Genomic DNA, 71534 nt, shown 5'->3' on the forward strand with positions numbered 1-71534 from the left:
TGATTGAAGGTCCGAAGCGCCTGACCTTGGCTTTGGGTGTTAGAACTCGAGGCGGGGAAGGGATTCGATTGAGCACCGGGGGGGGGGGGGAAGTAACAGCCTGGTCCCTTTATAAAGAGGGTGAATATCAAGCGTCCTCCTCGTGGCCGTTTGGGACTTGCCTAAGATCTAGGAGTCCTAGGCACGGTTGGGTTACCCACGTCCGTATTGATGAGAATCCCGTAATAAGGGGAACACGATCTCTGCTTTGACAAGACGTGTCAAGAAACCGCCTCGCGTTATGTGCGGGGCTGGTTAAAGAAAAACGGTTCAAATAATTACCGGGCCGTGGCGTGATGTCATGCTGCCAAAACATGTCAGCAGATTAGATTTGTGGAAATATTATTCTCTCTATGGTGGTATTGTTGGGGAACGTAGTAATTTCAAAAAATTTCCTACGCACACGCAAGATCATGGTGATGCATAGCAACGAGAGGGGAGAGTGTGATCTACGTACCCTTGTAGACCGACAGCGGAAGCATTAGCACAACGCGGTTGATGTAGTCGTACGTCTTCACGGCCCGACCGATCAAGCACCGAAACTACGGCACCTCCGAGTTTTAGCACACATTCAGCTCGATGACGATCCCCGGACTCTGATCCAGCAAAGTGTTGGGGAAGAGTTCCGTCAGCACGACGGCGTGGTGACGATCTTGATGTACTACCGTCGCAGGGCTTCGCCTAAGCACCGCTACAATATTAGCGAGGATTATGGTGGAAGGGGGCACCGCACACGGCTAAGAATATGATCACGTGGATCAACTTGTGTGTCTAGGGGTGCTCCCTGCCCCTGTATATAAAGGAGCAAGGGGAGGAGGCCGGCCGGCCCTATAGGCGCGCCAAGGAGGAGTCCTCCTCCTAGTAGGAGTAGGACTCCTACTAGGAGGGGGAAGGAAGTGGGGAAGGAGAAGGAAAGGGGGGCGCCGCCCCCCCCCCCCTCTCCTAGTCCAATTCGGACCAGGGGGGAGGAGGCGCGCGGCCCACCTTTGGCTTCCCCTCTCTTTCTCCACTAAGGCCCATATGGCCCATTACTTCTCCCGGGGTGGTTCCGGTAACCCTCCGGCTCTCCGGTTTTCTCCGAAATCACCCGGAACACTTCCGGTGTCCGAATATAGCCGTCCAATATATCAATCTTTATGTCTCGACCATTTTGAGACTCCTCGTCATGTCCGTGATCACATCCGGGACTCCGAACTAACTTCGGTACATCAAAACTCATAAACTCATAATATAACTGTCATCGAAACCTTAAGCGTGCGGACCCTGCGGGTTCGAGAACAATGTATACATGACCGAGACACGTCTCCGGTCAATAACCAATAGCGGAACCTGGATGCTCATATTGGCTCCTACATATTCTACGAAGATCTTTATCGGTCAGACCGCATAACAACATACGTTGTTCCCTTTGTCATCGGTATGTTACTTGCCCGAGATTCGATCGTCGGTATCTCAATACCTAGTTCAATCTCGTTACCGGCAAGTCTCTTTACTCGTTTCGTAATACATCATCTTGCAACTAACTCATTAGTTGTAATGCTTGCAAGGCTTATGTGATGTGCATTACCGAGAGGGCCCAGAGATACCTCTCCGACAATCGGAGTGACAAATCCTAATCTCGAAATACGCCAACCCAACATTCACCTTTGGAGACACCTGTAGAGCTCCTTTATAATCACCCAGTTACGTTGTGACGTTTGGTAGCACACAAAGTGTTCCTCGGTAAACGGGAGTTGCATAATCTCATAGTCATAGGAACATGTATAAGTCATGAAGAAAGCAATAGCAACATACTAAACGATCGGGTGCTAAGCTAATGGAATGGGTCATGTCAATCACATCATTCTCCTAATGATGTGATCCCATTAATCAAATGACAACACATGTCTATGGTTAGGAAACATAACCATCTTTGATTAACGAGCTAGTCAAGTAGAGGCATACTAGTGACGTTTGGTTTGTCTATGTATTCACACAAATATTATGTTTCCGGATAATACAATTCTAGCATGAATAATAAACATTTATCATGATATAAGGAAATAAAATAATAACATTATTATTGCCTCTAGGGCATATTTCCTTCAGTCTCCCACTTGCACTAGAGTCAATAATCTAGATTACACAGTAATGATTCTAACACCCATGGAGCTTTGGTGCTGATCATGTTTTGCTCGTGGAAGAGGCTTAGTCAACGGGTCTGCAACATTCAGATCCGTATGTATCTTGAAAATCTCTATGTCTCCCACCTGGACTAGATCCCGGATGGAATTGAAGCGTCTCTTGATGTGCTTGGTTCTCTTGTGAAATCTGGATTCCTTTGCCAAGGCAATTGCACCAGTATTGTCACAAAAGATTTTCATTGGACCCGATGCACTAGGTATGACACCTAGATCGGATATGAACTCCTTCATCCAGACTCCTTCGTTTGCTGCTTCCGAAGCAGCTATGTACTCCGCTTCACATGTAGATCCCGCCACAACGCTTTGTTTAGAACTGCACCAACTGACAGCTCCACCGTTTAATGTAAACACGTATCCGGTTTGCGATTTAGAATCGTCCGGATCAGTGTCAAAGCTTGCATCAACGTAACCATTTACGATGAGCTCTTTGTCACCTCCATATATGAGAAACATATCCTTAGTCCTTTTCAGGTATTTCAGGATGTTCTTGACCGCTGTCCAGTGATCCACTCCTGGATTACTTTGGTACCTCCCTGCTAGACTTATAGCAAGACACACATCAGGTCTGGTACACAGCATTGCATACATGATAGAGCCTATGGCTGAAGCATAGGGAACATCTTTCATTTTCTCTCTATCTTCTGCATTGGTCGGACTTTGAGTCTTACTCAATTTCACACCTTGTAACACAGGCAAGAATCCTTTCTTTGCTTGATCCATTTTGAACTTTTTCAAAACTTTGTCAAGGTATGTGCTTTGTGAAAGTCCAATTAAGCGTCTCGATCTGTCTCTATAGATCTTGATGCCCAATATGTGGGCAGCTTCACCGAGGTCTTTCATCGAAAAACTTTTATTCAAGTATCCTTTTATGCTATCCAGAAATTCTATATCATTTCCAATTAGTAATATGTCATCTACATATAATATCAGAAATGCTACAGAGCTCCCACTCACTTTCTTGTAAATACAGGCTTCTCCAAAAGTCTGTATAAAACCAAATGCTTTGATCACACTATCAAAGCGTTTATTCCAACTCCGAGAGGCTTGCACCAGTCCATAAATGGATCGCTGGAGCTTGCACACTTTTTTAGCTCCCTTTGGATCGACAAAACCTTCCGGTTGCATCATATACAACTCTTCTTGCAGAAATCCATTTAGAAATGCAGTTTTGACATCCATCTGCCAAATTTCATAATCATAAAATGCGGCAATTGCTAACATGATTCGGACAGACTTAAGCATCGCTACGGGTGAGAAGGTCTCATCGTAGTCAATCCCTTGAACTTGTCGAAAACCTTTTGCGACAAGTCGAGCTTTGTAGACAGTAACATTACCGTCAGCGTCAGTCTTCTTCTTAAAGATCCATTTATTCTCAATTGCTTGCCGATCATTGGGCAAGTCAACCAAAGTCCATACTTTGTTCTCATACATGGATCCCATCTCAGATTTCATGGCTTCAAGCCATTTTGCGGAATCTGGGCTCACCATCGCTTCTCCATAGTTCGTAGGTTCATCATGATCTAGTAGCATGACTTCCAGAACAGGATTACCGTACCACTCTGGTGCGGATCTTACTCTGGTTGATCTACGAGGTTCAGTAGTATCTTGTTCTGAAGCTTCATGATCATCATCATTAGCTTCCTCACTAATTGGTGTAGGTGTCACAGAAACTGGTTTCTGTGATGTACTACTTTCCAATAATGGAGCAGGTACAGTTACCTCATCAAGTTCTACTTTCCTCCCACTCACTTCTTTCGAGAGAAACTCCTTCTCTAGAAAGTTTCTGAATTTAGCAACAAAAGTTTTTCCTTCGGATCTGTGATAGAAGGTGTATCCAATAGTTTCCTTTGGATATCCTATGAAGACACATTTCTCCGATTTGGGTTCGAGCTTATCAGGTTGAACGCTTTTTCACATAAGCATCGCAACCCCAAACTTTCAGAAACGACAACTTTGGTTTCTTGCCAAACCATAGTTCATAAGGCGTCGTCTCAACGGATTTTGATGGTGCCCTATTTAACGTGAATGCGGCCGTCTCTAGAGCATATCCCCAAAACGATAGCGGTAAATTAGTAAGAGACATCATAGATCGCACCATATCTAGTAAAGTACGATTACGACGTTCGGACACACCATTACGCTGTGGTGTTCCGGGTGGCGTGAGTTGCGAAACTATTCCACATTGTTTCAAATGTACACCAAACTCGTAACTCAAATATTCTCCTCCACGATCAGATCGTAGGAATTTTATATTCTTGTTACGATGATTTTCAACTTCACTCTGAAATTCTTTGAACTTTCAAATGTTTCAGACTTATGTTTCATTAAGTAGATATACCCATATCTGCTTAAGTCATCTGTGAAGGTGAGAAAATAACGATATCCGCCACGAGCCTCAACATTCATCGGACCACATACATCTGTATGTATGATTTCCAACAAATCTGTTGCTCTCTCCATAGTACCGGAGAACGGTGTTTTTGTCATCTTACCCATAAGGCACGGTTCGCAAGTACCAAGTGATTCATAATCAAGTGGTTCCAAAAGCCCATCAGTATGGAGTTTCTTCATGCGCTTTACACCGATATGACCCAAACGGCAGTGCCACAAATAAGTTGCACTATCATTATCAACTCTGCATCTTTTGGTTTCAACATTATGAATATGTGTGTCACTACTATCGAGATTTAATAAGAATAGACCACTCTTTAAGGGTGCATGACCATAAAAGATATTACTCATATAAATAGAACAACCATTATTCTCTGATTTAAATGAATAACCGTCTCGCATCAAACAAGATCCAGATATAATGTTCATGCTTAACGCTGGCACCAAATAACAATTATTTAGGTCTAATACTAATCCCGAAGGTAGATGTAGAGGTAGCGTGCCGACCGCGATCACATCGACTTTGGAACCATTTCCCACGCGCATCGTCACCTCGTCCTTAGCCAATCTTCGCTTAATCCGTAGTCCCTGTTTCGAGTTGCAAATATTAGCAACAGAACCAGTATCAAATACCCAGGTGCTACTGCGAGCATTAGTAAGGTACACATCAATAACATGTATATCACATATACCTTTGTTCACCTTGCCATCCTTCTTATCCGCCAAATACTTGGGGCAGTTCCGCTTCCAGTGACCAGTCTGCTTGCAGTAGAAGCACTCAGTTTCAGGCTTAGGTCCAGGTTTGGGTTTCTTCTCTTGAGTAGCAACTTGCTTGCTGTTCTTTTTGAAGTTCCCCTTCTTCTTCCCTTTGCCCTTTTTCTTGAAACTAGTGGTCTTATTGACCATCAACACTTGATGCTCCTTCTTGATTTCTACCTCCGCAGCTTTCAGCATTGCGAAGAGCTCGGGAATAGTCTTATTCATCCCTTGCATATTATAGTTCATCACGAAGCTCTTGTAGCTTGGTGGCAGTGATTGGAGAATTCTGTCAATGACGCAATCATCTGGAAGATTAACTCCCAATTGAATCAAGTGATTATTATACCCAGACATTTTGAGTATATGCTCACTGACAGAACTGTTCTCCTCCATCTTGCAGCTATAGAACTTATTGGAGACTTCATATCTCTCAATCCGGGCATTTGCTTGAAATATTAACTTCAACTCCTGGAACATCTCATATGCTCCATGACGTTCAAAACGTCGTTGAAGTCCCGATTCTAAGCCGTAAAGCATGGCACACTGAACTATCGAGTAGTCATCAGCTTTGCTCTGCCAGACGTTCATAACATCTGGTGTTGCTCCAGCAGCAGGCCTGGCACCCAGCGGTGCTTCCAGGACGTAATTCTTCTGTGCAGCAATGAGGATAATCCTCAAGTTACGGACCCAGTCCGTGTAATTGCTACCATCATCTTTCAACTTTGCTTTCTCAAGGAACGCATTAAAATTCAACGGAACAACAGCACGGGCCATCTATCTACAATCAAACATAACAAGCAAGATACTATCAGGTACTAAGTTCATGATAAATTTAGGTTCAATTAATCATATTACTAAAGAACTCCCACTTAGATAGACATCCCTCTAATCCTCTAAGTGATTACGTGATCCAAATCAACTAAACCATGTCCGATCATCACGTGAGATGGAGTAGTTTCATTGGTGAACATCGCTATGTTGATCATATCTACTATATGATTCACGCTCGACCTTTCGGTCTCTGTGTTCCGAGGCCATATCTGTATATGCTTGGCTCGTCAAGTATAACCTGAGTATTCTGCGTGTGCAACTGTTTTGCACCCGTTGTATTTGAACGTAGAGCCTATCACACCCGATCATCACGTGGTGTCTCAGCACGAAGAACTTTCGCAACGGTGCATACTCAGGGAGAACACTTCTTGATAATTAGTGAGAGATCATCTTAAAATGCTACCGTCAATCAAAGCAAGATAAGATGCATAAAAGATAAACATCACATGCAATCAATATAAGTGATATGATATGGCCATCATCATCTTGTGCTTGTGATCTCCATCTTCGAAGCACCGTCGTGATCACCATCGTCACCGGCGCGACACCTTGATCACCATCGTAGCATCGTTGTCGTCTCGCCAATCTTATGCTTCCACGACTATCGCTACCGCTTAGTGATAAAGTAAAGCATTACAGCGCAATTGCATTGCATACAATAAAGCGACAACCATATGGCTCCTGCCAGTTGCCGATAACTTGGTTACAAAACATGATCATCTCATACAATAAAATTTAGCATCATGTCTTGACCATATCACATCACAACATGCCCTGCAAAAACAAGTTAGACGTCCTCTACTTTGTTGTTGCAAGTTTTACGTGGCTGCTACGGGCTTAAGCAAGAACCAATCTTACCTACGCATCAAAACCACAACGATAGTTTGTCAAGTTGGTGCTGTTTTAACCTTCGCAAGGACCGGGCGTAGCCACACTTGGTTCAACTAAAGTTGGAGAAACTGTCACCCGCTAGCCACCTTTGTGCAAAGCACGTCGGGAGAACCGGTCTCGCGTAAGCGTACGCGTAATGTCGGTCCGGGCCGCTTCGTCCAACAATACCGCCGAACCAAAGTATGACATGCTGGTAAGCAGTATGACTTATATCGCCCACAACTCACTTGTGTTCTACTCGTGCATATAACATCAACACATAAAACCTAGGCTCGGATGCCACTGTTGGGGAACGTAGTAATTTCAAAAAATTCCTACGCACACGCAAGATCATGGTGATGCATAGCAACGAGAGGGGAGAGTGTGATCTACGTACCCTTGTAGACCGATAGCGGAAGCGTTAGCACAACGCGGTTGATGTAGTCGTACGTCTTCACGGCCCGACCGATCAAGCACCGAAACTACGGCACCTCCGAGTTTTAGCACACGTTCAGCTCGATGACGATCCCCGGACTCCGATCCAGCAAAGTGTCGGGGAAGAGTTCCGTCAGCATGACGGCGTGGTGACGATCTTGATGTACTACCGTCGCAGGGCTTCGCCTAAGCACCGCTACAATATTATCGAGGATTATGGTGGAAGGGGGCACCGCACACGGCTAAGAATATGATCACGTGGATCAACTTGTGTGTCTAGGGGTGCCCCTGCCCCTGTATATAAAGGAGCAAGGGGAGGAGACCAGCCGGCCCTATAGGCGCGCCAAGGAGGAGTCCTCCTCCTAGTAGGAGTAGGACTCCTACTAGGAGGGGGAAGGAAGTGGGGAAGGAGAAGGAAAGGGGGGCGCCGCCCCCCCCCTCTCCTAGTCCAATTCGGACCAGGGGGGAGGAGGCGCGCGGCCCACCTTTGGCTGCCCCTCTCTTTCTCCACTAAGGCCCATATGGCCCATTACTTCTCCCGGGGTGGTTCCGGTAACCCTCCGGCTCTCCGGTTTTCTCCGAAATCACCCGGAACACTTCCGGTGTCCGAATATAGCCGTCCAATATATCAATCTTTATGTCTCGACCATTTCGAGACTCCTCGTCATGTCCGTGATCACATCCGGGACTCCGAACTAACTTCGGTACATCAAAACTCATAAACTCATAATATAACTGTCATCGAAACCTTAAGCGTGCGGACCCTACGGGTTCGAGAACAATGTAGACATGACCGAGACACGTCTCCGGTCAATAACCAATAGCGGAACCTGGATGCTCATATTGGCTCCTACATATTCTACGAAGATCTTTATCGGTCAGACCGCATAACAACATACGTTGTTCCCTTTGTCATCGGTATGTTACTTGCCCGAGATTCGATCGTCGGTATCTCAATACCTAGTTCAATCTCGTTACTGGCAAGTCTCTTTACTCGTTTCGTAATACATCATCTTGCAACTAACTCATTAGTTGTAATGCTTGCAAGGCTTATGTGATGTGCATTACCGAGAGGGCCCAGAGATACCTCTCCGACAATCGGAGTGACAAATCCTAATCTCGAAATACGCCAACCCAACATTCACCTTTGGAGACACCTGTAGAGCTCCTTTATAATCACCCAGTTACGTTGTGACGTTTGGTAGCACACAAAGTGTTCCTCCGGTAAACGGGAGTTGCATAATCTCATAGTCATAGGAACATGTATAAGTCATGAAGAAAGCAATAGCAACATACTAAACGATCGGGTGCTAAGCTAATGGAATGGGTCATGTCAATCACATTATTCTCCTAATGATGTGATCCCATTAATCAAATGACAACACATGTCTATGGTTAGGAAACATAACCATCTTCGATTAACGAGCTAGTCAAGTAGAGGCATACTAGTGACGTTTGGTTTGTCTATGTATTCACACAAGTATTATGTTTCCGGATAATATAATTCTAGCATGAATAATAAACATTTATCATGATATAAGGAAATAAAATAATAACATTATTATTGCCTCTAGGGCATATTTCCTTCAGTCTCCCACTTGCACTAGAGTCAATAATCTAGATTACACATTAATGATTCTAACACCCATGGAGCTTTGGTGCTGATCATGTTTTGCTCGTGGAAGAGGCTTAGTCAACGGGTCTGCAACATTCAGATCCGTATGTATCTTGCAAATCTCTATGTCTCCCACCTGGACTAGATCCCGGATGGAATTGAAGCGTCTCTTGATGTGCTTGGTTCTCTTGTGAAATCTGGATTCCTTTGCCAGGGCAATTGCACCAGTATTGTCACAAAAGATTTTCATTGGACCCGATGCACTAGGTATGACACCCCACGCTGGCCAAGTGGTGTTGGGGAGCTTGCTCAGCATGGCGCCACTGCAGTCCGCATGTTGCCTGTCGACCACCTTCGGCTTCACATTGAAAACTTTTAGCCATAGGCCAAAGTGGGGGGGTGCGGAGTAGCGCCTCCCACACGACGATAAACGCCAAGATGTGGAGGAAATAATTTGGGGCTAGATCATGGAAATCTAGCCCGTAGTAGAACATGAGGCCGCGGACAAAGGGGTGGAGTGGAAACCCTAGTCCGCTGAGGAAGTGAGGGATGAACACAACCCTTTCGTCGGGCTCCGGGGCGGGGATAACTTGCTCCTTGGCAGGGAGCCTATGTGCGACGTCCGCAGACAGGTACCCCGCCTCCCAGAGCTCCTTAACATCCTTGTCTGTGACGGAGGAGGCCTCCCACTTGCCCTTGGAGCCAGGTCCAGACATGGCTGGAGAGGTTGGTGGTGGTGGGGAAGATTGAGGCTTGGGCGCTGGAGCTTGAGGATGGGAAAACAGGAGAAGGAAGAAGGCGTGGGGAGAAAAGAGGGATCTTTATCCACTTATATAGGCAATGAATATCAAGCACCCCCCCCCTCAATCCTTAAAACTCGCCTGTTCCCAAGGGGTCGTGCAAATGACACGGTTGGATTACCCAAAACCGTATTGATGAGGATCCCGCGAAAAGGGGACATGGGCAAAACGGTTTGAAATATAAAGAGGCTAGATGTGGCGTTTCGCCGAAAAAGTTGTCCGTTGACAGACATTATTTTGATTAAATATTTTTCCTTCATGGTTGAGGGTTGTGATTGTCATGCAGAGCCGGATACAGTTCTTTTATTCAGAAGATTTCTTTGAAGTACTCAGGAGGAGGAACCCACCTTGCAATGCCGAAGACAATCCGCGTGCCGAACATATCATCATTGAAGATTGGTTCAGAAGCTATTGAGGGAGTCCTGGATTAGGGGGTCCTCGGGTGTCCGGGCTGTGGGATGTGGGCTGGACTAATGGGCCGTGAAGATACAAGGTAGAAGGCCTTCCCTCGTGTCCGGATAGGACTCTCCTATGCGTGGATGGCAAGATTGGCATCCGGATGTATAATTTCCTTCTTCTGCGAACCAACTCTGTACAATCCTAGGCCCCTCTGGTGTCTATATAAACCAGATGGTTTAGTCCGTAGAGGCTATCAGAATTCACATAGGCTAGACATCTAGGGTTTAGCCATTATGATCTTGACGTAGATCGACTCTTGTAACCCCTATACTCATCAAATACAATCAAGCAGGACGTAGGGTTTTACCTCCATTAAGAGGGCCTGAACCAGGGTAAACATCGTGTTCCGTGTATCCCTTGTTACCTTCGATCCTCAGACGCACAGTTCGGGAGCCCCTACCCGAGATCGGCCGGTTTTGACACCGACACTCGCACCAGTCGACGTTGAGGCGGTCAGCAACGCCCGCGGTGTTGAAGAAGTAGAGATTTAGCACTGGCACCATGGAGTTGTTGGTGGAGATCGCCATGAAGACAGGGAGCTTGAGCGCCAGCACCGAGGAGCCGTCGGTAGAGATTGCTATGGAGAGTTGGCGGGATCCAAGATGGTAGTGGGGCCAAGATAGTGGTGGTGAGACCAAGATGGAGTCGAGAAGGGGATAGGAGGCGCGCTGCCATGTGAGTTCTCTCTGTGACGAAGGAGAGATGGGAATGAGGGGGGGAGAAACGTGTAGAGGACAGCTTAGGGAAATAAATAACATTGGGAGGGGGAGTTGGCAGGCCCACTTGGGCATGTGTTGTGCAGGGAAGATGGCGGACACACGTGTTGCGATCCGTCGGTGATATTTTTCGGAAAGGAGGATAACCCCCGGCCTCTACATCAGAACGATGCATGCAGCCATATATTATTAATAGTGCAAAATCCAGCAGTCGAACACCATCGACCCGGAAATAAAGTGGAAAACAAACCCTGAGGCTGTACACCTCGCGACAATAACTCCCCCGGACAGCCACTAACTCCTATTATACAAGACACACTATAAACGAAAAATACACAACTCCTAGGCTACGCCTTCAAGAAGGAATCGCCGCACGTGCGCCAATGATGGCGACTCTACCACAAGGATGAATTCAGGATTCTCATCCCAAAAGCCAAGCTTCAATCCAACCCCACACGACCCCGGAGTCCCCCAACCGTTGATGAAGAGGGCCCGCCGCCCCGATTCTGGGCGCTACAGGGAGCACCCACCGTTGCGCCAGTCGCTGTCATCACCCATACAACGGCAACTGTCGCCGCCATCCCGCATCAAGCGCCATCGACGTCGGAGGAAGCTCTGACCGCCACGCGCGTCCTATGACGAGCCCGGACACTGGACCCCAAGATCCGCTGCCACCGGTGCCGCCACAAGGTCACATCTCCTCGCCCGTCATCCGCAGCGGAGGGGACGCCGCCACCACCATGGCCGGATCCAGGCTAGCCATCGTCGTCGCTACCGCAAAGACCGGATCCGGGCTGGACGCCGCCGCCGCCGCCGCCACCGGCCACGCCCAGCCCCACCTCCGTCCTCAAGCCACGCCCAGCCGATCTCCACGCCACATGCATTAGAACTCCACCTGCGCCCCAAGCACCGCCGCCGGGAGCCGTCATGCCGTCGTGGATCGAGGGAGAGGCCGCCCCCATGGATCCAACGCCCTTGCCGCAAATCCAGGAGAAGGACGAACAACCCTCCGCCCCCGTCGGCCAACGCACGGGCTTAGCCCGGCACCAACCCCAGGCTGCGACGGAGAAGGAGGAGGGAGATCGAGGGGGTCGCTGACCGCTGGGCTATCGCCTCTCGTGTCGTCCGCGGGGGGGGGGGGGGGCGACGGAAGAGGGTCGAGAGGAACCACGAGCTGCAGCTATGCCACTCAAAAAGTTACTCGATTCCTCGGGTGACGCCAAGCATTCCCTTTATATATAGTACTCCCTCTGTAAACAAATACAAGAGCATTTAGAATAATATTTTAATGATCTAAATGCTCTTATATATTTTTTTACAGAGGGAGTACTCCTGATTGTTGTTTGAGCCTTTCACTCCAAGAAATAAAATTCTTATTTGATCCAATCATGGTTGGGATATTAAAACACATATTGTTTAAACGAGTCAACTCACCGGCCGAGGCGAGGCTTAATATAACGAAGATGCTCACCTAACTTGCAATTTGCAAACCACATTTGATGTCTAATCTCTTAATAGTTTATACTGAAAATCAACTTTGGAGATCGAATGAACCTTTCTTCAATGTTTGTAGCTTCCTCCATCCCTTAGTTTAGTACTCCCTCCGTCTCACAATATAAGAACGTTTTTCAAGCTTGAAAAACGTTCTTATATTGTGGGACGGACGGAGTACCTCCTAACAGCAATAGGTCAGTTAATTACTAGTTAATTAGATGATCACATCACATGCATGATGCATGGACGTGTTAAGAATTGATAATTTTTGTGTCATCATCTCACTCAAGTTTTGATCCCTTCTCTTCTCCCTCTCTTCCTCCGGCTCCATGGGAGGAGCACTTCTGCTCTCTCTGCTCTGCTTCGCCTTCCTCAAAGGTACACTGTAGTTAACATTAATCACTCTTTATTTGTGTTCCTGTGCCACTGTTAATAAGTTTGTTAATGCGCTTCTTAATTTTTGTGTTAAATTTCCAGTTACTATTAGTTAAGCTTGTATCTCATCAATGGACACAATATATGGATTTTGTACTTAATGGCCACCAGGAGCAAGCCCTTCGACGTTCACAGTGAAGAACAACTGCGGCTATACGGTGTGGCCGGGCATCCTCTCCAACGCCGGCGTGGCGCCGCCGTCCACCACCGGCTTCGCGCTCTCCCCGGGCGAGTCCCGTGCCGTGACTGTCGACGATGGCTGGTCCGGCCGCATGTGGGGCCGCATGCTCTGCGTGCAAAGCTCCTCCTCTAGCGCCGGCTTCGCCTGCGCCACCGGTGACTGCGGCTCGGGCACAGTCGAGTGCTCCGGCCACGGTGCGGCCCCGCCGGCCACGCTGGCCGAGTTCACGCTCGCTTCCATCGGAGGCGACGACTTCTACGACGTGAGCCTCGTCGACGGCTTCAACGTGCCGGTGCTGGTCGCGCCGGCGAACGGGAGCTGCCCGGCCACGGACTGCCCTGCCGACCTGAACGCGCAGTGCCCGCCGGAGCTGCGCGTCGTCGTGGCCGGTGCGGTGGTGGCGTGCCGGAGCGCGTGCGAGGCGTTCGGGACGGAGGCCTACTGCTGCAGCGGCGAGCACGGGACGCCGGCGACGTGCGCGCCCACGGCCTACTCCCGGCTGTTCAAGGCCGCGTGCCCGCGCGCCTACAGCTACGCCTACGACGACGCGACGTCCACGTTCACGTGCGCAGGCGGCAGTGCCGGCTACGGCGTCGTGTTCTGCCCCGCCGGCGGGTCGAGGTACGCTCGTTGGGTCATTGTCGTTGGACGTGCTCGGCACGTCGTGGCCATTTGGCATTTCGATCGCTTCTTTTTCTTTTGGACGTGTGCATGTGGACAGCGTAGCATGCATCATGCACGGCTTGACACGAATTATATTACTGTTAAATTAACTAGTGCTCTATATTATTATGTGGGCACGAATTATATCTAGATGTACTTTAGCAAAACTGTAGTACTATATTATGTGATGAACCTCTTTTTTAAGATATTATGTGATATTCCCTCAAAAAAAATTATTATGTGATAAACCTACCGATCCCAACTCTCCATAGAAGGCATCTTTATGCTTAAATGAGATGCTAACTTTTTTTTTGCGGAGAAATGAGATGCTAACTGCATGAAAGGAAGTACTCCCTCAGTAAAGAAGTATAAGAGCATCTAGATATACTTTAGTGATTTAAACTATTATATTTCTTTCGGAAGGTAGTAGTAACTAAACTCTCAATGCATGGGTGATTAACTCCCTTTAGCTATACTTCATTTAATTATTTAGCAACTAAACTCTCTCGTGCATAATCATCAGTTTGCATAGTTTCACATGTTTGGGTGATTGGGTCACCAAACTAGTTTCGGGCATGGCAGAGGTCTCAATCTATTCGAGCAGCAAAGTTGAGTTATTGGCAGTTTTCTAAATTTTGGAGGTGGGATAGGGGTACTCTCCTTGAGATGCTCTCTGCTCATGCTCAAATTGGCCGCAATGTGTGCGCGAGTTGTCAGTTTACAAGTAACATGGTAGCGTCAGTAGTTTCCCTTGGGCTTGCAGAAATAGTTCATTTAGCTACAGCAATCTAACAACGATATACACGCATGTACATCATTCATGAGCTAATACTGATACTTTTCTCTTGTCCTGGACCCAGTGGGAACCAGGTGTCGCCACCGACAAGTGCCGCCTACCCACCAATGGTGTTCTCGTCTCAGGGCGCAGATCCGGCGACAATCACCCTCCTTCCTCTCCTCATGGCCATCTTTCAAGTGATGTCGATGCAGTGAACTGGGTGATCCGAAACATTCAGCAAAATTTGCTGGAGGATGGAACCGGGCTCGGTTGGCATTCACCCAAACAAACGGCAGATTCGTCGCGATACCAACCTGCACCGCAAAGAACACTTCAGGTTCCTCCTCGACTTGGCAGTGGCATGGTTTCGGAGTGTGTTCTCTCGGATCCCACCCGAGCAGTATTAGGCCATGTGGCAAATTTTGTTTAGATGCTCTGTATTTTGGAGAGATATTACATTTTTCATATCGAGGTGCGGACCTAGAGAGAGTCTTCTTCTTTCAGGAGCTGGCAAATGTGTACATGAATAGATAGAGTGCAATTAAGTTTGTTCGAGTTTTCACCATTCAGAGTTCTTTCAGTACCTCCAATAATAACCCTCTTAAAGGTTGAAACAAGGCAAAATGAGGAAGAAAAAAAAATAGCAGATGCACTGGAGACACATAAAAGGCAGAACAAGATTTTTTGCTATGATGAACCAGAGATTACTTGTTTTTTATTAAGAGGGGCAAAGCCCTATGGATTCCATTTATAGACACCAAAACAGTCACTACACTCTACAGGGGCATTCTCCCAGCTACACTGAATGCTGCATACTGCAGACTACACAAGATTAATTGACAGCGCGTAGATGCGAAAAGGATTGGTTTACTCACTGTGAAGGGGGGCATCTAAGACGGTGATCACCTTACCAAAGCGCTTCGAGGTTCGCTGTGCCCATTCACAGACCCTTGGTAAAATTCTTTCAAGGCCTATATTCCACTGGTAAGACTTATCACCCCATATTGCTTCTGTGAGCCTTGGTTCGATTGTCAGCTGCTCAAGTACAAAAGCATTTCCCAAGATAGAGCACGCCAGCTCAATCTGAGACTTGTAACACTGAAACCCACCCATGAAGACCGTCTTAAGATGATCATGGCGACACATACAGGGACCTTCCGCCCCCGCCACCTCGGCACTGAAGAAAGCACCGGGACTCAGATAGTGCATCTGCATTGGAAACTTGCAATCATTCGGTCAAACTAATCAAACTACAATTCTTTCTTGAAGGTTCATATATTTAGTCAACAAATGAAATGGTACTCACATGCAAGTGCAACGTCTCCAGTCGGGGTGCAGCGTCCAACCAATGGGCCAGTTGAAGAAGTCCATTATCTTCATTTAATTCTCTACAATAGACGACAATTTGACAAGTCATATGCCTCAGATGCATAAACATGCCCTGTGGTCTTAATGGCAGCTCCAGGGACTGAAACATGACAGGAACAAATAAGATGACACTGACAGTAACACCAAGTTTCAAGAATTATGAGGTAAGCTAAAAGAAAAAAATTAAGATAACCTGTGCATATGTTGATATAATAGCTCGCACAATTAATATCTTCACTGGGGAAATGCTTGTAATTATATTGAATGCATGGGCCAGTGCATAAGGATTAGTGGATCAAACGCAATTGTTGCCTTCTCTAATTTTGAGCAACCATGAAGCACTATAGGGATCAGTCGTCCTTCATACTCAAAATGAGCAAGATCAGCTGCATGAATAACAACCATCTGGACATCCGTTCCAGCAATCAGCAAATTTTGAAGTTTATCGAGTCTGTTTGGTACGATGAAGTCATCCACACCAGAACACCTGATGATCTCTAAGTCCTCAAGTCTTGAACAATTTGCAAGCAAGCCTGGAAAATCTCCAAATATCTGAACAGATTTCAAAACAAGCCTTCTGAGTATTGTAAAGCGGCATATTCCTGAGCTTGGCTTTATAGAAACACTGGCAAGAGACAAGGACTGCACAAGTGAGCTACCTTGAGCATCTAAGGCCTCAAGAGGAAAATGGGGAACTTCTTCAACTGGGTAATCAAATATCTTCAAATCAAAATCTATTGTTTTTGCCTTTGATGAAGCGGCAAACTCAATCCACCTGTCAAGATGTTCAGAGTCCTCGATGAGCAGGCCACACTTGATGCTGAACTTATTGATTCCTACCCCACTATGCTGTTGAATAACTGAATTTACAGTCTCAATGAACTTTGCTCGTGTTATTTTGGTACCACACTGATTAGTGGATTGGTCATTGGTGCCAGTGCCATTAACCTGATCAGCGGAATTGTCATCGGTGTTAGAATCCACATCACCGCGTTCATTGAAACATAGATCGCAGTGGAATCTCCAGAGCATTCTCCAACTTCTTGAAACAATGCTTGTCCTCACGGCCTCTTTCAGTGGCAGCAGTGAGATTATAACCGGCTGAACCTCCTGCGACAAGAGAGGACCTGAATTTTTAGAGGGGTTGCATTTTATCTAAAAGTAACTGGCTGACACAATGAGCTGAAAGTGCATGTATTTTGAAGGAGAAATACGAGCAGATGCAAGCTGCAGTTTTTTTCACTGTAGTTTCACCAATTAAGCAAGATGCCCAATTCAAATCAATGAAGGCCACAGCAGCAAATCCCACAAAACAGCAGTCTTTTTTGTCCCAGAGTTCCAGATCCGTCGCCCGTCTAAGGGGGAAATTGAGGAACTAATAATGGAATGGAAGTTACCGCCGGAAGGTCCTCCATGCGGAAGGACGGCCCGTCGGCGACGCCGTGGTAGTGCTCCGACCTTCTCCTCTTGGCCGCCGCCAGCGCCTCTTCCATGGGCTGCTGCAGGGAAGGAGGGAGGAACCCTAGGTTAACAGAGAAAAGGAGGGCACTCCGCAGATCGATCCATCCATGGAGGAAAACCTAGGTTAACAGAAGGAGGGAGAAGATGATCACCTGTCGATCTAGAGAAGGGGGATGGGGAGGAGGAGCTGCTTCGTCTTCCCCGGCTCCGGCCATCTCTGCTCTGCTCCTCTCCGACCAGAGGAGCTCACTTCACTTCGACTTTTTTTTTACACAAGAGGAATGCAATGGGAAGTGGAGGTGCGGTAACTCTCTCTGTGCCTTCGGTTTAGAGCATCTAGTATGGCATTTGTTGTGGTAGAATAGATTCCGCAAAAATCTTTCATGTTAGATGTAGAGTCCATTTGTGAGTAGTTAAATTTACAACCGGATCCCTAAGAAGTAACACGAAAACCCTGAAAACAAAATGTAAATTACAATTTGATTCATTCCATGGCGCCGGCATCGTCCGCAGGCGTGGCGTGCTCGAGTCAGGCGCAGCGTGCTTTATTAGGACCGCCTTGAAGAGATCATGGAGGCCGAGCAGCGATCCGTCGAGCGGGCCCTTGAAGCATATCGCCTTCGCCTCCATCTCGTACACAGTGTGTAGCGCGGTAGCCGCCGCACCCGGTCGTGGCCGGCAGCTTTGGTGGTGGTGCGGCCAACGAACCCGACTGCCTCGTTCACCCTCGGGACGACCTCGTCTCCCCACGCGCCCCATGTCCTCGATGGCGTCGTCGGTGATGCGCAAAACGATGCTCCCCATCTTGCAGATGCACTCTATTCAATTTACAGGATCTACTAGAGATGCTCTTAGTCGGTTTAGAGCATCTCTACCAGATGCCACTAATTTAACCAACGACAGTCATTCCCACGTGAGGATAATTTATCCTCCGCCTCTTATGCCTAGCCAATATTTACTCCACCACTCGGCGCGGGAGTAAAAAAAATCCACTCTTCTTTCTGCCTCCTCTACCTCTTCCCCTCCCCCATCCCCGCTGTCGGCGGCCCTTCCTCCCGTCGTTCCCCACCGCTCCCCTCCTCCCAATGGCCAGATCCTATGGCCGGCAGTCCCCACTGCTGATCCGCAGCGCGGATCCACGCGCTGCCATGAGAGTCGCAGGGTCCTCAAGCGTCGTCGACGCCGCGAGACTGCAGCCTCATCGGGCCACCGCGCAGGTTTCCTCGAACTCCCTACACTGCGGCAACCGCAGAGGAAGTAGTTGGGAGTCCGATATTGGGGTTAGGGATGTGGGTGGCGGAGATCACGGACCACGACACCCACAAGCGCCATTGGCTTGGATCCTTCCACACGACCGAACTCGCTGCCCTCGAGTACAACCGGTGGCAGGTCCAGGTGCATGACTCCACGGCATGCCTCAACTTCCCTTGGGGAACAGCGCTCGTCGAGCTCGAGTTGTCGCCACTGGGGGTGGTGAGTGCGGCGGTGGCCAGGGAGAACCGAGAGGCAAGGGAAAGCATCGCGTCAGACGGCATTGACGAGGAGTACATGGTAGACCTCTGCCGCCAGTACCCCGAGCTTGTGGAGACGGAATGAAAGATCTTCGCGGAGCGTGTGGTCGACGGGGAGGTCATGATCCTCTCCGGCGATGAGCCGCACGGTGGCGGCGCCGGTGGCAACGACGAGAGGACTTTGACATGGAAGAATGGCGGTGCATCTTCCCCTACTGCGGCAATGACAACACAGGGGCGGAGCCGTCTGGTGAGATGTCGCAGGCAAATTGGCTCGCCCTCTACAAGGGTCATGATGAAGATTAGTTTAGTTTAATTTCATGTTTAATTTTATGTTTAAGTTCATGTTTAGATTTAAAAACTCATGTCCGGTGGGATGTGAAGACAAGGCGGATGATTATGTGTCGAATTTTGGTTGTTTAAATCAAATGTAGGTTGAACTTATGCAAATTTGATTTTTACTCCGTTAAATAGAAGAGTTCGGCTAGGTCCGACCGAAAGTTGGTGGGGTAAAAATTCTCCACCAAGCTTTGATCGTCCGCATCCTCCTCTATTTTATAGGGTATCGGTTAGAGTTAGCCTAAAGGCATCTATAATCGGGCTTTGTAAGAGCATCTAGAATCACACGTAGCGGATTCTTTGATAGGCACAACAGAAGAGGAACATGGTCTTTAAACTACGGCCAAACGACGAAATCGTCTCTGATCATGAAGCAGGAATGGCATCTGTATCTTTTTACCACTTCAGTCACATGCTTGGCACTCCAGCTATACGCAATTCTATAATCAATCTGGACGTCTTGGAGCTGCAGGCCGCGGACCTCAGCGAGCCGGAAGAATCCGATCAAATCACTGACATGATGCAGATCACATACTTCCGGCTGATAAGTGTTGGGTATATTAATTATTAGGAAAGTTATGATAGTGTGATCATGTACTTCTATATATATATGCCACGAGGCTCAAGCAATAAACATTAAATTCATCAACTATTCCACTTATCCTTTCTCTTCCCCTTCTAACATGATATCAATCTAACCGATCCAAACCCTAGCAGCCGCCCGTCACTTTCGCCTCGCGCACCACCCTCGGGATGGTCGGCCTCCATGACCGCCGTCGGGGGCCGCGCCGCCCATACCTAGGGTCCGTCCGCCTGTCGTGTTGATCAGCTGCCCTAAAGAGTCTTTCCCCGAGCCCTTGCTCAGATTTCTCTCTCTCGCCGGTCGTTTTAATTGATGTTTACTTTTTGATTTTTCGATATAAGATCGGTTTACTTCGTCCATCGACGTGCGCCTGCTTCGTCGTCTGCGTTGACTCCTATCAGCAGCTTGGTCGTCCCGAGCACCATGCAGCGCGACAGCAGTATGGCGGCCGAGTGCGTCCTCGTACGTGCTCGGTTCCCAGGCTTTGCTTTGCTCACGTGCATGCACATGTGCAGCTCGCTGTACAAACACATGCTTCCTGGACCGCATGATGCAAGTGGACTTTGACGCCGAAGCAGCACCGATCTACATCACGTGCCGCGCTCTCGTGGGATCCTGTGCATCTTCATCGACGCGCGACCGGTCTGATCAACCGTTGCTTGCGCTTGCGCAGGGATCCAGAGAAGGTCATCGACGAGCACGCACGCCTCTCCATCGATCGAGCATTAGACTGTCGTTGTGTCGTCTTGTCGGACCACAGTACCGTCATCCCATGGTTCTCATTATCGACCTGCATGCTGCCGCTGCATCATTCTTTTGGGCCGTAGTGTCGCGGCCCGCGGTCTATCACTGCTTCGAGTACGTTCGTTTCAGGCCGTCTTCGTGGCTGCAACGACCCTCGCGTTACGGCTGCGTCGCCCCATCGGGCCGTAGCGAGCGTGGCACGCGGTCTCCGCCGTCATCTGAAGCCGTCCCCGCAGTTGCACCGACCCGCGCTCAGCCGCTGCACCGCCCCTTCGGACTGTAGCGCCGCGGTCCGTGGTCCCCGCAACCGCGTCGAGGTCTTCCGTCGTCGCCCCGACCTGCCCGCCGCCGCTGCGTCGCCCCTTCGGGGTATAGCGCCTTGGCCCGCGGTCCACCGCCGTCCCCGCGCGTCGACTTCCCGTGGTATGCGCCGCGCCGCCTCCCTTGACGCGGGAAAACTACCGTCTGCGCCGGTTTTCGTCACAATGTCGGGTTCTTCGCCTACTTCGAGCATCGCCGTCGCGCTCCTAACCTCGCCGCCGCCGCCGCCGTCAGGCCGCCGTCGCTGCTACCCCCGTAGCCGCCGCTGCAGCCCGTCCACCCCCTTCATCTTCGTCCAGCACCAGCCCATTGCCAGCGTCGCCATCATCTACCCCGACCACTTCATCTACTCCGACAACCACGGGCGATATCGGCCCCGCGCCGATTGGCGCCACAACCGCCGTCAAGTCCTCTGCTGGTCTCTCCGACTTCTCCGATATGGCGTACAACTCTTGCATGTCCCAGTCTACGCATGCCCGTTACTGGCAATACCGATGCGTGCCTTCATCCATGATGTGTCCCCGGGCCTGGCAAGCCTGGTGCGGCGCTTCGTCAACTTCATCTTCGTCCGTCTGCGCATGCCTGGTGCTAGCAACACCTGCGTCCCTTCGTCCATGATGTGTCCCCGGGCTTGGCAAACCCGGCGCGACGTGTCATAAACAACATCTTCTTCCCGGTGCACCATTACTTCGACACCACTGCGCCCATGCTAATTCGGCGCCTCCTTGCGCCCGCGGCTCCACGGCGACATCCTCGACACCGGCTCCCCGACTCGACATTGACCACGACGTTCTTCGCACAGCTACCTCGACCACGGCTGCACCACCCTCTGCTCTCGGCTACATCGACAAACGGCATAAAGGGCTACCACCTTGCTTGAGCAACATCGTCGGTTGCCACTCCAGTCACAACTTCCGGATGCGTCGACCGTTACGACTGTGGGGAGGTGTCCGTCGGCTTGCCTTCGGATTCTTCTCCAGTCTTACCGTCTGCGTCACTACCGTTGTGACTGCGGAGAGGTGTCCGTCGGCTTGCTTTCGGATTCTTCTCCAGTCTTACCATCTGCGTCACTACCGTTGTGACTGCGGGGGATGTTGAGTACATTGATTATTAGGAAAGTTAGGATAGCGTAGCATATTATTCTACCCCGCCTTGTACTTCAATATGATCATGTACTCCTATATATATATATATATATATATATATATATATATATATATATATATATATATATATATATATATATATATATATATATATATATATATATATATATATATATATGCCACGAGGCTCAAACAATAAACATTGAATCCATCAACTATTCCACCAATCACCTCTCTCCCTTCTAACAATAAGTCTGATTCACAGTTTTGCCAAAATCTCGGTCAAGGCACTCGCAAACAAGCAGGAACTTTTGGAAAATATGGGTCTTTTGGAATCCGTCTGGGACATGGGTATTAAGCTGGATGTGTCTGATTACCTTTTGCTTAAGCTGGATGTGTCGAAGCCTTCGATTCCGTGGCGTGGCAAATTACTTTTGGAAAACATTGGTCTTTTGGAATCCGTCTGGGACATGGTATTAAGCACAGGATGTCTCTATTTGCAGACGATATGGTCATGTTCATCATACCCAAGCAGATTGAGATCAAGGTGGTCGTGGGAAATCTTCAGCTTTTCGGCAACTGGTCTGGTCTGCATGTTAATTAATCTGGGGAAGAGTACGATCAAGCGGCCTTCCTTGCTGATTTGCGATTTGCCACGCACGCTGGGTTCCTTCCCCTGCTCGTATCTAGATCTAGGATTGGCGCTCGGGCTATGGAACCGGGCATCTCCAACCGTTGGCCCTTCAGGGTGCGTCTAAAAGCGCCGCCTGAGGGTGAGCCGGCGAAAAAAATGGCCTTGGGGCGAGTCGGTCCCCAGGGCCACCCCTAGGCGCGTATTTAAAAAAAAAAGAATCGTTCGGCGAAGTTATGACAAAAACTAGTTAAATTTTGGCCAAACATGATAAATTTCGGTAAAATTCGCGCATTTTCATTACATTAACCTAATTTGAAAAAGAAAAGGGCTGAAGTCATCGCCGTCATCGTCATCGTCGGCCTTCTCCTCCTTGACGCGGGCGCCCCTGCTGGACCCCTGCCCGACGTCACCATGGCGAACTAGCGGCGGCACGTCGTCGTCGTCGTCGCTGTCGCATAAGACGACGACCCCGTCTTCAACGCGGCCGCGTCGGCGCTCCTCGAAGCGGCGCAGGGCGGCGCGCTGGCGTTCCTTCTCCTTCTCCCGGCGCGCCTTCTCCATCGCAATGGAGTCTTGGCGCGCCCATTCTAGGACCGCGTCGTCGTCGTCGAACTCCGCCTCCACCGGCGCCAGCCCCGACTCCGTCTTCACCGGCGCCAGCCCCGGCTCCATCTTCGGCTTGACGAAGCGCGGAGGAGCCGACAAGGAGGGGGCGCGCCGGCCGCCCCCGTTGATGACAATGTCGACGCTGCGAGTGCGCCGACCGATTGGCGTCTCCGCCGCAGGCTCGGCCTTGACGCCGAGAAGCGCCGGAGAACCGGAGGAGTGGGAAGATGAGCGAGAGGAGGAAGACGAGGAGGAGGCGAACCTCCTTGGCGCCCATGCGCGTCGGTGTTGCGACGGGGCGGCCCCCGTCGCAGGATAGGTCAACGGCGGGGTGTTGCCGCCGTCGAGATGCGTCAGCACGCCCTCCAGCGTGCAACCCGGGACGCCTCACCACAGGTGGCGCCCCACGCTGTTCTTCACGCCGCCGACCACCGGCGCGTCGTTGGTGGAGGCCAGGCGCTGCTGCTGGCGGCACTGGAAGTACGCCGCCCAAGCCGTGTGATTGTCGGCGGCGTACTGGGGGAGGGAGCGCTCGTCGTCGGTCAGGGAGGCGCGCACGACCTCGACCTCCTCGGCGAAGTACGTGGGCTTCGCCACGGCGTCGGGTAATGGGGGAACGGGCACTCCCCCGTCGCTGAGCCGCCACCCCGTCGGCCCGGGGCGCATGTCCGGCGGCGCCGGGATGTTCGCCTGGAACAGGAGCCAGGACTCCTGTTCGCGGAGCGAACGCCGGCCGAAGCCGTTCGCCGCCGCCTCGTCTCCGGGGAAGTGCTCTGCCATGGCGACGAGCTCGGCGGTGGTAGAGAGGGAGAAAGAGGGGCTGCCGGTGACGCTCGGGAGAGGAAGACGGAGACGGAGAGAGAGGGACTGGGCGGCGGCGAGGGGCGAGTCTGGTGTGGGCACCGGCGAGAACCGCCGGCTTTTATAGCCGCTCCGCGTCGTGTGTACGCGCGCGAGGGAGGGGAGGTGTCGGCGCGCCGTCCCGAGACGCGCCGCCCGTGAGGAATCAATGGCAAGGCTGACAGGCGGCAGCCTGGCCATTGATTCCCCATGGGAACCGAGGCAGTTGGGGGAAGACGAGCCGTCGTGTCCCTGACGCGGCTGGCCCGCGGCTTTTTTGCGCCAAAACAGTTCGCCCCGGCGCCCCCGGGCGCCCCCCCCCAGCGCGCCGGGTTCGGCCTGGGTCCGCCGGCGCTGTTTTCGGCTCAGGTCGGCAAAAATCGGGCTCCTGGGGGCGCGACTGGGCCGTTTTTTCGGCGCCGGCACGAAAAAAACGCCTGGGGAGACCTCCTGGGGGCGCGGCTGGAGATGCCCTAACGAAGATGGTGGATGATGTTGCAAATCACTTGGCATCCAGGAAAGGTAGACTTGTCTTTGCAAGAGGGCGTGTCGTCATATGGATATAATGAGGGGTTAATTATCCTTTTGTCCTCAGTGGTGTCCATGTGCTCAGTTTTGCCCTCAGATGCGAATTGTGCTCAGTTTTGCCCCTAGTCCGTGTGCACCGACTCGTTACGTGAATTCTGCCGTCTCCGTCAGGTCAACCTTTTGACTCGACCCTTACAGGTGGGACCAGGGGGCAGAGACGGCCAATTGTATTCATACTGTTGCATGCATGGCTTGAGGAACCCAGCAGAGAGCCGCTGAGCAGAGAGTCATTGCGGGTGTGCTATATAAGCGGGCGAAAGAGGCGGTGACCACGGCGACAGAGAGCACGGTGGTGACCACGGCGAGAGAGAGAGAGCACGGTGGTGACCACGGCGAGAGAGAGAGAGAGCACGACGGTGGGAAGCTAGTTGTGGAAGGCGCGGCGGCGTTGAGATCCCCTTTGGCTCCGAGCTCCATGTCTTCCTCAAGCTCCCGCGCCACCTCGCGGATGCAGAGTCGGGCGCATGTGGACATTCCTGTCTTCGTCTGTCCGCGGTGCCGGATGGGCGTTGATCGGAGGGTTTCTCACACACCGAGGAATCAGAATTGTCCGTTCTACGTGTGCAGCGAGAATGAGGTAAGAATCGGGGCAATTGCACCATTTTCGTGATCGGGATCTTTGAGCAATGGGTTGATCTGTTTGGTGTTCATGCAGGTGACATGCTTCTTTCTTTGGGTCGATGCTCTGGCCAAGACACTAATGAATGAACTGCAAGAAGAGCATGAAGAATGGTTGCACATGCTGCCACAAACGGCAGTGGCCGCAACACGAGCTCCGAAAGAAGAGATGGAGGGCAAAGCATGCACTGACAGAGAGCTAGCTGTTGAGCTTAGGATGTTGAAGAAGAAGGTTAGGGAGCTTGAAGATCAATCACAAATACCAATACCCATTTGCAATTACTTTTGGGCATTGGTAGGTATGGTAATCGCACTGGTTGTAATGATGAAAATGTATGAAAATGCATGAATTATGGAGGAATTTGTAAGCTTGAAATTGTATGAAAAATTCACCTAGTTTAAATGTTGGTCAAAGTTGTTTAAATGTTGAAAAAAAAAGAAGTAACCAATATTTAAATATGTTGAAAAAAGGGAGAAGAAATGAGGAATTCAGAAACTTTTGATCAATGAATGCAGCTCTCTACTCTGCCTTTTTATCCAAAATAGGTTCCTCTATGGGCCAAATTCAGAATCTAGAGCCGAGTGCAGGCTAGACTAATGGGCGAACTGCATCCAATTAGGCCCATTTGGGGGTTCTCTTACGTGTTTTCTATTTTTTGTTCTGATTTAATTTAGGCAGTAAATCATAATGCTGAAACTTTTTGTTAAAGCTAATTGAATTATTCCAGAGCCAAACAATTAAGTTGAGAATTTTTTTGTAGTTGTTAAATATTTAATAGCAATTTAATTACTCCAATTCAAATACACCGTGATTTAAATCAAAGACCAAATTGTCATCGAAAATGTGCCTCAGCTCTGGTAGAGGTTTACACCTGGTGCCAAAATAAATGAACATTTTTTAAGGGCATTACATTGAGAAAAAATAATTTGTCTAGAAAAATGAAGGGTGGAAAATGCACAAAAAGTTGGTGCGCCTGGGGACTCAAACCCAGGACCGCGTGGGTTTGTGGCATTTAGGGCTGCGCTGGTAACCGCTACGACAGATGGAAAGACTTTGACATGAGTAGGGAAGGAATGTATACATAGTGAGACAGTGAATGTTTGCACACGCATGAGAGTGGTTTTCCTTTGTTTTGCACTGAAATTTTGGAGGGTTGGAAACGTATGTTTGCATTGCCACATGATTGTGGTTAGAATGGCACTTGGTTTAGGGTTAGAGTGGCACTTAGTTTAGGATTTAAATGGAATAAATTTGCATGTTAGTTCATGACTTGTTATTTTTTTAAATGAAAGAGAGGGCTTCTCACCCCCTCCGATTTTCATTTTTCATTAATGAAAGCCACAAGTTCTCGAACTTCATGACTTGGTTTAGGAAAAAAATGATATGTTTGGGCACGGACATTTTTTAACACACATAATAACTTAGATAAGATGTAACACACCGCCAAATTTGACCAGAGCACGGACACGACATAATAACTTAGATAATAATACCCATAGTTCACGGACACGACACGACACGACACGGCACACATGACATAGAAAAGCAACAAAATAGAAACGATAAAACTAAGAACATGACGAGCTTGACTCCGGCCTTGAACATCTTCATCTTGACCTCCTTCTTCCACCTTGGCCGCGCGCCCCTTCAACACCGTCTTCACTCCTCCTCCTCGTCTTAGGGAAGGGAGTGCATCTGGCCTGGAGTGGGGAAGATGTTCTCGTAGTTGGTGAAGATGTTGTACACTATGAAGAAGATGGCCTCGCAGCCGGACCAAAAGACTTGGCCGAGGAGCTCGCGCGCGTCAAACGGGTTGGTGAAGGTGACCGTGAGCAGTAGGAGGATGCCGCCGCGGTCACGAACCTCGTTGAGGGTGAACATCCTAGGCGAGCCCCGTGGGAGGTGGGCATAGCCGGCTCTGAGGAAGGCGCGGGTGAGTTCGACGGAACCCCTCCACCTAGAAGTCGCCCACACACGGAGCTCTCTCTCCATGAGCACGCCCGGTGGGTAGCGCAGCTCCGGCACGACAAGCGGACGGTTGAAGGTCGGCCCGTTGAACTGCATCTTCACTTGGTCTCGCTTGGAAAGGGCTCGGTCGCTTGGGTGTTTGAAGTTGGAGAGAATGGATCGGATCTGGCTTGTGGGTGGGAGAGGAAGAGAGGCACCCCATTTATAGACCTGTGGGTGGGAGAGGAAGAGAGAACAGATGAGAATGGTGCGTGTGTGAATTCAGACGCGTGTGTGAATCCATTACGTTTTGGGCTCTTAAATTTTTGCACGAAAACGATGCATGAGATGCGTGCGTACATCTGAAGCACTGCATAGAAGGCTGCTGCTTGCATCTAAAATACGAAATAGCTCGCCTAGCTAGCCTAGCTGCCTCGCTAGCTCGGCTCTCCTCGCTCTGAATCAGTACGTGCATGGCCACTGCCTCGCTAGCCTAGCTCGCCTCGCTTGCATGCATGCACGTCCGGCTCGCTCGCGCATGCAAACCACGTGGCCGCCCTTCTCATGCATATAGGCCTGGAAAGGCTGAGACGGCCTATTAACTGCGGTCTCAGTCCCAGACAACGAGACGGCCCAACGGTCCATCCAGCGTGCCCGATATTTCTTTAGAAAAAATAATCTCCCAGCCAATCAGATTGCATCTCGCGGATCGCCCCCCTCCTCCCCGCAGATTCCTTATAGAAGGGTTAGATCGACGGCCCTGGATCGCCGCTAGGGTTAGATGGACGGTCCTTGTTCAGTGCTAGGGTTAGCGGGGTTTGGGAGGGGTTTGGAGCAGTCAAAGATATGTTTGACTAGATTTCAAATGAGCATAATAAATTAAATGAAAACCGTGCGCACATAGTCTTCTTATGTCATATAATAATGTTTTAAGTTGATAAACAAGGTTTACATACATTTAAACGATAAGTTTATGTGTCTTATGTGATATCTCGAGTATCTCGAACTCTCTTGTATGAGGTGAAGAGAAGTGTTTTGGTGAAATAAACATGAAAATTTCAAAAAACTCACCACAACTTCATTTTGGAGTGACTAAGAAGGATCTAGGCTTAGTTTTTTATTTTGATATTTTAGACTTGTTTAAATCTTGGTCAAAGTTAAGTTTGACCAGAATTGAAATGAGCAAAACAAATTCAAAAAAATGAAAAAATGAAAAAAACCCAGCGCACATAGTCTATATATATATATATATATATATATATATATATATATATATATATATATATATATAATATATGTGTAGGAAAGTTATTTGGCTGATTTAGACAAGGTCGAAAAAAAACCTTGCTTACAAATGAGGCTGTTTACCCTACCTTTGGACCCCTCTTTTTAGCACATTTTTCATGAAATTTCAAAAACCTCATCACAGCTTCATTTTGGATTGATTAAGAAGGATCCAGGCTTAGTTTTTCATTTTGATGCTTTAGACTTGTTTAAATCTTAGTCAAAGTTAGGTTTGACCAGATTTCAAATGAGCAAAACAAAATTCAAAAAAAATAAAAAAGGGAAAAACATAGGTCCAACATCCATATAGCATGTCAAATTTGAAGTTCTAACATAGGTCCAACATCATTCAAACATACTTCTAACATAGGTCCAACATCATCCAACAGAAAATACAACATTATTCATAATATTTCATAATTATTCATAAATAGCGTTGGGGCTTCTGTCTGTTCCTTGAGCTTCTTGCCATCACTTTGCTCCTCGTGCACCTTGTGCTCATTGCTTCTTCTCTTCTCCTCTTGGTACCTTGCGCATCTTCTTCAAACCTACCATAGAGTTGTGCAAAACATAAAGGGTAATGAGATCATGTCAAGTGATAAATGTACAGTAGTATTTGACCCTTGCAAGATTTATATACCTAGCAGAACTCACAACAACAGAAGGTTGGTCACCATTTGGAGCCTCACTTGGATCACCATGATCACCATTTGGAGCCTCACTTGTATCACCATTTGGAGCCTCACTTGGATCATCATTTGAAGCCTCACTTGAATCATTATTTGGAGGATATTTTGGATCATCGTCAAAATCATGCGGCTGTTGACCTTCATCATTTGGAACCTCGTCAAAATCCTCATCTGATGCAACCGGGTGTTGACCATCATTTTCATCATCTGTTGAGGCAACCGGCTGCTGACCAACATTTTCATCGAAGCCTTCATCAAAACTCTCTCCGAACGCTGGATCTACTGTGTTATCATAATACTTACCAAAATGACCAGACCCACCACACCTTGTGCACTTACGCTTCCTCGCTCCAAGTCCAGCCCCTTCGCTGCGAGGTCTGATCCGACTCTTCTACTTGCTTCTCTCTTCAGAACTGGAGCGCAAAGCTTGAATCCAGGGTCCACCATGTCCCATTGTTGTTTTCCCTCCATAGCAGGCAAGGCATAAGCATATGTGGCTTTGAACCTTGCAACAGAGTAGTAATCATGCATATACTGCTGTATGTTCCCTGCTGGACCTAGGAGAGAAGTGATGAAAAACAAGGCATGAATGCATGGCAACCCAGTTATTTGCCATTGCCTACAACTGCAAGTTCTAACTTCTAAATCCACAGTATATCTCCATTCCCTCTTCTCTTTATCCAAATATGATATCTCTACTGTGGTACCCGAGCAAAGAGTCATGTTCATTTCCAAGCCTATTGTTTTCTGCTTCAGTTCATTCATCACAGCTGGGATGATAATGTGGCCCATGAATTTTGCCTCGGCTATTCCTGCACGATAATGAAATTTCTGCATGTATTCTACCCTTATCCTGTCAAGCAAATCCACCACATAATGACCCTTTAGTTTCCGGATCGTTGAGTTGAAAGACTCTGCTAGATTATTGTGCACATAGTCAACTTTGATCAGTTCACTGAATTGGCTTCTGTCCCATAACTTGGAGTGGTGTGTTTCCAAGTATTCTTTCACTTTGGGATTCATGTATAACTGTCTCAAGTGGTACTTGTGCTTCTTCACACTGCAAGTCAAAGATGCTGGCCATAAATTGTCGGTATACACCTTTCCTTTGAATTTCTTCATGAAATTTGCAGCAAGGTGACGCATGCATTCCCTATGCTCTACTCCAGGAAACACATTGTCCACGACCACTTCTAAACCTTTACAGGCATGTGTATGAATGACCAACCCATTGGGATGTGCAATAGCCCGTCGCAGATTATGCAAAAACCAAGTCCAACTCTCCTCAGATTCTGTCTCCAGCACACCGTAGGCAACTAGAAATACAAAATTGTGTGCATCAACTACACAAGCTGCTACTAACTGTCCTTTAAACCTCCCTGTGAGAAAAGTGGCATCAATAGCCAAATAAGGCCTGCAGCCTGCCAAAAAACCCCGGCGACAAGCCTCAAAGCAGACAAAAACCCTCCTAAAGCATTCCTTGGTCTTTGTCACTCCCCTGAATGTGTACTCCATGATGTGGTGATCAATATCTACAATACTACCTAGGCTGGTCCTCTCTCCTTTGAATGAATACAACAATTGAAAACTTTTTTGTTAGTTACCATAAATAGAATTCATAGCATGTTGTTTACCATTGAACAACCTCATGTATGGTAAATCTATCTTGAACTTATCTTTAATGTTCTTCTGCAATTCCTTTGGACCCACTTGTTGGTTTTCTTTCACCCACTTCTTTACTTCTTCTGCCACCCATCTTGACTTGGCTCTACTAATTGTATGCTTCCTAAGGGTTGATTCTTGGCATGTGTGCTTAAAAGAGTTCACTTTGACCTGAACATTAGTGCTATTTCGCATTTTAGATGCAAGCAGCCTCCATGGACAACCCTCAGTCGGACAGTGCACTCTGTAACATACTTGATCACTCTTGTCAACTTTGAAAGTACGTTCTACCTTGATGCATTATGTCACAAGTGCATTTCTACACTCAGTCATGGATGCAAAAACGGTACCTTCTTCCATATGAGGGTTCAAATGGTCCCATTCAACAGCTGCAAGGTCTTCGTCCTCACCCACCGCGTCATCGTCCACACGGACTGCATTGTGAGCCTCATCTTGGTTTTCAGCCCGAGGTGCCCGTCGTAAATTCTGAATAACATCAGAATATAGCTTCTCTTCATCAACCCCAGAATTGTAGTCATCAGGCTCCACTTCAAGGGGGACCCTACTGCCGTTGCCCACACTTGTCGAGCCACCACGTCGTCGTGCACCAACAAACTGTTCTGGCTAGAGATGCCATTACGATGACTTGGTTCTCCCCGAGATGTTGCACCCGTCATCCTAGGCTGCTCAAGCACATCAATTTGCAGCCTCACATGAAAATCATCTTTCTCTTTATGCCTAGCAAACGGCCAGCTCCTCATCATTACTAACTGTAACCCATTTATTTTCCCCATCATAGTATTTGTATACCACTTCATCACGCAAACCCCAAGGATATTGGCTACAAATTACCTCCCGAAATTGTCTGAAACTCCAATTACTAGCCATTGGCAACCGATAATCGAAACCTCCTTGGTATTTCTTTTTATCCTTTGCATCGAACATGTACCGATCCCTTCTAATGTGCACCAAGAAAGCAAACCGCAACTCCATCCTAACCGACGAAAAACAGAGACGCAATCAGCATACTAATTGGTCAAACCTACTCGAATCGACTGTTCAAATGCACAACTAAGCTCAATCTAAACAGGAGGCGTGACTTACCCCTCGGGAACCCAGTCGTGGACGCGGCAGATCTCCGGCCCGACGCCTGCCTCGCCAAATACTCCGGGGTCGCCGCTGCTCGCCATTTCGCCCTGGGGTTCTTCCTCCTAGCTCAAACAGCTCCAGCAGCCCCCCACCTTTGAGCGCTCCGGCCGGGCGCACGGAAGGAGGCCGCGCCGCGGGTTGAGCAGGTGGCTGGCACCCCACCCGTTGCGTCGCAGGAAGGTGGCGGGCGTCGCAGGTAGCGGTGGACCGTCGGTGTAGGACGGTAGCGGCGGAGCAGGCCGTGCAGCTGGTGGCGGGGCAGGTGCTGGCCGCGGCGCAGGTGGCGGCGGCGGCGCAGGACGGCCGGCCGGCGGATGGGTAGAGTGGGCGTCGATTTGGCCGGCTAGAATCCTACGAATAATTTGGGGATTTTTTGCAAGGGCCCACATGTCAGCTCCGAACCGACGTCCATGCGGTCCCACGTGTAAGGTCCGGACCCACAACCCCTAACGGCGGCGGACGGAATGGACTCAAATCTGGCCGTTTGGCCTCGTCATAGTAGCTGTGCATGGACTAGGGGCAAAACTGAGCACAATTCGCATCTGAGGGCAAAACTGAGCACATGGACACCACTGAGGGCAAAAGGATAATTAACCCTATAATGAGTGCTTACGGCTACTTCAGTTTATTCTGTTTGTTCTATCCGATCTTAATGAATCAACACGCAAAGCCCTTGCGTATTCCGGAAAAAGAAAAACATGGGTCTCTGCCATATTTTTTGTTTTGTTTTGAGTTGTTGAAGGTGTTGTTGTGTCCGATCAGGGCGAAAATTTTGGGACGGGCATGCTGAAGCCGGGGTGGTAAGGGATGCTATACTTTTTGCAAAAGACTCAGGATTTAACAAGCTGGTCATCTTAGCTTTCTGACTGCCTTTCTTCTGGTTCACAAGCTGAGCTCATCGTTGCTGGACAGAACGTCTATTAGGATTGTGGTACTATAGTTATGGCATCAACTGAACGCTGAAACTTTGATTTTGTTTTCTTTTAATTTTATTATGCATGTAATCAAGTTGCACATCATATTGGCCTTGTGTGCATCAGTAAGGCACCGGAGCTGTTCTATGTCCTCCTCTGTACTGAACAAGCTTTGTTGCATCAACTGTTGATATTATGAAGAAAGGAAAACTCTGTTTAATTCAAACTCTTCAGAATTGGAGTTACCGAGATTCTTTCGATTCTAGCCTCTGCTATAATTCTTTGTGGAACCCCAGTACAAGACCGCGCAAACAAACAACAAATTCATCGTGATGCCGGACCGTTTTACTTCATCTTTCAAGAGCTGGCAAATGTATACCAGCAGAGAGAGTTTGAGCTTTCATCACTCATGTTCTATCAGTACAGATTTTTTTTTTGTGCACAAACATGCTCCTGACTATATGTCCCTATGACATGGTGTTTTTTGTAATAGTACATCTTAGTATATTTTAGAATGTAGGTACATTATTCATTAGATTAAATAACTGGAAGAGTCAATTCGTTTGAAATGAACTTGTAGGCTGTAGCATCAGGGCTCATAACTTCTTTTGGTGAAATGACCTGACTTTATTAGTTAGATAAACAAACTAAACTGGACTGAAGAAATTGAACCATACACGGACAAGAGCGGCCTCTGATATAACCTCAAATTTCTTCAAACATTGGTTGTCACAGACAAAGAAAAGCCCCGGTTTACAGTTAATTTTAGATCGTCTGGTTTGGTTTTGGTGCCTCACCTTGTGAACATGACAGCGTCAGTAGCTTTTCCCTGGCATTTGCCGAAACATTTCGTTCAGCTGCAACAATTTAATACTGAAACAATTTCTCAGGCCGCGTTCTCATCAGGAAGCGCAGATCATCCGACTACAAGGCACACTGTCATCAGCCTCCTCATCTTTCAGGTGTTGTCGACACAATGACCGGATGATTAGCAAAACATGCTGCAGGGCAACCCCAGGATTTCAGTTGGTATTCGCCAAAACAAACCGCAAATTCATCGCAGTGCAGAACCAAACGAGCAGTAAGATGTCGTGCAGCCAAATTTAAGTAGATGTTTTGTATGGCTTGAAGATTTGACAGCTCTTCGTTAGAGCAAAATGTAACGAAGTTTACTCGGGGTACCAGTTAGTACATAGGAATAATCACTCCCTAACATGGTGCAAGACTCCCCAACAGAGAAACATACTAACTCACTCCAGGATCAGGATATAGAGAGGTTAAACAGACATCAGGGGATCACAGAATCTGAGCAACATAGCATCCCACTAATTAAGATCTACTCCTAATAATCTGCAGGCGGCACTCGCTAATGATGGTGCTGAAGAGATCCTGCGTCTTGCCCGGCAAAAGAAGCCTCCATCGCTGCAGGAAAAGCAATACACAAAACAGAGCGTCAGTTGGATGCTTGATAGCCTTGCGTGTAAAAAAATTACTACATCATTTCAGACGTTCCAGAGAGCCCACCAGAGAGCAGTAACCCCAAACCAAATATAACCTATGCTCCCACTCCTCTCATATTAGTTCTCTTGTTTCAGTTTCAGTTTCAGTTGATCAGTTGTTTCAGTTTCCCCGAACAGGGGACATCTATATTAAGTATCTGTTCTCTTGTTTGGATTTCCAAACGAACTTTTAGCATCAGAGTTTGACCAAATATGGGGTTTGGACTCCCATTACAGCGATACATACATTTTGTGTTGTAAGTCTGTTACCAGTGGAGATGCAAGTTTTACTTCTTTCAAGAGTTGGCAAATGTACATGAACATACAGAGATGCAAGTTTTACTTCTTTCAGTAGCTCCAACGATGGCGCACCAGGAGAAACAACCCTCTTAAATACAGGTTGAAACAAGGCATGATGAGAAAGGAAGGAAAAGGAACATGACAATTAACTTTTTTCCCTCTCTAAAAGAGGGGCAGGCACAAAGTCTTGAATAGTAACCAAAACAGTCACTACAGAACATTACATAAATGAAAGAATTCTTCCCAGCTACACTGAAATGCTGCAGACTGCAGATTATTCAATGCTACTTAGTACATAAGATGGGAAAGGGATTGGTTTACTCACTGTGAAGGGGGGCACCTAAGACGTTGATCACCTTACCAAAGCGCTTCGAGGTGAGCTGTGCCCACTCACAGATCCACGGTAAAGTTTCTTCGAGGCCGGTATTCCACGCAGAAAAATCGCCCGACCACCATACTGTGTCTCTGATCCTTGGTTCTATTATCAGCTGCTCAAGAACAGAAGCATTTCCCAAGATATAGCATGCCAGCTCCATCTGAGCCTTGTAACAACGAAACCCGCTCATGAAGACCGTCTTGAGATGATCATGGCGGCGCATATCCGCCACCTCACCGCTGGACCAACCACTGGACATCTTACACATCATCTGCATTGGAAGCTTGCAATCATTGGTCAAACGAATAAAAATACAGTTTTTTTACTTGAAGGTCCATATATTAATCTTTCTAAATAAATAAAATGACACTCACATGCAAGTGCAATGACTCCAGTCTGGGTGCAAGATCCAAGCAATTGGCCAGTTGAAGAACTTCATTATCAGCATTTGGGTCGTTAGAGTTGACAATTAGTTTACAAGTCATATGCCTCAAACGCAAAAACATTCCTTGTTGTCTTGTTGGCAGCTTCTGCAACTGAAACATGATCCGAACAAATAAGATGACGCTGACAGTAACACCAACTTTGAAGAACTATGAGGTGAACAAAAAAAGGAAAGACCAGATAACTTGTGCATATTCTGATATGAAAGATTGCAGATGTAATGTCTTCACTGGCAAAATGCCTGGAACTGCAGTGAATGCATGTGCCAGTGCTTTAGTGCCATTAAACTTCATTGTTGCCTTCTCTAGTTTTGAGCAACCATGAAGCACTATAGGGATCACTCGCCCTATGTACTCAAAATGAGCAAGATCAGTAGCATGAAACTCAACCATCTGGATGTCCATTCCGGCAATCAGCAAATGTTGAAGTTTATCGAGTTTGTGTGGTATGATTAAGTCATCCACACCATTGCAGCACATGATCTCTAAGTCCTCAAGTCTTGAACATTTTGCAAGCAAGCCTGGAAAATCTCCAAATATCTTAACAGAGTCCAAAACAAGCCTTCTGAGTATAGTAAAGCCAGACATTTCTGAGCGTGGCTTTATAGAAACACTGGCTGAGAAATAAGGACTGCACAAATGAGCTACCTTGACCCTCTAAGGCCTCGAGAGGGAAGTGGTGAAATTTTAATGGGAGATAAACTTTCTTGAGATTAAAATCTATTATAGTTGCCATTGATGAAGCGGCAAACTGAATCCACCTGTCAAGATGATCAGCGTACTCTTTGTGCATGCCGCATGTGATGCTGAACTTATTGATTCCTAACCCACTATGCTGCTGAATAACCAAATTTACAGTCTCAATGAACTTCGCTCTTTTTATTTGGGCACTATGCTGATTAGCGGTGTAAAATTTCGAATCATCGGGGCCATGAAAACATAGATCGGAGTGGAATGTCCAGAGCATTCTCCAACTTGTTGAAACCATGCTTGTCCTGACGGCCTCTTTCAGTGGCAGCAGTGAGATTATAACCGGCTGAACCTCCTGCGACACAAGAGGGCCTGAATTATTAGAGGGGCTGCATTTTAACTAAAAGTAACTCGTTGACACAATGAGTTCAAAGTGCATGTATTTTGAAGGAGAAATACGAGCAGATGCAAACTGCAACCTATTGCTGTAGAGGGGTTTAACTGTAACTAATACTAATTGGTACACACAATGAGCTGAAAGTTCAGAGATCTGAACCAGAAATCTGAGCAGATGCAAGGTGCAGTTTCACCAATTAAGCAAGGTACCCTAAACATTGAGGAACTAATAATGGAATGGAATTTACCGCTGGAAGGTCCTCCATGCGGAAGGACGGCCCGTCGGCGACGCCGTGGTGGTTCTCCGACCTGCTCCGCTTGGCCGCCGCCGCCTCTTCCATGGGCTGCTGCAGGCAAGGAGGGAGGAACCCTAGGTTAATAGAGAAAGGGAGGGCACTCCGCAGATCGATCCATCCACCGGGAAAACCTAGGAGACAGGGTTGGGGACCCCTGCTCACCTGTCGATCTGGAGAAGAGGGAGGAGGAGCTGCTTCGTCTTCTCCGGCTCCGGCCATTACTGCTGCTCCTCTCCAACCCGGCGAGCTCAGTTCAATTTGCCGGTTTTGTTTTTCCTTTTTTGAGGAGGAGGTGGACACTCCCACTCCGCGATGCAAATGGAATTAGAGGTGCCACCGTAGTATACCTGGCCTAGACCTGGCCAAACCTCGGGCCGGGCCGGGCCGGCCAAAGCCCGGTGCAAAAAACCCAGGCCCGAGCCTGGCCCGGCCCGGCCGTCGGGCCTATTTTTTGGGCCCGAGCCTGGCCCGAACACGCAAAAGCCCGACGAGCCTCAGGCTGGGCCCCTTCAGAAAAACATAATTTTGACGGGCCTGGGCCCGGCCCGGCCCGACCAACGGGCTGAATATCTAGGCCCGAGCCCGTCCGGGAGCAGCGTCGGGCCGGGCTGCCCATGGCCAGGTCTAACCTGGCCAAACCTAGGGTCGGGCCTAACAAGCCCGAGGCAAAAAGCCTAGGCCCGGGCCCGGCTCGGCCATCGGGCCTGGTTTTTGGGCCGAAGCCTGGCCCGAACGCGTAAAAGCATGCCGGGCCTCGAGCCAGGCCCATTCAGAAAATCGCAAAAATGACGGGCCCGGGCCCTGCCATCGGTCTAAAAAACTAGGCCCGAGCCCGGCCCAGGAGTAACGTCGGGCTGGACCGGGTCGGGATTTTTCGGGCCGGGCTGCCCATGGCTACACCATAGCTACTCAAAGCTGCCAGTTCAGGTTGCTCGCGAGTGACCCGGCTTATAAAATGTTCATTTGAATTCAATTCTGCATCATCAGATTAAAAGCATTTCCATCAAAATTTCAAATTTGTTCATCGAGCTACAAAAACTGCTCATAAATTCGATTAAACTTCATCATTTTCAAAATTTGTTTATTGAATTCAACATTTGTTGATCATTTTTAGAAATGATCTTGAATATAAATTTTGTTCATCAAGGTCAAAAAATGTTCATCCAAATCAAAAATTGTTCGTCAAATACAAAATATTGTCCATCATTATTAAAAATTCTCATATTTTTTCATCAAAATAAAAAATGATCATTAAAAAAAGTGTATTATTTTGAAATAATGAATATTGTTGAATTCAAAACAGTTTTTCAAAATTCATAAATTTTTAAATTTTTTATAATCCTGAATTATTTTTACATAAAATAAAACAAAAACAGAAAAGTAAGAACAAAAGCGAAAACGAAAAAAAACTGAGAGTGTCCCGCCCCGCGCATGGGCCGACCCAACAGGGCGCGGGGGGCTGGAGGGTGCGCGCTTCCGTGGCTGGGGGCGCCCAGGTCGCCAAATACGGCCACCCGACCGGGACGGCCAGCTCAAGGCTAAACGGGCATGTCACGTTACGGCCCACCATCACACGTTTGGTAACTAGGCCGTGTCAGCCTGTTGTAAACGAGTCAGGCCTCGGGACGTTCAGCCCACATGGGCATGTCCTTTGGGCTGTTTTGGGCGCGCGCGCACACACATACTTCCTCCGTCTGGAAATACTTGTCATCAAAATAAATAATAGGGGATGTATCTAGATGTATTTTAGTTCTAGATACATCCCTTTTTGTTCATTTTAATGACAAGTATTTTCGGATGGATGGATATTAGGCAAAACGTCAACGGTTGTAACCGTGCAGGGTCATGCCCGTGACAAGCCGAGCATGCGACTCACAACCAACTTGGTCAACTTTGGTACTACTCCGCAACAACATCGAAATTTTTGGAGAAAAAAAATTGCTCGAGTGCACAACCTGTAAGTGTTGCTTCTAAAATTCTAACAACACCCTTCGATGGGCAGACATGAAACACCCAACCATCGTCATTATTCGTCTTTGTGAAACGTCATCGAAAAATCAATTGATGTTTTCAAATATGAAATAATGAATTCTCTTAGACATACCACAATACAAATCAGAAACCCAAAAGATGACTGTCACTGCATTGATGTGTCTTCATAATTGGATTCATATAGCAAGTTACATGATGACCATTTTTACAAGTTTGACATTGGTTTTATATGCAACCTCGATTGCTGATTAGCTCTACCATCAGAAGCTGGTGGTACCATGGCCGCAACAGATGTGACTATTGCTGCCAGTCTCGTACCTTAAGATTTGCCCTTCTATTTATAGTTTACACCCTTTTGTAATGAAGAAAACTTTACAACATCTCTAACTATAATATTTAACACTTTGTGATATTCATAAATCGCTTCCGTGCTCATATTCGACGAGACTTTGTTGGCATCGGGAACTCCTGTTATTCCTTCAAATTTTACTTTAAATTTCAGAATGAACTAATAAGCTGAATTAAGTTGACGCGGAGCCACATCTCATGTTCCAAATTGACATCCCGAGAAACCCTACCCTCAATCAATTCATTGTTCGACATGTTGGCCACTGTTCATGCCGAATGACCATTGGTTGTGATGTTAAAGAGTTAAAGTAGAGGGCGTGGACTTGTAAAGGGTCATGAGAATGCTTATCACATTACAGATGTGTGTTATTGTTTGATCTCCTGTTGCAACGCACGCTCATATTTGCTAGTAATAATAAAACACATATGACTTTGACTTTAAACATGGCTTGTTGTTGGGAATAGACAAATATAGCTATATCCATATTAAATTCTATCAAGTTTTGATTCTCAATGTAGAGTCAACCAATGCATAAGAGAGTGAGTGAACCATGCATGTAGCGTTAATGTGTTATCTAGCACTTAAGTAGGTCTTCCTTGGTCGATGTGATTTGTAAGATGAACCCAGTAAACCGGAAGTAAGAGAGTATATCTAAAAAAAGTAGTAATATAATATGTCAAAATATTCATCATCAAAATGAAAATACATTTGATGATAAGATAACTACGAAGTAGAAAAGTTCAATATAAATAGATGATACGTAACATTTTACTTCTCTAATGAAAATGGTGGGACAAATAAGAAAAAAGAGGACATGCGGCACACACTCCAGTTCTGTCGCCATCAAGTTAGGCAGCGGATATAGCGACACCGGTGCATGAGGGCAAGAATGAAATAACATGTGATAAGGACCAACCAAGTAGAGGGCCAGATGTGTTCACTTAATCCTCGAGTTCATGGGCAACGTAAATCGTGTGATTATATGTACATTTTTCTTACATAATTTTTTTGTGTGATTATAAAAAACATATATGAATTAGTGAATTTTTTTGAGGAATGATTTAGTGAGAAGAATATATGAAAAAATAAAAAATACTTGTTAATGGGACGCACCCGATGGCCGACCAACTGAGTCCGCTGGAGGCGATGCGCGCAGAACGCAGGGACAAGGCATTCTGAAGCAAATCTGTCCTCTACTGTATCAAACTGGACTTTTGCAACAAAAGTTGCTTTTAGAAAAGTGATCATATATGGAAAACACAAATATTTTTAAAATGTCCATTTTTGAAAAACATGAATAATTCTTAAATTTTGTACATTTCTTGAAAACATGAATGATTATTTAAATTTACAAAATTTTCTTAGAATGCAAACATTATTTCCAATTTTTATTTTTTTTCTAAAACATAAAAAAATCCAATATATGAACATTTTTTGAAAATGCGAACACTTATATAGCGGCGGAGGATATGCGGGAAGGTAACCCTAAAATGCTTCCGAACCCGTAGATATAGCGGCGGATGGGAAGTATGCAGGCCGCTCGTATATTTCTTACGGGCCAGGATGGATATAGTGTTTCTGTTCGGGCCAAAAAAATGGCAGAAGCGCTATATGCGCCAGAATTATGCGGGTCGGCAAGGTTTTGTGATATCTGCTAGAGTTGCTCTTAGTACACCTTCACAATTGTACTAACTGAGCTCTCGGTGTGTCTGATCTTGATGGTGTTGGACGGTGTAGGATACCGTGACCAGGTTAGGACATGCAGTCCTGTGAGTTTTCATGGATTGCCCAGATTACTTCAGAAATAATTATGTTAGACTGGGCCTGATCGTGAATTGGCTAGGGTTTTGTCCATGGTTTGAGGCTGTGGGTTCAATCCAAAAATGAGAAACGGTTTGGATTAGGTTGAGTTGAAAAAACATAACGTTTGGTTTGGTCTGGATTCTAGCTAAATTTTCTTGATTGGCTTGGTTTGAATCCTGACCACCGTCGTAGTTTCCTATGGGCTGGACTAGCTTTGGTCGGACGTGAAACAGTTTTCTGGCTTAGACACAACCCTGCAACGATATAAAACGATGCAAACTTAGCTTAGCACAGGCACCGGAGTAGAAAGTGGCCGACAGATGGTAAACGTGTAGTGGTACAGTACTAGCTAGCGGGTTGTTGGTGGTCGTCCATATCGTGGCCAGCTCCAGCCTAAGCAGCCTTTAATCCGGCCATGTGTTGGTAAACGTGCTCTTGGTGTGAAAATGGGCGTCCTTTCCTCCATCAAAGACGCATGTGACACCCACATCTTTTATAACTTTAGTTGTGCTATATATAATTTGCCACAATTTTCTTTGGGCTTTAACAATTTGCCACCCTTTAGATTGTAATTGATCCATTGCCATCTTTTACATTAAACTTTGCTATTTTGCCCTCTGTCAGGTGGATCCTGCAACAAATGTCCAAGATACCCCTTTCCCTAGATTGACCACGAACTGGGAGGTCTCGATCTCTGGTCGTTCCCCTTCCTCTCGCCCGCAAGAACTCGCGAAGACGACAGCGACGGCGAGTTGCGGTCGGGCTTCTCGACGGCGGCGGCGACTTGCACTTGGTGGTCCTCCACGCCGGTGGCCGGATCCAGCCCAGGAAGGTGTTGCCCTCTCTCTCTCGCCCCCTCCCTCCCGTCCCCTAGGGTTACGCGACTCGGGCCCGGGCTTGGCCGCCGGCCGCCGAGTGCACTGCTCCCGTGGGGGCTGCTTGAGCCGCTGCTTGTGCGCCGCCGCTGCTGCTTGTAAGATCTTGCCCGGCGAGGAGCAGCAAGGGCCGGCGAGGAGCAGCAGGAAGGTGCAGGAGAGAGTGCAGCACGAGTTCATCCCTCCCATGTACTCCCTCCGTTCTGAATTACTTGTCGCAGGTATGGATGTATCTAGATGTATTTTAGTTCTAAATACATCCATTTCTGCGACGAGTAATTTGGAACGGAGGGAGTATTATGTTTGGGTCAAACAATGTACAAGGGCATACTAGTCCTCTATTTTCTTCACTTATATTCTCTATTATTTTCAAAGTTTGTTTTTGTGTTGAAAAGTGGCAAAAGATCAAAGTCCAAACAAAAGAGTGTCATCAGATCAATTACAAACTAAAGGGTGGCAAATTACCAAAGTCCAAAGAAAGTGGTGGCAAATAATCAAATCCCCCCGTCTAATCTTAAGCCGTCTCTCATACTGCTTAGCCTTACTCCAGCCGGCAGACCCAGCGTCTCCAGTCACCACACCGGCCATACTTGACGGCGAACCAGCATCCTGTTACCGAGGAAGACTCTTTCCCTGCTGCCGCTCACCTCCTGTCAGCAAGGAGCGCACGCCGGCGACCACAGTGAAGCGCGGCAGTGCTGAGGGCAGAGCTTCGGAGATACACACCGGGAAACTGGTTAGTTGTTGCTTGGGATTTCTTTTTGGTTTAAAAATCAACGAATTATGGTGCGGATCCTTACAGATCCGTGAATCGGGTATGAACCCAGATCTAGATCGGATTCGAAGCCCATTCCACTGTATCCGGTACTAGCAACGGAGATGATGCATGGCTATGTACTAGAGTAATTGCGAATGTAAATTAAGCATAATCTCTTGTCTTATACGCTGCTAGATTATCTCTTTTTCAGGAAGAAGAGGATCATCGGTGTCTAGGATAAGCCTGGGTGGGAGAAAACAGCAGCTTAAAGTCAGCATGGACTTTAAGCTCTAGTTGCTTGAAGCTATTACAAACAAATTTTCAGAGGATCAGAGAGTTGGCAGCGGCGTGTATGGAGATGTTTATAGGGTATGACTAGTTCTCAAATACCACCGCTGGCTACAAGCGCGGTCGTGTATGCTAACAAGTTACAAGTGATTTTTACAGGCGGTGCTTAATGGGGAAGACATTGCTGTGAAGAAACTCCATTACTTACGAGGATTTGATGATGGGCAATTTCACAGTGAATTCTGTCACCTTATCAAGGTCTCTCACAAAAATGTTGTACGCTTAATTGGCTACTGCCACGAATCTCGGAAGGAATACAGGGATCACAATGGGGAAACTGTTTTTGCCAATAAAATGGAGAGACTTCTCTGCTTTGAATATATACATGGCGGGAGCGTCGATAAACATATTGCAGGTATGTACATACAAAACAAACGATTCAGCAGTTTCATATGTCTAACTGATACGCCCTTTCTTTCCTTCCAATTGCAGATGAATCTTGTGGTCTTGATTGGCCCACATGTTACAAAATCATTAAAGGGACATGTGAGGGCTTAAATCACCTTCACAACTCGTGCAATAAGCCTATTTTCCATCTGGATTTGAAAACTTCTAACATATTGCTGGATAATAGCATGAAGCCAAAAATTTCAGATATTGGTTTATCCAAACTTATTAATACGACAGAAACATGTAAAAAAGAGATATTCAGAGGAACACAGTAAGTCGATTATGTTAGAAGTCCACAATTTATGCTGATATATTGCTTTAATACATTTTTTGAATTACACTAATTGCATCTATTATGCTGATGACATCATGCAGAGGGTACATGCCACCGGAATACGTAGACATGGGCTTAATATCTAAGAAGTTTGACGTGTTCAGTTTGGGTATCATAATTATAAAAATGATGGCTGGAAATATGGGTTACTCTCGTTATTTGAAAATGTCACCCAAAGAGTTCATTGAGCTTGTAAGAAAGAACTCATTATCACCCTAGCATGAACATTTATAGGTCTTTTTCACATTTTATGTGTTCATTTATTTTTGCATGCAGTTTATATGCTATCTTTTTATGGGAGTTTATGTTCTGATTTCACATGTAGGTAAGTGAAAACTGGATGAAGAGGTTGCATGCAATGCCGAGGCACTATTCATCGCACGAAATAGACATCCTAAGAGTGATTACATGTGTTGAGATTGCATTAAGATGTGTGGACAGGGACCGGAATAAAAGACCCTCCATAAAAGATATTGTCCATGAACTGGAAGAACTAGAAGCTGAGATTGACAGAATAATGTTACTACCACCTGATCATAGGCAGACCCTCTTGTTTAACCAAGGCCCTGGCCCGGAGTTTCCAAAAATTAACAGCCTATGTATGGCCTGTAACTTGGCCCAATACAAAATTATCCTGGATTTTAAACTCTGTTTAATTGAAGCTATTACAAACGGTTTTTCAGATGATCAGAAAATTTGGAGTGATGGGTATGGAGATGTTTACTGGGTATGTGTGACTAATTATAATATTTCCTACCTCTAGTTGGCAAATTAATAATACCGCCGTAGGCTACAATCTAGCCCATTGTGCTAATAAGTGGTTTAACAGGCATTGCATAATGGGGAAGAGATTGTTGTGAAGAGGCTTCATTCGTTGCAAGGACTTGATGACAACGGATTTTTGGATGAAATGTATAACCTTACCAAGGTTCATCACAAAATATTGGACGATTAATTGGCTACTGCTACGAACCCTGCCTTCTAAACATTGAGCACAATGAAGAACTTGTTTCATCAAGGACAATTGAGCGAGTTCTCTGCTTTGAATATATGCGGGGGGAAAGCCTTGACAAACATATTGCAGGTAAAATATTATGATCAACAATTGGCTCTGTATGTGCTAGTTCGCATGCCAAAGATAAATGATTCCCAGGCATACGCCACTTATCCTTTTCTTTCCCCTAATTTGCAGATGAACCTTGTGGACTTGATTGGCCCATACTTTACAAAATTATTAAAGGGACTTGTGAGGGCTTAAATCACCTTCTTAGTGCACAGGAAAAACCTATTCTCCATCTAGACTTAACACCTGGTAATATATTTCTGGTTAAGGGCAAGACACCTAAAATTGTAGGTTTTGGTTTGTGGAGACTTATTGACTCAACCAAAATGCATCAAACAAAGATTTTCAAAGTAACACAGTAAGTTGATGGATCATGTTATGAGAAATTTGTTTTTAGAAAACTTTTAAACAAAGTTCTTGTATTGACTAAGCCACTAAGTGTATATATCTGTGATGCTTATGATATCTGCAGCAGGTACATGCCACCGGAATATGTAGACATTGGCTTTATATCAAACAAGTACGACGTGTTCAGTTTGGGCGTTATAATTATAAAAATGATGGCTGGAAATATGGGCTATTCTCGTTGTTTCAAAATGTCTCCCAAAGAGTTCATTGAGCTTGTAAGGAAAAACTCATTATCTACCATGAGCACCACAATTTTTTTGTGCTTATTAGTTTTTAGCGCAGTCCTTTCGCTATCTTCTAGGGGACTTTATGTTCCGATTTCTCATGCAGGTAAGTGAAAGCTGGACTAAAAGGTTGCATGCAAAGCCAGGGTATTCACCATACGAAATAGACATCCTACGACTGAGTACATGTGTTGAGGTTGCGCTAAGATGTCTGGACGCCGACCGAGAAAAAAGGCCCTGTGTAGAAGATATTGTCCATGAACTGGGGGAACTAGAATCTAGGATTAAGACAATAATGTTACTACCTTATGATCATAGGAAGAAGCTCTTGCCTAACCTGGGCCTTGGCCAGTACTCTGCAAAAAGTACCAGGATATATATGTCCCATAAGTTGGCCCATGATGGAGCAGTTGCTGCATATAAATCTGATTGGTCCAGGCTTGATTCTCAGTCAGACCCCACTGGTACTGCTCATGGTCAGTCGAAAGACCTAAGTATCCAGGTATATACATCTATGGAGACCGGTGCAGATTATAATTACTATATATCTTACTTTGTACCGATTTATTCCAGTCTTAATTGTTTACTTAGTGTGCTATTACTAGTTATGGAAATCGTGGTGAACGACCCTACATGCTGTTGGTGGCCTAGAGGCTGGCATAGCCCTGTGATTCGCACAAATGAACCATCAATTTGGCAGAACACATTGAATCTTGTAGTTGTTTGCTTATATGCCTCACAACAGAACATAAGTTTGGCTTATTTTCCATTACAGTTAACGTCCCGTTAAATTGAAATAAAATTAGGTAAGAAATGTCTGTTTCTGTATTTTTTCCTCGAGTATGAGCATATGGAGCGTGCTTGTACATAACTTTCCTTACGTTTAACGCATTACAGTTTTACGCAAGCAGAGTAGGTATGTTTTCAGAGAAGCACCAGTTATATATTCTTTGTTGGATAGAAATATTAAAGTTAACTCAGAAGTGCTAATAAAAACGTTATAACAGCAACCCCTCAATAACCAATGGCCTCTTTATGCAGGCGGAGTCTACTCCATACCATGTGACCTTACAACATTTGAGAGACATTACTGACAACTTCTGTGATAAACGAATACTTGGTAGAGGTGGTTTTTATGTGGTATATAAGGTAATCTTAAAGCATATATGTTTTAATTTTCACAAAATAAAGAATATCACAAGTTCTCGAAAAACATAAACCATATACATATTACTTTAAACAGGGAGTGCTACCAAGCGGGAAAATTGTTGCGGTGAAGAAACTTAGGCAGCCAACAGTGAGCTCACAGGCGGAATTTGAGGAGGAGGTTAATATCCTTGTGAAGCTAAATCACCCAAATATTGTCAAGCTAGTAGGATACTGCTATGAAACACAACATCTACTCATGTCTCACGAAGGAAAATCAGTCTTTGCCGAGGAGACTCAAACTTTGTTTTGTTTGGAATGTCTACCCAACGGAAGTCTTGATAAGTATATTTCAGGTATGATATTCTACTATGGAACAACAATTGTTTCTCTACTTCTCATCTTTCCTTGATATTGCAGTTGTCATATTTTAACCATTTTCGTTAAAACTGTGTCCTCATGAAAGAAAAAGGAGTATATGCAATAAAGTTTTGAAGTCCTTGTATCTAGAGAGAATAGCAGAGACAAGAATTATAGACTCCTTTTGTTTATAAACGCAGAGGCATCTACTGGACTTGATTGGCACATGCGTTGCAAAATAATTGAGGGGGTTTCCTATGGTCTACAGTACCTTCATGAGCAATCTAAAGATCCCATTCTTCACTTGGACTTAAAACCTGCGAACATATTGCTCAATAAAATGATGCTGCCGAAAATTACAGACTTTGGTCTGTCAAGGCTGTTTGATCAAAGCCGAACTATTCAGACTGTAAATACAAGTGGAACACTGTAAGTGAATCACCTCTTGATAATCCGTTGCCTTTTAGTGGAATGTGTTCCCCTTATCCTTCACTTCACGTTTCAAATTCACGCAATAATGTTACAATGCAGAGGTTACATGCCGCCAGAATACCTGCGAGGTATAATCACACCTATGTCAGACATATTCAGTTTGGGTGTAATAATCTTGGAGGTAATAACAGGGCACAGGGACTACCCATATGATATTAGAGCATCTTCCAAGGACTTCATCGAGCTCGTAAGAAAAATCAGTTGAACTTTGAAGATGGAGTCCCGTTTTGCACTATCTCACATTTTACCATTGTACATTTCACAGGAGCTTAAAAAATGGAGAAATAGGCTGCAAAAAGAACCACGGTCTAGATCGCTAGAAATAGATTGCGAACAAATAAAAAGATGCATTCAGATAGGTTTAATCTGCGTGAATCCTGAGCGGACCAAAAGACCTACAATGAAGAAAATTATTGATATGCTTGAAGGCTTGGAAAGTATGGATTGGTACATTAAAAATCAGGTAGCACTGCACTTGTAACCAAAGTATGATAACATCAAGTTGTTGTGTCTCGTGACTCATATAATCTATTTAGTCTCCTGTTTTTTTAGAGTATCTATTTATTTTCCTTTCGGCGAGAGCCCAAAACATCACATTTCAATATTTGTAACTAGAAAGTGAATAATGTCACAACTAGCTTCAAAATACTGGTTTATATTCGAAGTAATAACCTAGTCTACATGAATAAGCTATGTGCTTAATGCATAACCTGTATGACACTTTGTAACTTTAATTCTTTTTGAATTCAAATTTTTTTTAGTCTATTGTAACTAGGATGCTCAGTAGAGTTACACTTCCTAGTTTGCATCTTACCTTCTGAATAAAAGCTACTCCCTCCATCCAAACAACAATTAACCAGCAGTCTGGTCCATTCCAGTTATCAAGCGATGACATCCAGCCAGAACTTTAGCTCAACATAGGAGGTCATCACATATGCATTGCTTCCGATCTTCCTGGTATGCCACTTTAAAGAGTGTCAGACTGTGTTTAACAATTCTATAATGTAACTGACTGAGAGATGCATATCTAATATAAGTTGGCTTCAATTGTTCGTTTATAAGTTGGCTTCAATTGTTCGTTACACAGGGCTCTGGATCTTCGTGGTGCTACCTTCAATTGGCGTTCATGTTCGACGCGACTGGCTCTGCAAGCTACTCCCTCCGATCCCAAATAAGTGTCCATGCCACATATTTTGGATCGAAGGGAGTATTAATTTGTCTATTGTACACACGTAGTTCTAGCTAGTGCATATATATCACATATCTAAATTTTTGCTAATTCCTGGAGACATATGCAGTTCTACTTACGGACATGGTTGTCAAAGGCATCAAAGTCTTTCGGAGTTGGAACAAGAAATTACTCCCTCCGTTCCAACATAGATGACTCAACTTTGTACTGAAGTTAGTACAAAAAGTTGAGTTATCTATTTTGGAACGGAGGGAGTAGTAGTCAAGGGCACTCGTCTGCCATTTTCTATATATTCTTGTTTGAGTGCTATCTGTTGCCGGTGTTGCACATAAGAGCGGTTAATCTAATACCTTTGGTATATGCATAGTCTGTAAGTAACAAACATTTTATCTCGCTAGAAATAATTGCTGCACTGAATCAAAAAACCCATCTGCTACGTCCCCTAGCTAGATGTTCTAGCCCATCAGACCTGAACCTGGGTTGCTGCCGTGTGGGTGCTCGCGGATCTTTTGTGAACGTCTAGGGGACGTAGCAGATGGGTTTTGTTGCCAGTGATCATGGCGGATTTTATTTTCGGACGGGCTGTCGCTGCTCGCGGCTCTTTTGTGAACGTCTGTAACACTGAGCATGCTGAAGCCTGTGTGGTAAGGTATATGCTGTACTTTTAGCGAAATATTCAGGATTTGACAGGGTCATCTTAGCTTCAGATTGTCTTTCTTCTTTGGTTAACAAGCTGAACTCGTCATTGTGCAACTCCATGCCATCAAATATCGGCTATCGCCCAGTCTGCAATACATGATGCCAGCCTTGTGTGCGTTAGTAAGGCGCTGGAGCTGTTCCGTGTCCTCCTCTCTACCGAACAAGCTTTGTTGCATCAATAGAACGCTGGTGATTATATGAGCAAAATTCTGTTTAATTCAAACTCTTCAGAATTGGAGTTACCGAGATTCCTTCGATTCTAGCCTCTGCTCTAATTCCACGCAAACAAACAACAAATTCATCTTGATGCCAAACCGTTTTTCATCTTTCAAGAGCTGGCAAATGTATACCAGCAGAGAGGGTTTGAGCTTTCATCACTCATGTTCTATCTGTGCAGATTTTTTTTTTGGCATAAAAATGCTCCTGACTATATTTAATTAAATAGCTGGGAAAGTCAATTCGTTCGTAATGGATTTGTAGGCTGTAGCACCAGGACTCGTAACTTCTTTTGGGGAAATGACCTGAATTTATTTTACTAAAAAAATAAACAAATTACGCTGGACTGAAGAAATTGAACCATACACGGACAAGAAAGGCCTCTCATATAACCTCAAATTTCTTCAAACATTGGTTGCCACAGACAAAAAAAGGCCCTGGTTTACAGTTAATTTTAGATTGTCTGGTTTGGTTTTGGTTCTGAACATGACAGCGTCAGTAGCTTTCTTAATACATTTTCTCTGGCCACCCACTGGTGCCTCCTACCGACCAATGGCGTTCTCAACAGGGGGCGCACACTGTCATCAGCCTGCTCCTCCTCATCTTCCAGGTGCTGCGTTAAACAGACATCAGGGGATTAGAGCATCTAAGCAACATAGCATCCCATTAATTAAGAACTGCTCCTAATAATCTGCAGGCGGCACTTGCTAATGATGGTGCTGAAGAGACCCTGCGTCTTGCCCGGCCAAAGAAGCCTCCATCGCTACAGGAAAAGCAATACACAAAACAGAGCGTCGGTTGGATGCTTGATAGCCTTGCGCGTAAAAAAATTACTACATTATTTCAGATGTTCCAGATAGCCCACCAAACAGCAGTAACCCCAAACCAAATATAACCGATGCTCCCACTCCTCTCATATTTCACCCAAGTAATCATATCTTGAGCTGATACCCGGGCAAAAGACCAGACAGAGATAGCAATGGGACATCAAAACAAAAGATGATCAGTTGTTTCAGTTTCCCCGAACAGGGGACATCTATATGATGTATTTGTTCTCTTGTTTGGATTTCCAAACGAACTTTTAGCATCAGAGTTTGACCAAATATGGGGTTTGTGCTTTAAGTTCTGTTATCAGTGGAGATGCAAGTTTTACTTCTCTCAAGAGTTGGCAAATGTACATGAACATACAGAGATGCAAGTTTCTTTCGGTAGCTCCAACAATGGCGCACCAGGAGAAATAACCCTGTTAAATACAGGTTGAAACAAGGCATGATGACAAAGGAAGGAAAGGAACATGACAACTATTTTTTTCCCTCCCTAAAAGAGGGGCAGGCAGTAAAAGGCGCAAAGTCCTGAATAATAACCAAAACAGTCACTACAGAACATTACATAAATGAATAAACTTCTCCCAGCTACTGTTATGGTGCTGCTAGAAGGAGGGCGCGAGAGAACCAGCCAGGGGCCTTTTTGAGCACGGCCGGCAAGAGGGAAGGGATTTCCTTCTTAATTCTTGCTTGATTAGATTGATACATCTCCTCTCTTTATATAGAGAGGTTTACTTGACTTTCAAGCAAGGCTTACTTGACCCCTAAGCAAGTGACCCTTATCTCTAATTAACCCTAAGATTAACGGGCTATACTGCCAGCCCAGGCCCATTAGGCCCATTAGGCCAATCCTCCAGGGCAACAAATAGAGTAGAGGGATGGACGAGACCTCCTCTAGGTTTTGTGAAATTAAATGTCGATGCTTCTTTCGATCAAAACATGCTTAGAGGCACAGCGGGAGTTGTACTTAGAGATGATAAAGAAAGATTTATTGTCGGAGGGAATTGGAAGATGGATTGGTGTGCAGATATTTTAATAGCGGAAACCATGGCACTACGTTTTGGCATATTACTTGCACAAAAGGCGAGAAGCAACCGACTTGTTGTTAACTCCGACAATATGGAAGTAATTGACACAATGAAGAATGGAGGACATACAGCGGGAGCGGCGGCAGCTGTGTTTGATGATTGTTATTTTATGGCTTATGATTTTCTGGTAGTTAGATTTGAACATTGTAATAGGGAGGCTAATAAAGTATCTCATGAAATTGCTAGAGTAGCTAAATTTTCTGAGACAAGGGATTGGTTTTGAGGAACCTATGAACCATATTGTAAATTTTCTTATAGACGATGTAACCATTATTACTAATAAATAAAGAGGATGTTTTATTTTAAAAAAATCTGGCTGGTGCTATTTGTACGCGCAGCGGGATAAAAATTCTCAATTGATAAAAAAATAAAGTTACATCAACAATACAAAATCGACTTTGCCCCATCACTTTTCGTGCAATGGGGTCATTCCAGCATGTTGATTTTCATGATCTTGTACCTAAAGCCCTGAACAAATGTAACCCACGCGCCATCTACATCGAGGCACCGTAATTGAAAGTACTCAAAATCTTGACATATATCTTACTACTTTTGTGTATAAAATTCTCCTCTTTTATTAGTGGCATAATACGAGAAAGATATGTAAACTTAACTTTCATATTTCATGTTTTCAGATGTTTATGATATTATATGCTCATTATATATTATACAAATATAAAGGATGAGCGCAGCAATGCGCGCCATTATGATCTAGTCATTTCATATGATGCAATATGATGTGCACAACTTGGGATGTGGAAACGAACTCACATAGTCGGATTCCACGGTTTCACTTGGAGGTGCATTGCATACTTGTTCCAAGCAAACTGCCCAACAGCTGCAAATCGGCTTGATCACGTCCCAACGCCCTTGGAGCGATCGAAAGGTGCATGGAGTCCTATTGGGATACTTTGCCATCATGCGAAATTATTATTCGGTTCTTTGCCAATACCTCTTGGCGGTTTGAGACGTACCCATGCAAGCATCAAGAGACACCGCACTCCAAGCCCTGATCAAGATTTGATCTTCCAAAATCGTGTAGTTCTTTGATCTCTGGCTGGTTCTTTTGCTTGCGCTTGCTCATACGCCCCCTCATCTATCTCCCCTAATTCTTATTCACCACCGTGATCATCCACGCTGCCCTCCGTTTCATTGTAATGAATGCAACGAACGGGGCTTGATCGATGTCAACGGCGTTGGTGTTCAACAAGTTCACGAACTCGGCAGTGGCATTGTTCGAACCACCGCTATAGTGAGCGACAAGTCATGAACTACTGCAATGGCGAAAAGCAAAGGAAATTGAAGGGACCGAAGATGCATACCTTCCGGCCATTTCGTCAAACACCTCGCTACCGCTGGAAGCAGCGCCGCTGAACAACATCGTCGGGGAAGCTCTTGCCGGGGCGGAGGGAGTGGATGAAGGAGCCGCCCTCTTTGTAGCCGGAATCCACTTCCGCTTTAGGCTCGAGACTTGCCGACCTTCTTCAACGCCGGTCGGGATCGGGCAGTGGCGTTGGCGCCCGGGGCGCGGGCCTTCCCAGCGGGGCCATCAGGATTCCTACCCTGCACGACTGATAACCCACAAGTGTAGGGGATCGCAACAGCTTTCGAGGGTAAAGTATTCAACCCAAATTTATTGATTCGACACAAGGGGAGCCAAAGAATATTCTTGAGTATTAGCAGTTGAGTTGTCAATTCAACCACACCTGGATAACTTAATATCTGCAGCAAAGTATTTAGTAGCAAAAGTGGTATGATAATAAAGATAACAGTGGCAAAAGTAAAGATAATAGTTTTTGGGTTTTTGTAGTAGTTGTAACAGTAGCAACGGAAAAGTAAATAAGCGAAGAACAATATGTGAAAAGCTGGTAGGCAATGGATCAGTGATGGATAATTATGCCGGATGCGATTCCTCATGTAATAGCTATAACATAGGGTGACACAGAACTAGCTCCAGTTCATCAATGTAATGTAGGCATGTATTCCGTAAATAGTCATACGTGCTTATGGAAAGGAACTTGCATGACATCTTTTGTCCAACCCTCCCGTGGCAGCGGGGTCCTAGCGGAAACTAAGGGATATTAAGGCCTCCTTTTAATAGAGAACCGTAACAAAACATTAGCACATAGTGAATACATGAACTCCTCAAACTACGGTCATCACCGAGAAGTATCCCGATTATTGTCACTTCGGGGTTGTCGGATCATAACACACAATAGGTGACTATAGACTTGCAAGATAGGATCAAGAACACATATATATTCATGAAAACATAATAGGCTCAGATCTGAAATCATGGCACTCGGGCCCTAGTGACAAGCATTAAGCATAGCAAAGTCATAGCAACATCAATCTCAGAACATAGTGGATACTAGGGATCAAACCCTAACAAAACTAACTTGATTACATGGTAAATCTCATCAAATCCATCACCGTCCAGCAAGCCTACGATGGAATTACTCACGCACGGCGGTGAGCATCATGAAATTGGTGATGGAGGATGGTTGATGATGACGACGGCGACGAATCCCCCTCTCCGGAGCCCCGAACGGACTCCAGATCAGCCCTCCCGAGAGAGATTAGGGCTTGGCGGCGGCTCCGTGTCGTAAAACGCGATGAAACTTTCTCTCTGATTTTTTTCTCCCCGAACGTGAATATATGAAGTTGGAGTTGAGGTCGGTGGAGGTCCAGGGGGCCCACGAGATAGGGGGGCGCGTCCTACAGGGGGGGAGCCCCCCTGTCTCGTGGACAGGCCCTGGGCCCCCTGGTGTATTTCTTTCGCCCAGAAATTCTTATTAATTCCAAAAAGTGCCTCCATGGATTTTTGGGACATTCTGAGAACTTTTATTTTCTACACATAAAATAACATCATGGCAGTTCTCTGAAAACAACGTTAGTCCGGGTTAGTTTCATTCAAATCATGCAAGTTAGGGTCCAAAATAAGGGCAAAAGTGTTTGGAAAAGTAGATACGTTGGAGACATATCAACTCCCCCAAGCTTAAACCTTTCCTTGTCCTCAAGCAATTCAGTTGATAAACTGAAAATGATAAAGAAAAACTTTTACAAACTCTATTTGCTCTTGTTGTTGTAAACATGAAAAGCCAGCATTCAAGTTTCAGCAAATATTATGAACTAACCATACTCACAATAACACTTAGGTCTCGCAATTACTCATATCAATAGCATAATCAGCTAGCGAGCCATAATAATAAAACTCGGATGACAACACTTTCTCAAAACAATCATAACATGATATAACAAAATGGTATCTCGTTAGCCCTTTCTGAGACCGCAAAACATAAATGCAGAGCACCTTTAAATATCAAGGACTGACTAAACATTGTAATTCATGGTAAAAGAGATCCAGTCAAGTCATACCCAATATAAACCAATAATAATGAATGCAAATGACAGTGTGCTCTCCAGCGGGTGCTTTTTAATAAGAAGGGTGATGACTCAACATAAAAGTAAATAGATAGGCCCTTCGCAGAGGGAAGCATGGATTTGTAGAGGTGCCAGAGCTCGATTTTAAAACAGAGATTGAATAACATTTTGAGCGGCATACTTTTGCTGTCAACGCAACAACTATGAGATGGCTGTATCTTCCATACTACATGCATTATAGGCAGTTCCCAAGAAGAATGGTAAAGGTTTATACTCCCCCAACCACCAACAAGCATCAATCCATGGCTTGCTCGAAACAACGAGTGCCTCCAACTAACAACAGCCCTGGGGGAGTTTTTTTTAATTATTTTGATTTGCTTTGATCTTTTTGGATCATGGGACTGGGCATCCCGGTTACCGGCCCTTTTTTTTGAGCCACTGAAACAGTAGGAGAGGCTCCTACTGCAAATTAAATAAATGAATCAACCACTGTACATGAGTTTAATGTTACAAAGCCATCCCACTTTGTGGGTGGAGGGGGGGGGGGTGGAGATGCACTAAGTGTTTTGTTACAAGGTTTGGAGAAAGGAAAGTAAGAAGGGTTTATTCCTTTCTCCTACCCTATAGGTTAGGAGAGCTAGGTCTTCTTTCATTCTAGAGAGCCAGGAGCTTGTGGATGGGGTTATGCCTCGGAAGTGCTTGTTGTTCCTTTCTTTCCAAATGCTCCAAGTAGATTGAAGGAGGATCTCCACAAATAAGGGTCTGTTCCAAGAAGTTTTAGCAGATTCCACCCAATCCAACCTGTTGCCTGTAGAGGTCCCTTGCATTCCAATTTTGGCCCAACAATGCAGGCTGAAGGGACAGTGAAAGAATAGGTGCTCCACCGTTTCATCATTGCATGTGGGGCAAAGCAGGCAGTAGAACGTGTTACCAATGTTATAATGTCGGTGTTTCAACATGTTTCTGGTGTTCAGCCTGTCCGAGAGCAGGAGCCACCCAAAAACTTTGAGTTTCATCGTGGTTTTTGACTTCCATAGCCAAGAGAATGTAGGATGAGCTTGGATATCTCTGAAGTAGAAATCATAGAATTTGTTGGCCGCATAGAAGTTGGAACCCCAGGTGTATATCCATTCATCATGTATTAGTTGATCCTCGAGCTGAACGTCCGAGGTCAAGTGTTGCAATTCTCTGGTCTCCGCGTGGGCCTGAGCAGACAAAGGCAAGTGAAATGTTTCTTGCAAGCTAGTGGTTCCAAGAAATGCAGCAACAAAGATGTCTTCATCCTTTGCAAAAGAGAAGGCTCTTGGGTGGGTTGCAGCTAATATCTCATCCAACCACAAATCTTTCCAGAAGAGCGTGGTTGTACCATTGTTCACACTCACCTGTGTGATTCTTCTATAAATAGGCATTAGCTTTGAAACGTCACGCCACCAGAAGGAGCCGCAAAGATCAGTTGCGTGGGGTATCCGGGAGGTGTAGTAAGAGTTCCAAATCAGCTCCACCCAGGGTAGATCGCAATGATTGTAAAACTTATGGAGAAACTTGAGTATAAGGGCCTCATTCTGGATTTTCAGATTTAGCACCCCGAGACCACCACATCTTTTTGGCTTGCAGATCATATCCCATGCAGCCAGGGAATTGCATTTGTCACCTTGATCCGTTTTCTTTGTCCACAGACATTTTCGTCGTATCTTGTCCAGAAGTTCAATAATTCCAGCTGGTAGCTTGAGTGTGCACATAGCGAAGATGAGCAGGGAGGTAATAACTGAGTTGAGCAGAGATAGCTTGCCACCATAGGATATCATATTCAGTGTTGCAGATAGCCTCCTTTCAAGCCTACAGACCAGAGGCATGAGATCGTGCATGGATGGTTTAGTAGTCCCCATGGGTAGGCCGATGTACATAAATGGCATCTTTCCCACCACACATCCAAAAATATGCGCCAGATTGTTGCATAATGTCTCATTACAGTTGATCGGGACAAGTGTGGATTTGTGGAAGTTAATTTTTAAGCCAATCGAAGTGGCATAATCGGACAAAATGCCTTTGATGATTGTAGCCTGGGTGGCACAAGCCGGCATTGCAAGGATCGTGTCGTCCACATATTGAATAACAGGGTAGTCATTCTGGGTAGTGCATGGGAAGGGTAACTTGATTAGATCTCTAGCGAAGGCATCGTTAATTGCAGCTTGCAGCAGATCCACGGCCAGGACAAAAATGAGGGGGGACAAAGGGTCACCTTGGCGAACACCACATTTTCAATGAAACTGTCGGCCAGGAACGCCATTAAGAAGGACAGCAGACTTTCCCGAGGCAAAGATACACTTAATCCAGCCAAGCCACTTTTCATTAAAGCCCATATTACGCATGATCTCAATCATGGCATCATGATCAATGGTGTCGAAGGCTTTAGCAAAATCCAGTTTTAGTAGAATAATCTCTTTCTTGGAGTTTTGGCATTGGTGGATGTATTCGAAGGCCCAGGCAAGACAGTCTTGGATCCTGCGCCCCTTGAGGAAACCATATTGATTGCAGTGCACAATTTTGAGGACGATTCATTGTAGTCGGTTGGCCAGCAGTTTAGTTATTACCTTGAGACAGCAATTAAGAAGAGTGATCGGCCCGTACTCATTAATTGTTGAAGGTGCATTAGTTTTTGGAATGAGAGTAATTAGGCCTTCATTGATGCTCTCTAGGTTCAGATTACCCTCAAAGAACTGGTTGCAAAGCTTGTAGAAGTCCTCCTTGATCACCTCCCAGCAAGTTTTAAGGAATATACCATTAAATCCAAACCTTTCTCGTGAATAAGGAGCGGAGTCCACTCCTCGTGAGAATAACCCACCTAGCATGGAAGATATAGGCAGCCCTAGTTGTAACATGAGCTGCTCGAGCATACAAAACAGAATTTCATTTGAAGGTTTGGAGTTTGGCACATACAAATTTACTTGGAACGGCAGGTAAATACCGCATATAGGAAGGTATAGTGAACTCATATGGAACAACTTTGGGGTTTAAGGAGTTTAGATGCACAAGCTGTATTCCCGCTTAGTACAGGTGAAGGCTAGCAAAAGACTGGGAAGCGACCAACTGAGAGAGTGACAACAGTCGTAAACATGCATTAAAATTAATTTACACCGAGTACAAGCATGAGTAGGATATAATCCACCATGAACATAAATATCATGAAGGCTATGTTGATTTGATTCAACTACATGCGTGAACATGTGCCAAGTCGAGTCACTCAATTCATTCAAAGGAGGATACCATCTCATCATACCACATCATAATCATTTTAATAGCATGTTGGCATGCAAGGTAAACCATTATAAATCATAGCTAATCAAGCATGTCACAAGCAACTATAATCTCTAAATGTCATTGCAAATATGTTTACATCATAATAGGCTGACTCAGAAACGATGAACTCATCATATTTACAAAAACAAGAGAGGTCGAGTTCATACCAGCTTTTCTCATCCCAATAAGTCCATCATATATCGTCATTATTGCCTTTCACTTGCACGACCGAATGATGTGTATAATAATAAGAGTGCACATGCATTGGACTAAGCTGGAATCTGCAAGCATTCAACTCAAGAGAGAAGACAAGCAATATGGGCTCTAAGTTAAATAAACAATCATGCAAATAAGAGCCACTAAGCATTTTCTATATAGTCTTCTTGACCCCCAAAAGAAAGAAAAGAAAAATAAAACTATTTACACGGGAAAGCTCCCAACAAGTAAGAACTAGAATTCTTTTTGGGTTTTCATTTTAATTCTACTACAAGCATAGAAATTAAAATAACTATTTTTTTGGTTTTTCTTAAGGTTTAACAAACACACAAGAAGAAAACTATTCAAGCTGTCAATTATCTTCTCAATCTGAACTTGATTTGCAACACGAGGATGACCAGGACGAAGATTTTGCTCTTGGTGATTAATATCTTCATTTTGAGGATTGGCTTCTGGCTGAGCATTGTCTTCAGGTTGATGATGTGCGGAAATGATGAGTTCTTCTTCAGCCTGGGCCTCGGTCGGTATGATTTCTCCGGTTCCCATGTGCTTGATTGATTCACTGGGAGGTACTTCATCTAGCACATTTGGCAGGTGCTCTCTTTGCAAGCCGTTAGTTTCATCGAACCGCACATCCACAGTTTCAACCACTTTATAGTGAAAGAGGTTGAAGACTCTGTAGGAGTGCGAGTCCTTTCCATAACCAAGCATAAAACCCTCATGTGCTTTCGGTGCAAATTTTGAAGTGTGATGTGGATCCTTGATCCAGCAGTTAGCACCAAATACTCTGAAGTAGCTTACGTTTGGCTTCTTACCAGTTAGAAGCTCATAGGATGTTTTCTTCAGAAGCTTGTGAAGATAAACACGGTTGATGACATGGCATGCAGTATCAATGGCTTCAGGCCAGAATTTTCTTGGAGTCTTGTATTCGTCAAGCATCATCCGAGCCATTTCAATAAGGGTTCTGTTCTGGCGCTCCACGATGCCATTCTGTTGAGGTGTGTAAGGAGAAGAGAACTCATGAGTGATGCCTAAGGTGTCAAGATAAAGGTCGAGGCCTGTGTTCTTGAATTTTGTGCTGTTGTCACTCCTAATGTGCTTGATCTTGACGCCATAGTTGTTCATGGCGCGGTTGGCGAAGCGTCTGAAGACATCCTGCACTTCAGTCTTGAAGAGAATTATGTGCACCCAAGTGTATCTTGAATAATCATCAACAATAACGAAACCATAGAGACAAGCAGTAGCAGTGAGAGTAGAGAGTAGTGAGTGGGACCGAACAAGTCCATGTGGAGCAACTCAAAAGGTTGAGATGTAGTCATGATTGTCTTCGAGGGATGCTTGGCCCTTGTCATCTTCCCAGCTTCACAAGCACCACATAGATGATCTTTCTTGAACTTGACTCCTTCGATGCCTATGACGTGCTTCTTCTTGGCGAGAGTGTGTAGGTTCCTCATGCCAGCATGCCCTAGCCTCCGATGCCAGAGCCAGCACTCTGAAGCCTTTGCAAGAAGACATACGGCCATCTGTGGTCCTGCTGAGAAGTCTACCATGTACAGATCATCTTTCCTGTACCCTTCGAAGACTAGAGACTTGTCAGATTCCATTAGTACAAGGCAACGATATTTTCCAAATAGCACAATCATGTTTAAGTCACAAAGCATTGAGACAGACATTAAGTTGAAACCAAGGGATTCAACAAGCATCACTTTGTCCATGTGCTGATCCCTTGAAATTGCAACTCTACCTAGGCCCAATACCTTGCTTTTACCAGTGTCAGCGAAAGTGATGTGACTTTTATCAGATGGACATAAAGTTGAGTCCATGAGAAGACTTCGATCACCAGTCATGTGGTTAGTGCATCTGCTGTCCATAATCCATTCTGAAGCACGAAGTGTCGTACCCTACAGTGCAGTTAGGAGGATAGGCTTCACAAAGAGTATTGTGAAGCATAAACATTTGACGCACAAGAGGATTATCAAAGCTTAGATCAAGGTTAGGACTGATAGGATGACTGGCAAGCGATTCAGAAACAAAATACATAGTAAGACCATTTGGGCATTTTATCTTGCGTCCCATAATGTGTTTTAGGTCCCCAGCAATAGCATCGGACGCCTTTGATTTCCGGCTGGAGACCTTTCCTTGCAAAAGAGAGTTAAGTGCTCTTAACCACCCACATTTTCAGGGGTGGCTTCGAAGCAATGAGTCTAAGTGCAGCATCTGAGAACTTCGGCTTTGAAGCCCTAGCAAATAGCCTTGCAGGAGGTGAATAAGACTCATATGAATAGGTAGAAAAATTCTTAGTTTTGTGAACATAGCGGTTTGAAGATACACGCTCATATTCATTCATCTGAGTATGTTTTTCCTGCAAAACATTGGCGTTAGGGCGACTCTCATGAGTCTTGTATCTGTATGAAGCCTTTGGGCCATATGAAGCCATAGGTCTGGGGTTTGTCTTCTTCCTTGGTGGTGTCATGATCACATTCACAGGAAGATTCTCAATACACTCTTTAGGCACCCAGATCTTCTTCATAGGTGGTCCATTCCTGCAGTTAGTACCAATATACCTGGCAAACACTTCACCATTCTGATTCTTAAATAGTTTATAGTTTGCATCAAAGGATTCATCAATAACAATCGGGTTAGCACAAGTGAATCCAGATAATATGGATGGATCCACTGAAGGTTCCTTTGCAGCAACCCATGTGGTTTTGGGGTACTACTCAGGCTTCCAATAAGAACCATCAACATTCATTTTCCTCTCGAACCCAACACCCTCTTTCCTAGGGTTTCGGTTTAGGATCTGCTTTTTGAGGACATCACATAGTGTCTGATGCCCCTTGAGGCTTTTGTACATCCCTATTTCAAGCAATGTCTTCAATCTAGCATTTTCATCAGCAACAGCAGTGGCATCCTCCGTAGAGGGGTTAGTTACCATATCGATGGTTGAAGATATTGAAACAGTAGCAGCAGTAGAACACTCAGCAACAGAATTAGCGTTATCACGCTCAAGACATTTTAAACATGGTGGTTCAAATCCTTCCTATGCAGGACTGATCTGTTGAGCGCGAAGTGACTCGTTTTCCTTTTGAAGATCTTCATGAGCCGCTCTCAACTTCTCAAGTTCTTGCTTCCTTTGAAGATAATCATAGGAAAGCTTTTCATGGGTTGTTGAGAGTGATTCATGATGACCTTCAAGCCCTTGGTACTTAACATGAAGATTTTTTATATCTTCAATTAAGGACTGAGATCGGGTCATTTCAGCGTCCAACAGATCATCGCTTTTGTCTAACAGTTTTTGAATATGTTCCATAGCTTTCTGTTGTTCAGTTGCAATTTTAGCAAGTGTTTTGTAGATGGGTTTGGATTCACAATCAGAGTCATCTTCACTTGATGTTTGAAAGTAAGCATCGCGTGAGTTTACCTTGGCACCGCGTGCCATGAAGCAGTAAGTGGGAGCAGAGTTGTCCTTGTCAATGGCATCAGCATTGGTGATGGATACATTGTCATCAGTGTTGAAGATGGACTTGACAACGTAGGCTGAAGCCAGAGCTAGACTTGCAACGCCAGAGTCAGATTCCTCCTCAGACTCCACCATCTCTTCCTCCTCAGAAGCAGACTCCTCCTCTGCATCCATTTCCTTGCCAACAAAAGCACGAGCCTTGCCAGATGAATTTTTCTTGTGTGATGAATACTTGGAAGAGGACTTGGAAGAAGATTTTGAGTATTTCATCTTCTTCTTGTCATCAAAATCATATTCCTTGCTCTTCTTCTTTTTCTTCCCATTGTCCCACCGTGGACAATCAGAGATGTAGTGACCGGGTTTCTTGCACTTGTGACAGGTTCTATTCTTGTGGTCATGGGAAGAAGCTTCATCATTTCTTGAGCTGGATCATGAAGACTTTCTGAAGCCTTTCTTCTTAGTGAACTTCTGGAACTTCTTCACAAGCATAGAGAGCTCCTTTCCAATGTCTTCAGCTTCACCGGAACTGCAGTCAGATTCTTCTTCAGATGAGGAAACAGCCTTTGCCTTCAAAGCGCGAGTTCTGCCATAGTTGGGACCATAGATATCTCTTTTCTCAGATAGCTGGAACTCATGTGTGTTCAGCCCCTCAAGTATGTCAGATGGATCGAGTGTCTTGAAGTCAGGGCGTTCTTGAATCATAAGAGCTAGAGTGTCAAATGAGATGTCAAGAGATCTCAAAAGCGTCTTGACAATTTCATGCTTGGTGATCTCAGTGGCGCCGAGAGCCTGAAGCTCGTTTGTGATGTCAGTGAGGCGATCAAACGTGAGCTGGACATTCTCATTGTCATTTCTCTTGAAGCGGTTGAAGAGGTTGCGTAGAACACTGATTCTTTGATCTCTCTGAGTTGAAACGCCTTCATTGACCTTGGAGAGCCAGTCCCAGACTAGCTTCGACGTTTCCAAAGCACTCACATGGCCATACTGCCCTTTGGTCAGATGACCACAGATGATGTTCTTTGCAGTAGAATCGAGTTGAATGAACTTCTTGACATCAGTAGGAGTGACACCTTCACCAGTCTTGGGAACGCCGTTCTTGATGACATACCACAGATCGACATCAATGGCTTCAAGATGCATACGCATCTTGTTCTTCCAGTAGGGATATTCAGTGCCATCGAAGACAGGGCACGCAGCGGAGACTTTGATTATCCTTGCAGTCGACATAGCTAAAACTCCAGGTGGTTAAACCGAATCACACAGAACAAGGGAGTACCTTGCTCTGATACGAATTGAAAGTGCTAGTTATCGACTAGAGGGGGGTGAATAGGCGATTTTTATGAAAGTCTTCAAAACATGGAAGTTTCGAAGACAAATATGAAAACTAAACCTATAAACATGCAGCGGAAGATGAACTACACTAGACAAGCCATAGTCAAACATGTATGAAGTTAAAGCATGATGACAGATAGCAGCTAGGTAGTAGGATCAGGATAGAAGATAGTATGAAGCCAATCAGAACAAGTAGTCACACAGTGAAGTCAAACAGGTAGAGCAATCAGGCAATGACTTCACAAAGACAAACTGTAAGTAAGGAGAGTAAGAGATAGAACCAGTGTGTTGTGAAGACAAGGATTTGTTCGACCAGTTCCAGTTGCTCTGACAACTGTACGTATGGTTAGGGAGGCTGAGATTGAACTCAGAAGACCGTGTCTTCACCTTATTCCCCTTGAGCTAAGGACACACAGTTCCCGCCCAATCACTCTGGTAAGTCTTCAAGGTAGACTTCCAAACCTTCACAGACTTCGTTCACCGGCGATCCACAATTACTCTTGGATGCACAGAACACGATGCCTAACCGGCTGGGGGATTCACAGTCCTCAAGTGTAACAAGTCTTCAGATCACGCGGACAAAAAGACTTCAGTGATGCCAAACACTCTTTGGGCTCTGGGTGTTTTGGGCTTTGTCCTCACAAGGATTTCTCTCTCAAACTCTTCGGAGGTGGGTTGCTCTCAACGACAAAAGCCGTGCACTAACTCTGAGCAGCCACCAATTTATGGTGTAGGGGGTGGGCTATTTATAGCCACTAGGCAACCCGACCTGATTTGTCTGAAATGACCCTGGGTCACTAAGCAACTGACACGTGTCACAATGGTCATATTTCAAACACACACGACAGCCTGACTTGGGCTACAAGTAAAGCTGACTTATCCGACTCTAGATAAGATTTGCTCTCATTGTCTTCGCTCGAAGACATACGATTTTGGTTGAGCATCACTTCAGTCACTCTGACTTTGTTCACTTGGACCCCACTTAACAGTGTGGTGGTTCCTATGACTCAACAAAGAAGAAAAGAAACAACGAAACAACTAAGTCTTCGCGCTCCATAGTCTTCACTCAATGTCTTCTTCTGTCATAGTCTTCAATGTGAATATCTTCACGTACCACCATTGTCTTCAATGTCTTCATACATTTTTAGGGGTCATCTCCTGTAGGTAAACCGAATCAAGGAGGGACTACTACCTGTGTTATCCTACAATTCTCACAAACACATTAGTCCCTCAACCATGTTTGTCGTCAATACTCCAAAACCAAACTAGGGGTGGCACTAGATGCACTTACAGTAGGTATATATAGGAGGAAGGAGTACGTCGTTGGAGCTTCGGGGGGCCCACGAGGCAGGGGGGCGCGCCCTAGGGGGGCCCTCCACCCTTGTGGCCGCCTCCCTCCTTTCTTGACCGAGGGTCCAAGTCTCCTGGATCATATCTGATGAGAAAATCACGTTCCCGAAGGTTTCATTCCGTTTGGACTCCGTTTGATATTCCGTTTCTTCGAAACACTAAAATAGGCAAAAAAAACAGCAAATCTGGGCTGGGCCTCCGGTTAATAGGTTAGTCCCAAAAGTAATATAAAAGTGGAAAATAAATCCCAATATGGTCCAAAACAGTAGATAATATAGCATGGAGCAATCAAAAATTATAGATACGTTGGAGACGTATCAGGCATCCCCAAGCTTAATATTCCTGCTCGTAAGTGACCGTGCGGAGTGCTATTTGGCATAATTTCAATGTAACTCTTCTTAATTGTGGTTATGAATATTCAGATCCGAAAGATTCAAGACAAAAGTTCATATTGACATAAAAATAATAATACTTTAAGCATACTAACTAAGCAATTATGTCTTCTCAAAATAACATGGCCAAAGAAAGTTCATCCCTACAAAATCATATGGTTTAGTCATGCTCCATTTTCGTCACACAAGAATGCTCTCATCATGCACAACCCCGATGACAAGCCAAGCAATTGTTTCATACTTTAGTAATCTCAAACTTATAAACCTTCACGTAATACATGAGCGCGAGCCATGGACATAGCACTATGGGTGGAATAAAATATGATGATGGGGGTTATGTGGAGAAGACAAAAAAGGAGAAAGTCTCACATCAACGAGGCTAATCAATGGGCTATGGAGATGCCCATCGATTGATGTTAATGCAAGGAGTAGGGATTGCCATGCAACGGATGCACTAGAGCTATAAATGTATGAAAGCTCAACAAAATGCAACTAAGTGGGTGTGCATCCAACTTGCTTGCTCATGAAGACCTAGGGCACTTGAAGAGGCCCATTGTTGGAATATACAAGCCAAGTTCTGTAATGAAAAATTTCCACTAGTATATGAAAATGACAAAATGAGAGACTCTCTATCATGAAGATTATTGTGCTACTTTGAAGCACAAGTGTGGCAAAAGGATAGTAACATTGTCCCTTCTCTTTTTTTCTCTCATTTTTTTATTTGTTTGGGCCTTTTCTCTTTTTTTATGGTCTCTTTTCTTTTCTCTTTTTATTTTTTATTTTTACTCACTTGGGACAATGCTCTAGAAAATGATGATCATCACACTTCTATTTATTTACAACTCAATGATTACAACTCGATACTAGAACAAGGTATGACTCTATATGAATGCCTCCGGCGGTATACCGGGATATGCAATGAAATAAGAGTGACATGTATGAAATAATTATTAACGGTGGCTTTACCACAAATACTATGTCAACTACATGATCATGCTAAGCACTATGACAATGATAATGTGTCATGATGAACAGAATGGTGGAAAGTTGCATGGCAATATATCTCGGAATGGCTATGGAAATGCCATAATAGGTAGGTATGGTGGCTGTTTTGAGGAAGATATAAGGAGGTTTATGTGTGAAAGAGCGAATCATATCACGGGGTTTCGATGCACCGGCGAAGTTTGCACCAAATCTCAAGGTGAGAAAGGGCAATGCATGGTACCGAAGAGGCTAGCAATGATGGAAGGGTGAGAGTGTGTATAATCCATGGACTCAACATTAGTCACAAAGAACTCATATACTTATTGCAAAAATCTACAAGCCATCAAAACCCAAAGCACTACGCGCATGCTCCTAGGGGGATAGATTGGTAGGAAAAGACCATCGCTCATCCCCGACCGCCACTCATAAGGAAGACACTCAAAGAACACCTCATGTTTCAAATTTGTTACATAACGTTTACCATACATGCATGCTACGGGACTTGCAAACTTCAACACAAGTATTTCTCAATTTCACAACTACTCAACTAGCATGACTCTGATATTATTACCTCCATATCTCAAAACAATCATCAAGCATCAAACTTTTCTCAGTATTCAACGCACTCAAAAGAAAGTTTTACAAATCTTGAATACCAAGCATATTATTATTATTAATCAAATTACCATGCTATTTAAGACTCTCAAAATAATCTAAGTGAAGCATGAGAGATCAAAGGTTTCTATAAAAAAATCCACCACCTTGCTCTAAAAGATATAAGTGAAGCACTAGAGCAAAACTATATAGCTCAAAAGATATAAGTGAAGCACATAGAGTATTCTATCAAATTCCAATTCATGTATGGCTCTCTCAAAAGGTGTGTACAGCAAGGATGATTGTGGTAAACTAACAAGCAAAGACGCAAATAATACAAGAAGCTCCAAGCAAAACACATATCATGTGGTGAATAAAAATATAGCTCCAAGTAAAGTTACCGATGGAAGTGGACGAAAGAGGGGATGCCTTCCGGGGGCATCCCCAAGCTTTGACTTTTTGGTGTCCTTAGATTATCTTGGGGGTGCCATGGGCATACCCAATCTTAGGCTCTTGCCACTCCTTTTTCCATAGTCCATCAAAAGATTTCACCCAAAACTTGAAAACTTCACAACACAAAACTCAACAGAAATCTCGTGAGCTCCGTTATCGAAAGAAAATAAAAGACCACTTCAAGGTACTGTAATGAACTCATTATTTATTTATATTGGTGTTAAACCTACTGTATTCCAACTTCTCTATGGATTATAAACTATTTTACTAGCCATAGATTCATCAAAATAAGCAAACAACACACGAAAAACAGAATCTGTCAAAAACAGAATAGTCTGTAGTAATCTGTAACTAACGCAAACTTCTGGAACTCCAAAAATTCACCCAAAATAGGAAGACCTAGGCAACTTGTTCATTGATCAGCAGCAATTAGAATCACTATTTTATCACGTTCTGGTGATTTTTAACAATTGTTTTCGTGAACAGAAAGTTTCTGGAAATTACAGCAAGATCAAATAACTATCATCCAAGAAGATCCTATAGGTTTAACTTGGCACAAACACTAATTAAAACATAAAACCACATCTAAACAGAAGGTATATGGATTATTTATTCAACTACAGAAAGGAAATATATTGGGTTGTCTCCCAACAAGCGCTTTTCTTTAAAGCCTTTGTAGCTAGGCATTGAGATTTCAATGATGCTCATAAGAAAGACAAGAATTGAGGCACAAAGAGAGCATCATAAAACATGTGACAAACACACTTAAGTCTAACATACTTCCTATGCATAGGCATACTATAGGCAAACAAATTATCATAGCAAGCAAAAACTAGCATATGCAAGGAAGCGGAAAGGAACAATAGCAATCTTAACATAACGAAAGGTAATTTAGTAACATGAAAATTTCTATAACCATATTTTACTCTCTCATAATAATTACATGTAGAATCATAAGAAAATTCAACAATATAGCTATCACATAACATATTCTCAACATGATCCACATGCATGCAAAGTTGACACTCTTCCAAAATAGTGGGATTATCATTAACTAAAGTCATGATTTCTCCAAGCCCACTTTTATCAAAAATTTCATAAGATTGAATATTATCCAAATATGTGGGATCTAAAGTTGACACTCTTCCAAACCCACTTTCAATATTATTGCAAGCACTATTATCAATCTTATATTCATCATGGGGCTTAAATAAATTTTCAAGATCATAAGAAGAAAAATCTCCCCAATCATGACTATTGGACATAGCAAAACTAGCATCCCCAAGCTTAGGGTTTTGCATATTATTAGCATAATTTAAATCAATAGAATTTATAATAAAATCATTGCAATCATGCTTTTTATTCAAAGATCTATCGTGAAGTACTTCATCACAATTTTCAGATTTACGGATTTCAGGCAAAAGCTTATAAAGATAATCTAGTGCATCCACATCACTAGGAATTGGTTCATCATAATTGGATCTCTTAAAAAGATAGGCAAGCGGATGAGGATCCATAGATATTAGCTACTCTGTTTAGGAATAAATACCCAACTATTTCAACCAAACAAGCAAACGAGCCAAGTAAGACATCAAGACAAACGAAAAGACGAACAGAAAAGAGAGGGCGAATAAAACGACAAGGGTGAAGTGGGGGAGAGGAAAACGAGAGGCAAATGGCAAATAATGTAATGCGGGAGATAAGGGATTGTGATGGGTACTTGGTATGTTGACTTTTGCGTAGACTCCCTGGCAACGGCGCCAGAAATCCTTCTTGCTACGTCTTGAGCTTGCGTTGGTTTTCCCCGAAGAGGAGAGGATGATGTAGCAGAGTAGCGTAAGTATTTCCCTTAGTTTTTGAGAACCAAGGTATCAATCCAGTAGGAGGCTACGCACGAGTCCCTCGTACCTGCACAAAGCAAATAACTCCTCGCAACCAACGCGATAAGGGGTTGTCAATCCCTTCACGGTCACTTACGAGAGTGAGATCTGATAGAGATGATAAATAATATTTTTGGTATTTTTGGTATAAAGATGCAAAGTAAAATAAAAGGCAAAGTAAAAAATCAAAGCAATAATAAAGCATAGGAAGATTAATATGATGAGAATAGACCCGGGGGCCATAGATTTCACTAGTGGCTTCTCTCAAGAGCATAAGTATTTTATGATGGGTGAACGAATTACTATTGAGCAATTGACAGAATTGAGCATAGTTATGAGAGTATCTAGGTATGATCATGTATATAGGCATCACATCCGAGACAAGTAGACCGACTCCTTCCTGCATCTACTACTATTACTCCACTCATCGACCGCTATCCAGCATGCATCTAGAGTATTAAGTTAATGAAAACAGAGTAACGCCTTAAGCAAGATGACATGATTTAGAGGGATAAATTCATGCAATATGATAAAAAAAACCATCTTGTTATCCTCGATGGCAACAATACAATACGTGCCTTGCTGCCCCTACTGTCACTGGGAAGGGACACCGCAAGATTGAACCCAAAGCTAAGCACTTCTCCCATTGCAAGAACTACCAATCTAGTTGGCCAAACCAAATGGATAATTCGAAGAGACTCGCAAAGATAACCAATCATACATAAAAGAATTCAGATAAGATTCAAATATTGCTCATAGATAATCTTGATCATAAACCCACAATTCATCGGTCTCAACAAACACACCGCAAAAAGAAGATTACATCGAATAGATCTCCACGAGAGAGGGGGAGAACATTGTATTGAGATCCAAAAAGAGAAGAAGCCATCTAGCTACTAACTATGGACCCGAAGGTCTGAGGTAAACTACTCACACTTCAGCGGAGAGGCTATGATGATGATGTAGAAGCCCTCCATGGTGGATTCCCCTTCCGGTGGAGCTCCGGAACAGGCCCCAAGATGGGATCTCGTGGATACAGGAAGTTGCGGCGGTGGAATTAGGATTTTGGCTCCGTATCTGATCTGTTGGGGGTATGTAGGTACATATAGGAGGAAGGAGTATGTCGGTGGAGCTTCGGGGGGCCCATGAGGCAGGGGGGCGCGCCCTAGGGGGGGCGAGCCCTCCACCCTCATGGCCTCCTCCCTCCTTTCTTGACCGAGGGTCCAAGTCTCATGGATCATATCTGATGAGAAAATCATGTTCCTGAAGGTTTCATTCCGTTTGGACTCCGTTTGACAGAAAATCTGGGTTGGGCCTCCGGTTAATAGGTTTGTCCCAAAAGTACTATAAAAGTGGAAAATAAAGCCCAATATGGTCCAAAACAGTCACTCCGAAGCTTATGGAGGACACCACGCTGGAGATAGGACTGCCCATAAGGTATTGCAATCCGGTTTTTATTGGCCTACTCTCTTCAAGGATGCCCGTAAGTTTGTTTTATCTTGTGATGAATGTTAAAGAATTGGTAATATTAGTAGACCTCAAGAAATGCCTATGAATTATTCACTCGTTATCGAACCATTTGATGTTTGGGGCTTTGATTATATGGGACCTTTTCCCGCCTCTAATGGGTATACACATATTTTAGTTGCTGTTGATTACGTTACTAAGTGGGTGGAAGCTATTCCAACTAGTAGTGTTGATCATAACACTTCTATTAAAATGCTTAAAGAAGTTATTTTTCTGAGGTTTGGAGTCCCTAGATATTTAATGACTGATGGTGGTTCACATTTTATTCATGGTGCTTTCTGTAAGATGCTTGCTAAGTATGATGTTAATCACAGAACTGCATCTCCATATCACCCTCAGTCTAGTGGTCAAGTAGAACTGAGTAATAGAGAACTCAAATTGATTTTGCAAAAGACTTTCAATAGGTCTAGAAAGAATTGGTCCAAGAAACTTGATGATGCATTATGGGCCTATAGAACTGCTTATAAGAATCCTATGGGTATGTCTCCGTATAAAATGGTTTATGGGAAGCATGTCACTTACATCTCAAACTAGATAATAAGGAATATTGGGCTATTAAAGAGCTCAATTATGATTTCAAACTTGCCGGTGAGAAGAGGTTGTTTGATATTAGCTCACTTGATGAATGGAGAACCCAAGCTTATGAAAATGCCAAGTTGTTTAAAGAAAAAGTTAAAAGATGGCATGACAAAAGGTTACAAAAGTGTGAGTTTAATGTAGGTGATTATGTATTGCTATACAACTCTCGTTTAAGATTTTTTGCAGGAAAACTTCTCTCTAAATGGGAAGGCCCTTACGTTATCGAGGAGGTCTATTGTTCCTGTGCCATAAAAATCAACAATTTCGAAGGCACAAATCCGAAAGTGGTAAACGGTCAAAGAATCAAACATTATATCTAAATGTTGAAACCAATGTTATTGAAACCGTAACCCCGAAGGAATACATAAGGGCCACTTTCTGGAATGTTTTAGACTCCGAAAAGGAATAGGTATGTGGTACGGTAAGTAAACCGACTCCAAAACAGTTTTTAAGGCAATATTTCTCCGTTTTGGAATATTTAGAAAAATAGAAAAATAAGTAGCAGTCCGTGAAGG

At 45.0% G+C, this 71534-nt stretch overlaps 3 protein-coding genes and 1 pseudogene across 11 annotated transcripts; 2 read left to right on the forward strand and 2 right to left on the reverse strand.

Annotated features, from left to right (window-relative positions):
- Positions 1 to 12921: 12921 nt before the first annotated feature.
- On the forward strand, positions 12922 to 14864 carry LOC123153841 (thaumatin-like protein 1b). Its single transcript, XM_044572765.1, has 3 exons — positions 12922 to 12970; positions 13139 to 13829; positions 14732 to 14864. Exons 1-3 carry the CDS (start codon positions 12922 to 12924, stop codon positions 14862 to 14864), a joined length of 873 nt encoding a protein of 290 aa, XP_044428700.1.
- LOC123149622 (F-box/LRR-repeat protein At3g59200) lies at positions 14460 to 17825 on the reverse strand. 6 transcript variants are annotated; one of them, XR_006474769.1, is made up of 6 exons: positions 17631 to 17817; positions 17415 to 17516; positions 16211 to 17127; positions 15956 to 16117; positions 15556 to 15858; positions 14460 to 14963 (listed from the first exon to the last, which is right to left on the reverse strand). XR_006474769.1 is itself a non-coding variant. In XM_044569314.1 (4 exons), exons 1-4 carry the CDS (start codon positions 17691 to 17693, stop codon positions 16523 to 16525), a joined length of 663 nt encoding a protein of 220 aa, XP_044425249.1. In that variant the 5' UTR covers positions 17694 to 17822; the 3' UTR covers positions 16291 to 16522. The 6 variants fall into 6 exon arrangements, 1 of the variants encoding a protein (XP_044425249.1); XR_006474768.1 differs by having other exon boundaries at positions 14461 to 14963; positions 15525 to 15858; XR_006474770.1 differs by lacking the exon at positions 14460 to 14963 and having other exon boundaries at positions 15318 to 15858; positions 17415 to 17513; positions 17631 to 17825.
- Positions 17826 to 34146: 16321 nt separating this feature from the next.
- Positions 34147 to 37308, reverse strand: LOC123149623 (F-box/FBD/LRR-repeat protein At1g13570-like; annotated as a pseudogene).
- Positions 37309 to 43471: 6163 nt separating this feature from the next.
- Positions 43472 to 48915, forward strand: LOC123149624 (putative receptor-like protein kinase At4g00960). 4 transcript variants are annotated; one of them, XM_044569317.1, is made up of 11 exons: positions 44180 to 44589; positions 44692 to 44946; positions 45055 to 45548; positions 45664 to 46059; positions 46599 to 46706; positions 46801 to 47059; positions 47264 to 47492; positions 47595 to 47742; positions 47821 to 48018; positions 48434 to 48512; positions 48643 to 48915. In XM_044569317.1, the coding sequence occupies exons 3-10, from the start codon at positions 45405 to 45407 to the stop codon at positions 48464 to 48466; spliced, it is 1515 nt and encodes a 504-aa protein (XP_044425252.1). In that variant the 5' UTR covers positions 44180 to 44589; positions 44692 to 44946; positions 45055 to 45404; the 3' UTR covers positions 48467 to 48512; positions 48643 to 48915. The 4 variants fall into 4 exon arrangements, with proteins under 4 accessions (XP_044425251.1, XP_044425250.1, XP_044425252.1 ...); XM_044569315.1 differs by lacking the exon at positions 48434 to 48512 and having other exon boundaries at positions 44179 to 44589; XM_044569318.1 differs by lacking the exon at positions 48434 to 48512 and having other exon boundaries at positions 45055 to 45174.
- The last annotated feature ends 22619 nt before the right edge of the window (positions 48916 to 71534 follow it).

Source organism: Triticum aestivum, chromosome 7A (genome assembly GCF_018294505.1).
Source record: "Triticum aestivum cultivar Chinese Spring chromosome 7A, IWGSC CS RefSeq v2.1, whole genome shotgun sequence".
NCBI classification, from domain to species: Eukaryota; Viridiplantae; Streptophyta; class Magnoliopsida; order Poales; family Poaceae; genus Triticum; species Triticum aestivum.

What these genes read in the sequence shown, in the direction of transcription:
- LOC123149622 (XM_044569314.1), bottom strand. Translation starts at nt 17,693, where the DNA reads ATGGCCGGAGCCGGGGAAGACGAAGCAGCTCCTCCTCCCCATCCCCCT. An exon ending in CCCCTTCTCTAGATCGACAG is followed by an intron (nt 17,517 to 17,630) that starts GTGATCATCTTC and finishes CCTTCCCTGCAG; the next exon opens with CAGCCCATGGAAGAGGCGCT. An exon ending in GCATGGAGGACCTTCCGGCG is followed by an intron (nt 17,128 to 17,414) that starts GTAACTTCCATT and finishes CTCTTGTCGCAG; the next exon opens with GAGGTTCAGCCGGTTATAAT.
- LOC123149624 (XM_044569316.1), top strand. Translation starts at nt 45,405, where the DNA reads ATGCCACCGGAATATGTAGACATTGGCTTTATATCAAACAAGTACGAC. An exon ending in GTAAATACAAGTGGAACACT is followed by an intron (nt 47,493 to 47,594) that starts GTAAGTGAATCA and finishes GTTACAATGCAG; the next exon opens with AGGTTACATGCCGCCAGAAT. An exon ending in ATTGGTACATTAAAAATCAG is followed by an intron (nt 48,019 to 48,642) that starts GTAGCACTGCAC and finishes TTCGTTACACAG; the next exon opens with GGCTCTGGATCTTCGTGGTG.
- LOC123153841 (XM_044572765.1), top strand. Translation starts at nt 12,922, where the DNA reads ATGGGAGGAGCACTTCTGCTCTCTCTGCTCTGCTTCGCCTTCCTCAAA. An exon ending in CTGCTTCGCCTTCCTCAAAG is followed by an intron (nt 12,971 to 13,138) that starts GTACACTGTAGT and finishes AATGGCCACCAG; the next exon opens with GAGCAAGCCCTTCGACGTTC. An exon ending in TGCCCCGCCGGCGGGTCGAG is followed by an intron (nt 13,830 to 14,731) that starts GTACGCTCGTTG and finishes TCCTGGACCCAG; the next exon opens with TGGGAACCAGGTGTCGCCAC.